The following is a 72089-nucleotide window of genomic DNA, read 5'->3' as shown; positions in this document are numbered from 1 at the left end:
AGCCCACCCCTTGTTCCCCTTCCAGAGAAGAGAGAAGATCTAAAGTTGTTAGTAGTCTGAAGGGCCCATCAACTGGCTCAGAATTTACAAGGATCAAAATGGGTATTATTTTTGGCTGCTGTGATGTGAATGTTTATCCATCACATACAAGGTTAAAATGACCTGCATATATTTTTGAGAATGCCAAGAATGATGGTCTGGGCTGAATAAGAATGAGGGCAATGTTTTATAAAACACACTGAGACCTGAAATTTGTAAAAGCTCTTTTCTTTAGAAGGCATAGTACAAGTGGAGGTTTTCAGATAAATCACCTTACTGAATCTTTTCAAGGTACTAGTTTGCCAAAGTAATCGGCAAATATTTACTGAGTTCCCCTACCAAGCGTAATAGTCATATATTCAGTAGGCTGCATACTGAAGAAGTCAGGGAACTTATTCATGCACTTTACAGACTCTTCTTTCTAAATATTTGAAGAATTACTTTTTCATTGTGTCCTCTTGAGATTACTTTGCCTCCAGTATCCCCTGTTTTGGGTAATACAGACCCATCTCCCAGGCTCTCAAATGAAAAACCTTGTACAAAAACTTCAGAGCTTCCAAGACCCTTTATGCTCAGGCCCCCACTTCACTCAGATGTCTCATTTCCTTCCTACCGCTTCTCCCCTCATGTGGACGCGACAATCTACAGAATGCTTTGCCATTTCTAAAATAGGCCATGCCCTATGCCCATGCCTCTTCCCAATCCCTCTGCTTAGAATAACCACCCTTTTTTATGCCCAAGGGGGAAAAATCATAACTATCCATTAAAATGCAACTTAAGTATTACATCTCTGTAAAACTTTTCTCCAGAATTAGTCATCATTTTTTAAAAATGTCAAACATTTTAGAATATATCTAAGTAAAAAGGAAGGCTTCCATCAGTTTCTCTGATCTCCAGTCCCATTCCCAGGAGATAACTATTTTTGACCTTTTTGTGTTTAGATCTGTTGTTTGTTGCCACATTTCTAAGTAAAGTTGATTTGTCAGCAGTCAGCTTTTCTTTTTCATTTATCCAACTCAGTATTTACTCTGAAGACTTTGATAGTATTACAACTTCTACTTCTGAGATTATTTCTTCCCCTCATTGTCTCTCTTCTCACTTTTGAAATGTTTACTAAACAGATGTTGGATTTACTGAATTCATCTTTCAATTCTCATCATTTTTTAAATTTTGCATGTCTCTATCTTCCTATTTTTTCCAGTCCTTCTCTTAATTTTTAAAAATTTAATCATCATATTTTATTTTTCAAGGATACTTTTGTTTTCTGAGTGCTCCTTTTGGTCACAGCACTATGTTCATATTTTAAGAATGCAGTATTATCCCCCCTCACTCTTAAAGTAAAATGCAAAAAGCAAAACCCTTTTCTATTATCTCTTTTTTCTATTATTTGTACCGTATATCATTTGTACCATTTGTTTTTATAAATATTTATTTTCTTGGTGTTGGTTTTCATTACTGTCTGGTGATGCTTGCTTATTTGATTACATTTTTTAAGACAGATTATTTATTGTCTAACATTAGAAGCCATGAATTTTCTTTGCCGTTGTTTAAATGTCTGTTTGAACCCATTATGAAATTTGTCAGTACTTTGTATCAACTGACTATCATAATAAATTGAGTATATGTTTTTTGTATGACTGTGTGTTTTTGTTTGTTTGTTTGTTTTTTGAGATGGAGTTTTGCTCTCGTTGCCTAGGCTGGTGGCAATGGTGTGCTCTCAGCTCACCACAGCCTCCGCCTTCTGGGTTCAAGTGATTCTCCTGCCTCAGCCTCTAGAGTAGCTGGTACTACAGGCATGTGCCACCACGCCCAGTTAATTTTGTATTTTTAGTAGAGACAGGGTTTCTCCATGTTGGTCAGGCTGGTCTTGAACTCCCAATCACAGGTGATCCTCCTGCCTCAGCCTCCCAAAGTGCTGGGATTACAGGTGTGAGCCATCATGCCCAGCCCGATTGTGTTTTTTTTCTTTCTTTGTTTTGTTTTTTTTTTATACAAGTTCTCACTCTGTTGCCCAGGCTGGAATGCAGTGGTGCAATCATGGCTCACTGCAGCCTTGACCTCATGGGCCCAAGTGATCTTCTGGCCTCAGCCACTCAAGTGGTTGGGACTACAGACACATTCCAGCTAATTTTTCATTTTTTATAGAGATGAGGTCTTGCTATGTTGCTTAGGCTGATCTTGAACTCCTGGGCTCAAGCAATCCCCTCTCCTTGGCCTCTCAAAGTGCTGGGATTACAGGTGTGAGTCACTGTGCCTGGCCCAAATATACTCTTACATAACATTTTTTATGTTGTACTCGTTTTATATTCTTATTTTCCCTCTGGATGATGAGTTTCTTGGAAGCAGAAACAGTCTTGTTTATCTTTTATAGCTACGTTTTACATAACACACTGAGACCTGAAAGTACATGGGCCATAGTTAAGACTTAATAAGTTAAAAACTATTATAAATAATGAAGGAGAGATGAAATGAAATGACTGGATATAATTTCCCCACAAGCTTCCTATATGCACCAAGAAAAATACTTTTGGAAAATGAATTATACTAAATTCCAGATTGACTTGAAGCTTACCTTTGATTATTCCTCTTTTCTCTGAATATTAGAAGACAAATTGTAGTTTAACTTAAATTACAATGATGCATATTCCGTATTGTCTTTCTGGAAGATATTTCTGGTGCTCTAATTAAAGTCTGTATTTTTAAAAAAGTAGGTTTTTAAGTTCTTATATTTCTGTTGCAAAGAGAAAATCACTTGGCCAATGGCTTGCTTAGATTGGCATCTAACAGGCTCAATAGTCAGAAAACAGAACTTTAGAATGTCTGCTATTTTTTATGTTAGAAATATGAAAAATAAACATTTTTAAAGCCTAATTTCACCTTACAGTCTAATTCTCACATTGATTTTAATGTGTAACTCTTTCCAGATACATTCAGAAATATTTGGAGAAATTCCAGGGATACAGTTTTCTCAATTATATAAACAATCTTCCCACCTGCCCCACCCAGCCTATTTTTAGAGGTTGAAGGTCATTTTTAATGGACACAAAGCCTCATGATTCAGAAAATCTACGCAAGTTATTTCCACTTTGGTAAATGAGCCACCTTTCTCAACATTTCAAAAGAATTTATGATAATATATAGTTAGATTAGAATATTTTAAAATTTTGCTAAAAATATTGGAGCTCATTAAGAATACATAAAAAGAGGAAGTTAATATTAAATAGCAGTGCACTTGAAAGAACAGAACTTGGAACAGTCTTGCTTTAGCCATAAAACACCCCACTGTCCTGCCCCAGGTGAGGCCTTCATCTGTACTCTTTCATTAGTCCCCAGGTAGGTATCGCTGATACTAGTCCTGTCCCTTCCCACCCATGATCCTCTTAGTCCACGAGACTAACCTTTTTCTACTTGAAAAACTGAACTCTTTATGTGAAAGGTGAAGAAATCGCAAAATACACCCAGAACAAAAAGGTAAATCTGGCTGGGCGCGGTGGCTCACGCCTGTAATCCCAACACTTTGGGAAGCCGAGACAGACATATCATCTGAGGCCAGGAATTCGAGACCAGCTTGGCAAACATGGCGAAACCCCATATCTATTAAAAATACAAAAAATTTAGCCAGGCATGGTGGGGGGGTGCCTGTAGTCCCAGCTACTTTGGAGGCTGAGGCAGGAGAATCACTGGAACCAGGGAGGCGGAGGCTGCAGTGACCTGAGAGTGTGCCATTGCACTCTAGCCTGGCAACAAGAGAGAAACTCTTGTCACAAAACAAAACAAAACAAAACAAAACAAAACAAAACAAAACAAAACAACTAAGTCTTAGTTCTAGACCAGTAGTTCTGAAACTAGCATGCATCAGAATCACCTGCAGGGCTTTTTAAAACACAGATCGTTGCCCACTCCTTTGCCCTGAGTTTCTGATTCAGCAGGTCTGTGGTAGAGTCCAAGGATTTGCATTTCTAACACACTGTCGGCTAATGCTGGTGCTGCTGGTAGAAATCACATTCAGAAAACCAGTACATCGGAATTTTCAGTGCGACAGATTTGGACAAGAGCTGAGTTTGATTGAAACATTGCATCTGAGTTCTTTAAAAAAGTAATCAATTTCTGTTAGGCCATTGAATACGCAAGTTAAGAGCTAGAGAAAAGGGTCAGCTTTGGAGATTAAAAATTTGCATGCCAGCATATAAGAAATACTATCAATGAAACCATGGAGATGGATAAGATTGTTTAGGAAAAATGTATACACCGAGAAGGAATGAAAGAGAAGAAAGCAAACTAATCTCCTGAAAAATCATTTTCATCATGTCACTTTTTGAACAAAAACTGTAATTGCTTCCCATTTTTGGCTCAGTGGTCCTCAAACCTTTTCATCTAATTCCTAGAGTTTGTAGTGTTCTCTGTAGATACAATAAAATGTTAAATAACTAATTATGGTACAATATTAAGGACATTTGTGACTATAAAGTAATCATAGTTAATACCTAATTGATTGCTTCTTCTGTACCAAGCACTGTTCTAGTAACTACATAAAAACCTAAATATAAATATAATAAATATACATGTGTAGTTCCATGAGGTGGGTATTATTATTATTTTATCATCATTGTACCCATTTTGTATATGAGGAAACTGGAACCCGGGTAAATAAAATAACTTCCTCAAGGTGATATACCTTTGAGAAGTAGACCTGGGATTCAGTCCCAATCTGCCTCTGACTCTAAGGTCTTTGTTCTTAGTCATTGCTCTGAACACTGCCATATCTGACTGTAGTAAGTATGTGACAGATGTAATAAAGTACTAGAGCCTGAAGCTCCAGTCTTCCTTAAAAACAAAGCAAAAAACAAGCTTTCAAATTCCAAATGATTGTTTGTCTCTTTCACTCCTAATGTCTTTTAGAATTAAGCTAGAAGCCGATCAGCAACAGTTATCAAAAGTTCAAGAAAAATTATGGGTTAAAAACAAAAATCCCAACACCACTTAGAAGGAGATGACTTATTCCTAACTTACCTCCTAACTACTTCTATGATGAATTGAGACACCAAACAGACCATCTGATACTCTAGTGCGATACCTTGTCCAGCCTATTGTTCTCCAGGTTTCCTCAGAAGAACTTATGGGAGTTTAGGGGCCACCATATTGTGTCGCTCTTCTGCTTAAATTTCAGAGCCCACATCACCTGACCACCCCTTGGCTACTGACTCACCTATGTCCACTATTCCCCAAGGGCACCACTGCTCCAGTCAGGAAGGATCCTTTTGTTTGTTTGTTTTTAATGTTGTTTCTGTTCCTTTAAGTGATTGTTTTTCACCGGCCTATGAACATAATGGCCTCTGTCCAGTGTTTTTTGATTTCATGGTTGTCTAGAATGAGGTTTATCTCAAAGATCAGTTCAGGTCCTACTTTCTCCTGGGCATTTCCCTGATGGCTCTGATTCCCAATTGTGTATCCCTTACTCCTAATACTGTTAGTCTGACTCACTCAAGTTCGCTCTTACTGATTAATTAGGTCACTTGCAGGGAGCCCTCTTTTCCTAGTAAGAAGGGAAGTTCGTTGAGGGTCTGCACCAAGGCTCACTTCTTTATATACAAAGGAGTCATTAGTGTCAGGCTGAGTACATGTCCTACAAATACATGTAAACGGTTTCATTTTCCCCAGGTGGATGAAGTTGGGTGCTTCCTGTACATTGATTTTGCTTCCTTCTGGCTCACCAAAAAAATCAAGACCAAAAAAATGACTGAAACCCAATTACTTGGGGAACAGATGAAGTAAGTGGGAAGCACGTTTTATTGAATTCTATTTAAAAGTTTAAAATAATTAACAGGTCAAGTGAAACTATCATTCTATCATGAAGCAAGTTCATAACCAACTTTTGATTTCTAAACAATATTTTATATTATTAAAAATATTTGCAAGAAAGACAAATCTCTATATATGAGTGGCCCAGAGAAGCTGTTTTACTTTCAAAGTGAAAAGACTAGAATTTTGTTCCATCTATTTATCTTTAACAGAATCTTAATTATGTTATGTCACTGAATCTGAATTATTTAAGGGTCACAGGAGTTTTATGCTAATGGAAAATATGGCACATATGGTGAACAGAAAATGGAATAACCTTATGTTTACCAAATGTTACAAAATGCAGAAATTCAATCTAATCCCTGAAATTCCTCCTCATTATTCACATTGTATTAGAAGGAAACACACTAGCTATTTTCAACAATTTTAAAATGTTGCAATCATTGTCCCTTTGATGATTCTGACCTCGGATTTCTAAGACATTAATTTGCCTCCTGCTGTTTCTTCTTATTTTGGCCATGATTATGCTGAAAACAAGTGTAAACTGAAGGAATGAAATCAAGATGCTAAATAATTACAAAGACTCTTAAAACTGTGGGTTGTCAATAAATAACAGCCTTTCCCCATTATGTTTACCATTTGAAATTCTAACTATCCTTTTACTTTTTTTATTTTCTGAGAGACATAGAAAGCGATAAAAGAAATTATTAATATATGATTAATATTAATATATGATTAAAAAGAAGCACTAGAAACACATAGGTAAAATAATTCTTCAAAGAGGACAGTTTAAATTCCACTTCTTTAAAGAAAGCTTTTAATATTGTAGTCTGGAATGTTCTCTCCTTAATCAGAACTCACAAATCACCTGCATAGAGTTTTAAGCAACCATTTGGTTTTTAGAAAGTAATTATCTATCGACCTATGACTTGTCTCCTCAATAGCTATTTCAGATTGAAGTGAGGTGCCTTTACCTTCCTGGTATCCAAAATATTTGTATCATGCCTTACACATTGCACACACATAATAAACAGAGTTGGTCAAAGAGTCATAAACAACAGTTTTGTTTCAGCCAACAGGCATTCCTACAGACTCGCATGTATGTTCTTTAATTTAATTATATTTTAAATATATAGGGTTTTTTTTTATTTAAAGGAATTGGAGAAAAATTGGGTCTTAGAACAAGCATTAAAAAAAATCTAGTGTAGTTTCCAACTCACATAAACATATATCCATCTAGAATGTTCCTGAAAATGGGAGTTGAGCCTCTGTTGAAAACCTCCAGCAGAGTAAACATAGCGATTACATCAGAGTCTGAAAAATTTCTGTCCTCTTTTTGTGACTCTTCTATAGAGCAAGGCATCATTTTCAATCTACCTCTTAAAAAACAATCTGGATTTTCTACGTTTACTTAAATATACGTTATGTTTAAATATAAATACATATTTGAAAACACAGACTACATTGAACCCGCTCATGGACTTCTCACAGAGGTTTTCCTGAAACATTGAGACAGTGCAAAAGTCTTTTGAGCAGCCAGAGATTCATGGTTACCGGTTAGTAGTGTGAGAATGAGCCAGCTCTAAGACAATATCAGTAATAATCCGGTAAGTGCCTGCAGCCTCTAGAAACGAAGGAACAATGTCCTCCCTTGGCAAGGAGTCTAGGTTAGCCCCTTGGAGCCACAGGTAGAATGCAAATTTGGAAAATTATGCCGCCAATATGCTTCAGCTGTAGAAAAAATCTGTCGTAAGATGCTTATCAGACATCCTTTTATTGTCTCCCTAACAATGGAGAGCAGCTCCACAAGCAGTGGTTTCTCATGCTATTCTGAGCAGAACAGAGAATGCCAAATACTCCTAAGAAGAATACAGGCAGGCACAATGGGAGGGTACCCAGGAAGAAGGTGACGCAGAGGTATGGGCATCAGGATGAAAGGCAGAGACAGTGATAAAGATGTTATGCAACTTGTGCCCATCTCATTTCCTCTGTTCATTTTAAACCATTTCAAATAAGATCTACTTTAGATACGTAGTGCTAAAGACAACGACCCACCCTGAGAGTTTCTATTGCTGCTGTTAATATGATGGCCAACAATTAGCTTCCAGGAACACTTGTAACAACAATAACTGATTTGTGACAACTTGTAGAAAAATATAAAAGGGGGGCCGGGTGCGATGGCTCACAGCTGTAACCCCAGCACTTTGGGAGGTCAAGGTGGGTGGATTGCCTGAGCTCAGGAGTTCGAGAACAGCCTGGGCAACATGGTGAAACCCCGTCTCTACTAAAATACAAAAAATTAGCTGGGCATGGTGGCTTGCACCTCTAATCCCAGCTACTCGGGAGGCTGAGGCAGGAGAATCTCTTGATCCCGGGAGGCGGAGGTTGCAGTGAGCCAAGATCGCACCACTGCACTCCCAGAAAGAATAAAGAACTCTCAAATCAGGATGAATTTTGCTTTTGATATCAAAGGACCCATCTTCCCCATTTGTTCTGATGCTGAAGGATTGGGTCCCTAGTGGCTCCTTTATAACAAGAAGCTCTTAATGCTGGGTTTGGCCTTGCTGGGGGTTTTCAGGTAGTATTGACTTGTCAGTCAATGCTAAACTTCATCCTAGCAAGGGAGAAACATGCTAAGCCACAATAAGAATGCACTCTGGTGTTGTACCTTATTGCTGCTACAGGTACTGGCGTGAACTTTAACTTTTCTTGCTGTGTCTGTATTAAGAACTGTCACTCTCAGCGGTTATAGGATTAGGAAGAAAGGAAGTTATACATGGCTTCCAATTTAAAAATTTTAAGCAATTGGGCAAATGGAAAATGTCTTTTTACTGTGTTTTGTGGAGGAAATTTTACAGCTCTTTTCAAACAATATTTCTTCAACAAGGGACTGGGCTCCGAAGGTATAAAGATGAGTAAGTTGGTCCTATGCTTGAGAGGACTGATGTGTTTCCATGAGAAAGAGCCAACTTCAATGTAGCGTGGCAAGTACTGTGATAACGGATTTCCACCGGGAGCTGGGGGCGAAGGGAATGCCCAGGCTCAGGGAGGGAGAGCTGCACTGAGGGGTGACTTCCTGTGCTGATGGTGTCTCCCTTTCTCCATCCCTAAGAGGCAGGGTTAAAGGCAAGGAGGACAAAGATTCTAATAGGATACGTGGCAAATGTTTTACTTATTAAAACAGCATTTCTGCTCTTGGTCTTCACCATCCTTAGAATCAGTCACTCACTGTCCTTTGCTCACAACGTCTCTCCTTCCTTTTAGATCTCCCTCCTTGTGGATTACTTGTTGCTTTCTTGTCTCCCCATCTCGAGATAACCCTGAATTTAAAAGGTTGAGAAAAAAATAATACCACAAAAATACAGTGCTGTATCCAGGTGACTCAAACCAGCTCTGGTTAGTGCCTTAAAGATAATCCTTTCTCTTGGGGGTGTACATTTCTGTCCTTTTCTCACTAGTAATAGTGTGTGGTTGCTTGGAGCTTTATTAGGGATAAGAGAGATGATTATGGTTGTAGATGGAGTGGGACAGGCCCTTAGAATTTGAAATATTGGCTGGCTCCTTTGAGATGTGACTTTCCATGTCCCAGGCATTGTTTCCAGGCATTGTCATATCTGTTGAAAGTTTGTCACTGGAGTGAACATAAAAACAACCTTGTCTCAAAGTCTAACTCTGATGATGTTTAATCCCATGGCATAGGCATGTAGAAAAAAAGGTCCCATTGGGATCCCATCAGTAAGTGCTGTTGTTTGTTTGTTCCCATTCACTTCAGGCACCAGATGAAGAGCAGAAAAAATGCTGGGCTACTGATCCTGGGTACAGCAAACACACAGGTCCTTCCCCATCCACATCATGGCCCAGAAGCAGTCCATGCACATCCTACTTGGTCAGAGGAAGCAGAAGTAGAGGGTGCAGAAAGATGTTGGCAGCATTCCAAGTTGACGTTTCATAAAGAGATGGAGGATGTGAGGGTGATCTGGCTGTGACATTTGTCACCACATTGATCCCCAGGGTTGATTGGGCTGATCTGGCTGGCTAGGTGGGTGGCCCCTTCCTTCTACACAGCTCCGTGTGCATCCCTCCTGAAGCTGTGTGCTTGGTCGAAGAAGATGATCTTCCCCAACAGAGGAGGACCTTTCCTTGTTCACAGGTGTACAAGTAGCTCCTGCCAGAACTTCCAAACAAGGTTCATTTGTAGGAGAATATAGAACAGTCAAGACTCCCGGACTTCACATCCAGAATGAGGTGTTGCATTTGGCAGTTTCTGCTTTTTGAGAGAGAGAGAGAGAGAGAGAGAGAGAGAGAGAGAGATTAGAGAAATGAGCTGCATCATGGACAAATCAGAGTGGAGATCCATGCAATCTGGTGTCAACACCATCCTGGGCTCCAGAAGGCACCGACATACCTGGCCTCTTTTCTTGAATGCCATGTGATCCTCTCTCTCATATTAGAATGTATATCCCTAGAATGAACCCTCACCTCAGCCCTTCCAACTACTTTCAGTAACTGAAGGTTAAGTCAGTAACTAGGTAAGATGTTTGCACATACCTGTTATACCTTCTGTGCTGGCTTTAAGGGATTCAAAGAGGATACAGGAGACTTCAGAAAGCGAAATCTAGCAGGATAGGCAGGCACATAAACATGTAATCGCAATATTGAAGTGTTATCTGCACTAGGACACTGCAATGGTTTAGATGTTTGTCCCCTCTAAACCTCATAATGAAATTTAATCTTCTAATGGGAGATGTTTGGGTCATGGGGGCAGATCCCTTATGGATAGATTAAGGCCCTCCCTTGATGTTGAGTGAGTACTCATGCTAATAGATACCAAGAGAGCTGGTTGTTTAAAGAGCCTGACATCTCCCCTGTACCTCTTGATTCCTCTCTCACCACGTGATCTCCACACACACAGGCTCCCCTTCACCTTTTATTGTGAGTGGAAGCAGCCTGATCCCTCACCAGATGCAGATGCCCAATCCTGAACTTCCCAGCCATCAGAATCGTGAGCCAAATAAACCTTTTATAAAGTTAAGTACCCAGCCTGTAGAATTCATTTATAGCAACACTCAATTAACTAAGACAGACATCTTTTAGCAGAAGCAGCAGTGGCTAAAACATGTCTTGGTTCATTAGGATTTTGTGGATTAACATAATAATAGCATATTTACATGTCCTCAAAATGTATTCTTTCTGTCTCTTTCTCTCTTTCATCATTTTCCTTTTTATCTTTCTTTTTTTTCTTTGTAAGTATTGCATGCCAATAGAAAATTTAGTTCTTGTTTTAGAACAGTGGTTGAAATGATACAAACTAAAATTAATATATAAATGTACATGGCAAATCAAGCCAGTAAATGAAATGTGACTGTGTCCACATGTACTCTACTAGAGTAAGGGAACCTCTTCGAGGCCAAAGGGGTTCCTAGAGATAGGTTCCTACCATGTGGGCCCCAAAATGCCCAAAGTGAGAAAAGAGGGCCTGCTGCTTAATTTTCATCCTTTTGATTTTAAAACAATAGAAAACAAAAAGTCTCATCCTGTAGCACTATTCCAAAGTTAGGTCCCAATTCTTTACTCCTCAAGCCTCAGAAGTAAGCAGTAACTAGGCCCAAGAGTAATTTCTGTGTGTCAAGCCCTCTTCAAAGATTTTATACGTATACTATTACATTTGACCCTCCTATAAGATGGTGCTATTATTATTGTTATACCCATTTTGTGAATGAGGAAAACTGAGGCACAGTGAGTTTAGATAACTTGCCTAAGTATTCCCCAGGACAGTGTAGATAAAGGCATGATAGAAGCACTTCTGGATTGGCCCAGCTTCTTCTCTGGGGAAAAAAAATCAGAGTTCTTTGTAGAAAGCCCTTCTACAGACAGCTGGAGGCAGCTGGTGATGGTTTACAGTCTGAATTCACACCTTGCAAAAATTCCCCCTGGAGTCAATCGTATTTAAGGAAGTAGCAATCCTGTGATTTCAGGGAATTTGAGAAATCTTTCTAAATCTCAAAGTATTAACTCCAGCCTTTCTAGGGGACATGATCATCTCTGCATCATTTGAGGAAAACATGAGAATGATCCTTCCATTTCGAAAGACAAAGGTCAACCTAAGTTTATCCTCAAATGTCAGGTGAAGATCCGTACCTTTACTGAGAGCAAGTTTGGGTAGGAGGAGCATCAAAAAATCTGGAGAAGACTGAAAAGGCTGCACAAAACAGACAAGACAGAAGGAGAGAGAGGGCCAGAAAACAAAATTCACAAATGTCCAAGGGTGCCAAGGCCTGACTCACTCTGACCAGGCAGTTTCAGCAGCCGTGGGGCCCCTGCAGAGGGCAAGAGCAACACAGGCGCCCTCAAGTCTGGTAGCCCTAATTAGCCTCAGAGCCTGGCCCTGACACCGCACAGCTGGTGCCTCGGCCCATTGGCCCATTGTCCTCTCAGTGTCCATAAGACCACGAGGCCCCCAGAATACTGCTACTATTGTCATTATCCTCTGCCTCTGGAGGGAGACATGTAAATTGTCAAGGCCAGATGACATCAGACATGCCAAACCATTTTTAAAGGGAGGAGGTTATACAAAGCCCTTTCTGATGCTGGAATTCATATCCTCCGCCCATTACATAAATCCCAGCTAATTCTTAAAGACACCAAAGACTTGGGCATCACCGTGTCTGTCTAGTGGTTAGAATTCCTAGGTTTTCTCCTTGGGCCTAGTTAGGAATTTTCTCACAATCACGAATCCCCTGAAGATGGAGGCTATTAAAGAGGTTCCAACATCATCTCTTTTTTGGCAAAAGCCTAAAGCTTCCCTTTTATTTCTGTGAAATACAGATGTGTAGGGAGCTGAAAAGGAAAGTTACTCCTCAGAGATGAGAGATGGCTTGTTAAAGAACCAAGAAAATGAAAAATCAGCAGCAAAAAAGAAAGCACTGGACTGGGATGTCCTCCACCACCAACCTTCTATTTCTGTCATGACTTAGACTGTGAGCAGGGAGGGGGAGATGAAAAAGGACAAAAGAGCAAAAGGCAAATGGGGGAAAATGTCCTGGAGTTTTGCATATTTCTTCCAAAGCAGCCTTCTTACCCTGCCCTCTGACCCTGCAGTCCGAGTTCAGAAGCGCTGGGTGAGTCAATGAATTAGGCTCTTGCTCATGTCCTGACTTCACATTGATCAAGAATGCCCTGAACTCACAGTGATTTAAAGTGTGAACCTGGGACACTGGTGGTCCTCAGAGAGCACTGATGCTAAAATGAGAGTCCTTTCCTAAATTCTTACAGGCAGATGGTGGTGCAAGGTTATCGATTTTACACAGGGCCACTTAGTACCAACCTGCTAAGTAAAGTATTACAAGTTATGCAGACTTCCTATTCATTAGCCAAGAAAAGCCGCATGCTGGATTTGACTGAGGATTCTAATCCCATGCTCAACAAAAACTTGAGCTTCTTGGTGGCACTGCCCAGCTCCTGTCAAAGAGGCGTAAGTATCAAGATTTGGAATTCTGACATTTTTGAGAAGGTGACTTTCAGATTAGAGCTTCAACACTTTTGTCTTGATTGGGCAGTTTTTGATGGCTGTCATTCTTGCATTTTAATGACAAATTATTCTAGCTTCATTTATTAGTTTAGCTTCATTTATTAGCAATTTAGTTGGCCCCATAGTGTTCAGTGATGCATTTTTCCATGAAGTTTACTTTTGGCCTGCAATTTCCCAGTCACTAAACTAAGCTATGTGTGTGTTATGGTTCAAATATGAATCACCCACACTCTTGTAATAATGCAAGTATAAGCTCCCAACGTGTGCTTATAGCACTTCCAGGTGACATCTGCCATCTATATATGTGTTCTATTTAAGTAATTTTCAGCAAACTAACAAGATAAATATAAAAATATGGCTGGGTGCAGTGGCTCACGCCTGTAATCCCAACACTTTGGGAGGCCAAGGCAGGCAGATCACGAGATCAGGAGATCGAGACCATCCTGGCTAACACGGTGAAACCCCGTCTCTACTAAAAATACAAAAAATTAGCCGGGCGCGGGCGGGCGCTGTAGTCCCAGCTACTCAGAGAGGCTGAGGCAGGAGAATGGCGTGAACCTGGGAGGTGGAGCTTGCAGTGAGCCGAGATTGCGCCACTGCACTCCAGCCTGGGTGACAGAGCGAGACTCTGTCTCAAAAAATTAAAAAATAAAAATAAAAATAAAAATAATACTGGGTTAGTTTCAGGTTTACATGATACAGCATTGTAACGTGAAATCATGTGTATAAGCTCAGATGCTTTTCACATACATTGATTAGTGATTCTTATATATTGCCAATAAGTTTACTGTAATGTGTTCGATCTTGTTTCTTTCCAATTTTATAAGACCAAGGTGTTCATTTTCCTAATGGAAAGTGTGAATAGACAGACTGAGTAGGTCATGGACTTTTTTTCCTGCTTAACTTGGCCTTTGTCTAAAAAACGTTTGAGACTTATAAAGTACTATAGAAGGTATCATTCAGAAAAAAATTTTGTGCTTGATGATACAATAGCCCAAGGGATTGAAAGTACTATATGTGATAAATCCTCAGACTATGTTCCTATCTCTGTCCCCTTCATTGTCACCACCATTAAAGGCCTGAAGTGCTATCCTACATCCTCTGCTTATTAGACAACCCCAGAGGCATACTGAGGGAAGAAATAAGACTTTAGCTTTAAATAATATTTTTAGTCTCATTATAAAAACAATGCATGTTCATATTCAAAACTTTGGAAAATACAACAAAACTCTAAAGGCAAAAATATTAATGACCAATCATTCTATTGCTGACTCTTGATACATTGGGATATTTTATCTGAGTCCTTCTTTTAAACAAATATAGGTATAAATATAGATTTTTGTCACAAAATTAGAATCATTTTGCACATGCTGTTTTATAAGATACTTTCCTGAGCAACATATCAAGAACATTTCCCCAGGTTATTAGATGTTATTTTCTTGCAATATCATTTTTGTGGCTGTAAAATAAAATAAACTATGATATAAATATATCAGAGCTTATTTAAACAATTCTCTTGGGTACAGAATCTTGTCATTATAAAAACAACTTTATGCCATTCTTGAAGCTAAATCCTTCCTCTCATCCAGGTTCTTTTTTTTAATGATTAATTTCTAGGGGTGGAATCATTGGGTTAAAGGTCAAAAATAATTACTGGGCTTTTAAATCATATAATCAAGTACCCTTCAGAAATGAAATCAGTCTCTTTTTGCATTTTCAAGAGAAAAATGGGATGTTGGGTGGCAGAAAGCCCAGTTTCCTGCCTCTCTTGGAAAGTCTGTCCTATGTCCAGGCTGAGTGAGAATTGGCTGGCTTGCTTTGTTGAAGGCGACTCCAAATAGTCCTGCCATGACCTTGAACTATACGAACTGCCTTTACTTCATACCCATTGTTGAGAATCTAGAATACAGGGGAAGAGTACTGGGCTTGGAGACAGAATGTCTGAGTTCAAGTCCTGAGCCACATACTATCCCTGTGACAAAACTGGGCAGCCTAATACCTCTGGATTTATTTCCACGTCTGTAAAATGAAGGATTTGTTCTGGATGATCTCTATAACATCTTACAATTAACAAAATTATGTGGTCTATTTTGTGTTTTAGACAAGCCATTGATCTATTCATCTGCACATGTAAATTTGTAGACTGGATGCTTAATCTCTGCAAAGTTTCAAATCTAGATCCCCTGAGGTTTGTTGACCGTAAGAAAAGGCTCAAAACGAATTTCCATTAAAGAGGTGTTCTATATTTCATGAATGTCACATGAATTTAATCACTTCCAGTTGGCAATATTCACAAATAATAAAAGACTTTTAGATGCCCATTTTATTTTATTTTTATTTATTTTATTTCCATAGGTTATTGGGGAACAGGTGGTGTTTGGTTATATGAGTAAGTTCTTTAGTGGTGATTTGTGAGATTTTGGTGCATCCATCACCTGAGCGGTATACACTGCACCCAATTTGTAGTATTTTATCCCTCACACCCTTCCCACCCTTTTCTCTGAGCCCCCAAAGCCCATTGTGTCATTCTTATGCCTTTGCATCCTCATAGTTTAGCTCCCACTTATCAGTGAGAACATATGATGTTTGGTTTTCCATTCCTGAGTTACTTCACTTAGAATAATAGTTTCCAATCTCATCTAGGTTGCTGTGAATGCCATTAATTCATTCCTTTTTATGGCTGAGTAGTATTCCATCATACATATACCATAGTTTCTTTATTCACTCATTGACTGATGGGCATTTGGGCTGGTTCCAGATTTTTGCAATTGTGAATTATGCTGTTAAAAACATACATGTGCAAGTATCTTTTTCATATAATGACTTCTTTTCCTCTGGGTAGATAACTGGTAGTGGAATTACTGGAATAAATGGCAGTTCTACTTTTAGTTCTTTAAGGAATCTCCATACTGTTTTCCAGAGTGGTTGTACTAGTTTACATTCCCACCAGCAGTGTAGAAGTGTTCCCTGACCACCACATCCATGCCAACATCTATTATTTTTTTGATTTTTTGATTATGGCCATTCTTGCAGGAGTAAGGAGGTATCACATTGTGGTTTTGATTTGCATTTCCCTGATCATTAGTGATGTTGAGCATTTTTTCATATGTTTGTTGGACATTTGTATGTCTTCTTTTGAGAACTGTCTATTCATATTTGTTATAGATTCTGGATATTAATCCTTTGTCAGATGTATAGATTGTGAAGATTTTCTCCCACTCTTTGGGTTGTCTCTTTACTCTGCTGACTGTTCCTTTTGCCATGGAAAAGCTCTTTAGTTTAATTAAGTCCCAGCTATTTATCTTTGTTTTTATTGCATTTGCTTTTGGGTTCTTGGTCATGAAATCCTTGCCTAAGCCAATGTCTAGAAGGTTTTCCAATGTTATCTTCTAGAATTTTTACAGTTTCCAGATCTTAGATTTAAGTCGTTGGACCATCTTGAGTTGATTTTTATATAAAGTGAGAGATGAAGATTCAGTTTCATTCTCCTACATGCGGCTTGCCAATTATCCCAGTACCATTTATTGAATAGGGTGTCCTTTCCCCACTTTGTGTTTTTGTTTGCTTTGTTGAAGATCAGTTGGCTGTAGGTATTTGGGTTTATTTCTGGGTTCTCTACTCTGTTCCATTGGTCTATGTGCCTATTTTTATACAAGTCCCATGCTGTTTTGGTGATTATGGCCTAACAGTATAGTTTGAAATCAAGTAATGTAATACCTCCAGATTTCTTTTTTTTTTTTTTTTTTTTTTTTGCTAGTCTTGCTTTGGCTATGCAGGGTTTTTTTTGGTTCCATGTGAATTTTAGGATTGTTTTTTCTAGTTCTGTGAAGAATGATGGTGGTATTTTGATAGGGATTGCACTGAATTTGTAGATTGCTTTTGGCAGTATGGTCATTTTCTTAGTATTGATTCTACCAATCCATGAGCATGGGATGTGTTTCCATTCGTTTGTGTCATCTATGATTTCTTTCAGCAGTGTTTTGTAGTTTCACTTATAGAGGTCTTTCGCCTCCTTGGTTAGGTAGTCCTAAGTTTTTTTGTTTGTTTTTTTGTGGGGTTTTTGTGTGTGTGTGTGAGTGTGTGTGTGTGTGTGTGTGTGTGTGCAGCTATTGTAAAAGGGGTTGAGTGCTTGATTTGATTCTCAGCTTGGTCGCTGTTGGACATTTATTTTAAAAACAACTGCATAACCTATGTGCTGCTCCTCTGTCGTGGGACACTCTAAACGCTACTGCATGTAAACGTGATGTTTTATGTTAGTCCTCAGGATCATGACCAGAAACAGAGGTGAGAAGCAGGATCCCATTCAGGGCAGTAAATTGTCCCAAGTCAGCAGTTCACTTACTCCCCCTGAACAGAGAGTGCCTGTTCTCTGGTTTTTCAACTGGAAAATAGCCCATAAATGATGTAGTCTCTTAACCAGATTGAAGAGGCAGTTTGAAGGAATGCATATGAGCTGAGATCAACTTTTATTCTTTGCTATCTGTGCTAATTTATTATTCTCACCTGATTCATCATCATTTCTCAGGGGCAGGTGAGCACAGAGACTCAGCCTGCTCAGAGGTGAGCTCTGCATCATTTTGTCAGCTGTCACATGGCTTGTCCTGCGCTTGGGCTTCCTAATTAGGAGAGTAAAAAACTATTTAATTTTCTTTCAACCATGAAAACTATCATTAATTGAGAGCTTACTATGTGCCAGAGACTGGGCTAAACACTTTACATACATTGGCTGATTTAGTTGTTAAAACAACTGTGTGTAGGTACAAGTATCAGTTGTCAATTTTAAATAAAATAAAATGTGTAAAATTGTGTTTTTAATTGACACCTAATAATTGTACATATTTATGGGGTACAGAGTGATGTTTTGGTACATGTGTGCCTTATGTGATAATAAAATTGGAGTAATTAGCATATCCATCACCTCAAAATACTTGCCATTTCTTTGTGGTAAGAACATTCAAAATATTCTCCTCTAGCTATTTTGAAATATACAAGACATTATTGTTACCTACAGTGACTCTCCTGTGATATACAATACCAGAACTTATTCCTCCTTTCTAACTGTAACTTTGGACCCATTGACCAACCTCTCTTCATTTCCCCCTCTTTCTTCCCCCTCCCCAGCCTCTGGTAACCAGTATTCTACTCTCCAGTTTTTTGAGATCAACTTTTTTAAATACTTGTCCTTCTGTGCTTGGCTTATGTCACTTAACATAATGTCCCTCTAGCTTCATCCATGTTGTTGAAAATGATAGGATTTCATTGTTCTTTATGGTGAGTAATATTCCATTGTGTGTATGTACTACATTTTTAAATTCATTCATCTATGGATGGACACTTGGATTGATCCCATATCTTGGCTATTGTGTATGTAGCTGCAATAAACATGGGAGTGCAGATGTCTCTTCAACATACTGATTTTATTTCCTTTGGCTATAAACCCAATAGTGTGATTGTTGGCTCACATGGTAGTTCTTTGTTTAATTTTTTGAGGAACCTCCATACGGTTGTCCGTATTTTCTGTACTAATTTACATTCCTACAACAGTGTTTAAGAGTTCCCTTTTCTCTGCATCTTCACCAGGATATGTTATTTTTTGTCTTTTTGATGACAACCGTTCTAATTGGGGTAAAGTAGTATCTCACTGAGGTTTTGATTTACATTTCCCTGATGATTAGAGGTGATGAAGATTTTTTTCATACATACCCGTAGGTAATTCATATGTCTCCTTTTGAGAAATGTCTCTTCAGATCTTTTGCCAATTTTTAAACCGAATATTTTTTCTACTGAGTTGAGCTCCTTATATATTCTGGAAGTTAACCTTTTGTCAGATGCATAATTTGCAAATATTTTCTCCCATTCTGTAGGTTGTCTCTTCACTCTGTTAATTATTTTCTTTGCTGTGCAGCTTTTTAGTTTGACATAAACCTGTTTGTCTATTTTTGCTTTCGTTGCCTGAGCTTTTCAGTTCTTATCCAAAAAAATCCTTGCTCAGACAATTTTCATGAAGCAGTTCCCCTTAAAAAAAAAAAAAAAAAAAAAAACTCTGTGTGCAAAGTATGATTACCATAATTTTTTTCTTTTTTGAGACGGAGTCTCACTCTACTGCCCAGGCTGGAGTGCAATGGCACGATCTCGGCTCACTGAAATCTTCACCTCCCAGGTTCAAGTGATTCTCCTGCCCCAGCCTCTCAAGTAGCTGGGATTACAGGCACGCACCACCATGCCTGTATTTTTAGTAGAGATGGGGTTTTACCTTGTTGGCCAGGCTGGTCTCGAACTCCTGATCTTGTGATCCGCCCACCTCAGCCACTCAAAGTGCTGATATTACAGGCGTGAGCCACCACGCCCAGTCTGATTACCATAATTTTAAAGATAAAGTAACTGATAGGCGTAGAAGGAGGCAAAGTAATTTTCTCAAAGTCAAACGTCTAGGCAATGGTAAAATTGGGCTCTAAATGCAGGCTTGTCTGTCTTCGAAGCCAATATTCAGTTTAATGAGATTCATTTTTTAAAAAAGGGCTTTTAAGGAAACATGCTAGGAGTTCCCCAGTAGACGCTGGTATCTGCAATGAAACAGAATGTATTTTATTCACTCAAGATTGCTACGTTTTCAATACTTATTGATCCGGTTTATCTATGCATTCTTGCTTTGCTTCAAGAAGAGCAAAAACTCCCATTTACATATTAACGTATAAATATTTTGAACATTTAACCTAAAAGTAACATTTAATCCCTTAGCTCAATATTTTTAAAGTGTGTTACCTCTACAATCATTTAAAAATAAATTTTATAGTGTGACTTAGTAAACACACCCCCACACATATAGTGGATAAGAAAAACAATTTCGTGAAACAGTATCTCTTCTTCTCATGTAAAATGTAGCCTATTTTCTATTCTGTTTAATTTCTTTCTTTTTTTAATGCTGATTTCACGACCTTCCAATGGGACTTGTAGCTCAACACACTATACTGTAAGAATTTGAGTAGTAGAGGACATTTGCTCTAGGGTTAGTGGGTAATTGCTTCATCATCTTCATTCGCTCTTCTATTCCTCCTCTCTCTGGTGCTCACTCGTCAGAAGAGGAATCCAATGCTTCATATCAAATATTTTAATTTCTCAAAACTCTCCTTCATTTCCTACTCCAAGGGAAGTCTGCCCTCTAATGATGCAAAAGCACCATTGATTTCAAAGACTCATCTCTTAATAAATGAATGAAAGGGAAAATTTTGAACATAAAAGGATTGAAGGGACCTTAGAGTTCCTTTAATCTGAACTTCTTATTTAAAATTAAGGGAAACCGAGGCACAGAGAGGCATCTGACACCTCATTTCTATGTAGGCTGGCAGCAGGTGAGACAGGGGCGACATCCACATCCCAACACAAATCAGCAGGTCTCTACCTGGGACTCTGAAAAGTGTCATTAACCCACAGCCCTGAGCAATGAGGATTGAGCAGGGCCTCTGCCAGGGTCTGGATTCAGTGGTAGAAATAAAATCGAATTCATATTTTAAGAAAGACCCATTAATTTAGACTCAAAGGAACAAAACTGGTGGATTAATGTACCCTTGATTCTGAATATTTTGGCCCAAATCATATCAGATACTCTCCTGAGGGACTCGAAAGAATAAGTTGATATGTGGCTATGAAAACAATGACAAGAGAACATTTCTCTGTGTTTTAGAGAGGAAGGGCTGAAAAGGGGGCAGGGTGGAAGACAGAGCCTACCTTTCTTTGTCTCTCTGTTGCTGAAGCACCTGCCCCTCTTTCTTTGTCCTCTGTAGTATTGGTCACTGTATTATGATTGTCTACTTCTCTGTAGCCAAGTGACTATGTCATCTTGTGTGATGAAAACAATCAAGTCTGTCTGCCTAAGAATTCTATCTTCAGTGTGTATTGAGCTTTTCTGCTGAATGGATTAATGAGTGACTGAATAAATGCATGACTAAATAATTGAGCATGCATACACTGTGCTAGGTGTATTTGGAAAAGTACTTCCACTTGCCTATTTCCTAACCACTTTTTAAGACCCAGCTTAAGCATCATCTTTTATAGAAACTAATTTTCAAATTACCCAGAGAGAAGAAAAAATTATTCTACCGGGCTCTCTTTCTGCTCCATATGTCCTGCTTACAGCCAGTGGATTATTCAGGAATTTCTGACTTGTGTTCTACCTTTTAACGAATGTAGTAAAGTACTGATGGGTGTAAGTGGGTGCTAAGTCTAGACGCAGATTTCGGAAGAAGTTGTTCTAGAACCTAGAGAGCTACCATTCAGAATGCAGCTCCAGGCTAATTTATTTACCCTGTGGTTTTTTTGTTTTTTTTTTTTTTTTGAGAGGGGGTCACTGGTTGCTAGGTGTCTGAGGATGGTGACATGGAGAATAATTTTTATGTACATGTGTATACAATAGAAAATACCATTTAGGAGGAACGGCACTTAGTCTACCCCCTCAAAAACATAAAAATTTATCAAAACTCTCCTGGGATCAACCAAGCTGCTCTTACTTGTGATAGGAACAATGAACACTTTTAAAACAGATTGTATCAACTGTCATTCTAATAGTCTTACGGGGACATAAAGGTATTTCTTAATAAGGGACATTTAACAGTACAATTCCTGCAAAACTGATTAAACCAAAAAATATTTCATTGTGTAGCATCTACAGTAAATCTTACCGCCCTCTGCCCCTGCACAGCAAAAACTAATCTATCCCTCCTCCCTGACAGAGCCTTAGAAAGGCAAAAGGAATTTGGTATTATCAATGTACTGGTTTATCAGATATGAATTCATTTGTTTTTCTCAAAAAACGACTTATCAGCGTGAACAGAGCTGGCTGGCCCAAGTGTGAATTGTGCTCCAAATCCCCTTTCTGAGCTCCCCAGGGCTCAAGAATTTTTATCACCCAGTTTGTTTCCCCTGTTTGTGCTTTTTTAACCTCTTACCTATTGAGGTGACTTTCTGGGTCAGGATTCCTGTAAAGACACTAGGAATTAGCACTGCTGAAGGAAATATCCAGGTCCGGCTGTCTGATGGCCAGTCTGCCGGGTCGGATTTCAGCTCTGATGGGAGAACCCTGGACAGTTGGAAGTGAGATGAATTACCTGGAGTTGGCCCCTCTTCAGGCCGGCATTGTTTGTTTTCTCTATCTGGGCACAATGGAAAATGTCCAATATGAAAGGCAGGGCTTGGGCCCAGCAGCCCTGTGCACTAAGTCAGCATACCAGGAGGCAGAGAAAGGCTTCCTTCAGCCAAATCCCACTACCTGCCTCACCTCACCTGGGAGGGCTTCTTCACATCCCACCATGGACTGCCTTGGGGCTCATGAGGAGGGCCCTCCTGGTCTCTGATGTCTGATATTGGCTCATCTTGTCTGTGTTTTCGAGACATGCTCCCCTCTTGAAGCTTTTTGGCCACAGAATCACCTGCGGAATGTTTGATACCTATCTCCCTCACACAGATGTATGTGGGAAGGCTTATTTCAGAATGCCCTTTTTCTTTTCTATCCCTTAAATAAAAAGCAAGCCAAAATAATTTAAATAAAAGAGACTGGAAGTACACAGAAATCTCTCCAAAGGTAAAATGAATGATAAGGGTTGTCAATTGGAATCTCTAACTAGAAATATTGACAGAGAAGAATATAAGTCCTTCATTTTTTGTGTGTCTTTTGCTTCGGTTTCTGTATATTACCCTAAATCGACATTTCTTCTAGTATTTGTGAGGCCTATATCCATACATACATGACACATCTCATGTGAGGGAGACCTAGAATTGAACCTGAGATAGGGTTGTCAGAAATTTTTGCAACTCACAGAAATTGTAGAATGGCATGATATGGTTTGTAGTAAGAGTGTTGGTAAGGATCATAAAATTATAAGGCTGCTGTTGTGTCTGAGGCTAGACTCATACTATCTAAGAAAGTTTGTTCAGCCTTTCTTATGAAAACTTCCCAAGGAAGTGACTCCATAACCTTCTGAATAAGGTCTTACAGCTGTATGGTGTCTGTGGAGAGCAGCTCAGCAAGGAAATCAAAGTCTAGGTCCTGACTAGGAAATCTGACAACTGTATGGGACTGCACTCCTGGCTGAGTCAAGCATGACCCAGCCGTCAGGAGCCAGGTGGTCAAGGTAAAAGATCTGCAGCATATGGATTTAGCAGAGGTCAGAGCAAGGGAGAAACCAGGGATCCAAGGAGGTCAGTCACAGGTTATTGGGAAGACAGGTGTCTGAGGCCCAGGAAGGGGAAATGCTGGAAAGCTAAGAAGGAAGTCAGGTAAAACTACCTGCAAGTAGAAAATGATGCTGGAAACCTGATCCTTAGACAAGGGTCCATCACAAACAGAGGTTGCTTCTGTGGTCCTGGTTGTGGGCCTTCGATTAGGAAAGGTAGGGAGGCATCTCAGAATTGTCAGCCTGAACCAGTTGGAGCAGGGGCAGGAATCTAACTCTGAGCATTCTTACAAAGAGCAAACCTTACTGCAAAGAGGAAAACCACCTTGCACCCGGAGGCCTCGCATGAGGACCTGCTCCTCGGTTTTTATTTCTCTAAGCTACCAAAGTCATTAACACCAAGTTATGCCTGCTTAGATTTTTCCAAGGTGGCTGCTGTCCAAGTGCATGACATCCTGCAGCTCCACAGAGCCTGGGAGACTGAGGAGCTCAATGGGGAAAGATTATCAAGCTGTCTTACAAAAGCAAAGCACCCTCCCCCCCACCACCACCCAAATTAAAATTCTGAATAGATTCGTTTGCTTGAAGTTTGTGTTTAAAGCAAGTTAAATTTCTAGTGAGGGCCAAGGTACCTCCTTGGCAAACATGGTAGAATTTAGTCTCCTCTTACTTGAAAGTTAAAAGACTGTGGTCATACAGTTATGAAGAAGCATGTGTCTTTATGTGTATTTAAAATACCATGATAGTACTCACCTCAACAGCACATACACTAAAATACAGTGATAATTCTTTACATTGCCAAAAATTAAATTGGTTGCTTTTTGGCTCTTGCCATGCCATATATGGGGTAAAAATAATGAAATATCTGTATATGTTTCCATTTTAACAGTTAAACTTTCATTTTCATTTTAAGTCACTAAAATATAAAGAAACCTTAATTATTTTCTATCATAGGTTCTGATTGAAGAAGAAACAATATTCATGTTCCATGTGTCAAGTATTAAGGAGTATGATAACTTTTCCATGTGATTTTTGAGGAACTTGAAAATTATTTAGAAATTTCCTACATGTCTTATAGATTTAGAAGCCTTCGTCAACACTAATAATTAGCATTGCTAAGGTTTTCTGGTAGAAGTTCAGCTCCAATGGGGAAAAAGTGTCTACATGCTGCCATCATTTTCTTTATCTGGGCACAGTGGAGCATATCCAAAGCAAAAGGTAGGGCTTGGTCCCAGCAGCCCTGCGTGCTAAGTCAGCATAGATAGATTCAACTACCACACTCTTATCACACATTCATTGGACCTATCACTTCCATGGCTTGCACTGTGTCTACATATGTCCTTAACTTGCGTCTAGCATCTTGCCTGGAATTCTTAAGTATCTGTTGATGATGGAATGAATTCTGTAATTGTACACAGTTCAACCTTGCCTGTAGGATAAGGTCCAGACTCCTTTGGCATTGCAGACTTCCAAGTGTGACTCCAATCTCTTCTTCTACTCCTATTTCTCATCCATGTCCTTTATTTTTCTTCCTCTGCTAAACCGATCTCTTCGCAATCCCAAGAACACATCTGATGTTCCTTCATCTGTAGGTTTTTTCTTCTATCACTAGTAGTACCTGCGAGTAATATCCTACCATCTTTTCCAGTTACTGAATTCCTACTAATTTGTTAATGTATAGCTCAAGTTCAACTTTTACCCTGAGGTCTTTCCTCTGCTGGACTTCATTAAAAGTTATCATCTGTACCACTTGCTTGACACTTACTATTCCAGGTTTATGTCTTTATTAAACTATGCCTTGTCTCCCCATTTACATTCTAAAGTTCTTAGAGACAGAGTCTGTGTCTTTAATGCTCATCTCTAATTCGATCTTTCATTTATTGATTGATTCTATCATTTAACTAAGAAACATTTATTGAGTATCTATCATGTACAAACACAAAGTTGTAAGGGAAGAAAGAGAAATTAAACATAGCTCTTACCTTCAAGGATATTAAAATTAGCAAGAAAACTCTTTCCACATAATAAATTTCAATATATAACAACTGATTATTGATGCATTACCACAGAAGGCAGTCATACTTCTCCATTAACACAGAATTTAAAGGACTCTTGCATCAGAATTATGAAGGTATGATTACATTTAAGAATGTTTTTAATTTAAAAAAATTCAAATACATGCATGATATAATACCAAGTTGAATTTCTATCAATCCAACAATGCTATCAAAATAAAGATTGTATATCCTATAACTAGTGTCTCTACCTGAGAAAAATCAGAAACAATAAAAAGTGATATCAATTATTTAGTAGCTCATTGATAACTTGATTTTCTATAGGAGCTGCTGAAGAGTAAGATGCTGTGCAAGGGGTCTTCTAATGGCAGAGGGAAAGTAACTGGTTTGTTTTTTGCAGTATCTCAGTTGTGTCCTGGAAATGTGGAACGTCAGGAATGTCCTGCAAGTTGTGTGTGCAACAGATGATAATTGGTGCATGACCCCTTTGCTGAAGGCCCGCCCTGCTGATAAAAGAGTGTTACTAATGGAATGGATAAAATAACTTAGAGGCACCATGACTTTTTATTTCCCCTGTGACCTTTAGGCCAGAATTACTTAGATTCATAAGAAAGAAAAAGACCTGTGCCATCAATTCCCTTCAGCGTGAGAAATTTCTGTGATGTTTGGTAATTACTTTGATTACAATTCTGTAAAAGTTATTTGTCTTCTACCAATTAAACCCTGCTCTTCAGTCACTCCCTCAGTTAGCTCCCCTCCAAAAGATGGACAGACTGTTTTATAAGAAGGAAATTATTCCCAACACTCACTGCTTTCTAAAGTGGATGTTATTCTAATGCTGTTTCTCCTCTCCACTCTTACCCGTAAAATTGTCTTCTTTCCTCTATGAAAAACTCACCTAGTCATGTTGCTCCCTGGATTATTCCATGGACTCTTAATTTTTCCAAAGATCTGGAGCCTCGATGATCCCATGGGTGAATTTCCTTTTTGTGAATTTCCTTTTCCGAGATCAGACAAGATTGGGCACATTCAGGTAGTATGGCCATAGACCCTTTTAGTGACTTTTCTATGCAATAAAGTCAATGAAATCACTTCCTTAAATATGCTATATTTAATTCCACATCCTTGAACTTACCCTTTCTATGCATTTTCTGTATAGAGTTCTTTTAATAATCTAAGAAAGAAATTTATCAAAAGAGAATTCCTCTAAATATATTTCCTAGGAATTTAAAGATGCATAGGTCTTCAAAATTAAATACTTTATGTGTTGAAAGCCCAAAATACTTCTACTGAAGTCTTTTGCCCTCTTCTTTTCTCCTGAAGTCTTTTGCCCTTGATGTAGGTGCATCAAGATGATAATATTGAACACTTCCAAAAAGTCCTAGTCTTTGGGTAAACCAAACCTCCCTTTTCATATGTTGTAAAACTATAATAGTTAAATTGTGTAACAGTATAATATCAGACCATTCATTTGTTCATTTATTTAACAACTATTTATTAAGCCTGAGTAATGTGCCAGACAGTGTTTAGGCACTAGAAATGAAAATAAACAAAATTGCCTGCCCTCATAGAACTCATGTTCTACTGGAAGATGACAGACATGAACCAGACAAAAGAAATAGAGAGCATATTGCATGGGGATGAGTGCCTACAAGATAAATAAAGCAAGGGAAAAGGATAGAAGTAGGCCTCACCAAGGAAGTAATAGTTGTTAAGAAAAGGTTTAAGTAGGTCAGGGCTTCAACCCTGTGGAAATCTGGGAGCCTGAGAGACGAGGGGCCTGACATATTGGAAAAGCAAAGGGCACAGGCAGAGGAAGCAGAGTCCATGAAGCCCTGAGGAGGAGGCTGGGAAGAGGAGGCTGAAGGAGGAGGAGGAGAGGAGGCTGGGAGGGGGTGGGTGAGGAATAGCCTGCAGGGCACTGAAGGCCGTGGTAGGGATGTTGAGATGGGAAGATAGCACAAGGTGTGAAAGGGAGGTGTGACATGGTTGGACTTCACAGAATTACAGTGTTAGGATGAAGTTGGCTTGGCTTGTATTTTTTTTTTTTCTTAATTTTTTTAGATCATGGCTCACTGTAGCCTAAACCTCCCTGGCTCAAGTGATCCTCCCACCTCAGCCTCCTGAGTAGCTGGGACCACACCTAATTTTTGTTTGTTTGTTTGTTTAGAGATAGAGTCTCACTATGTTGCCCTGCCTGGTCTTGAACTCCTGGGCTCAAGTGATCCTCCTGCCTTGGCCTCCCAAAGTGCTGGGATTATAGGCATGAGCTACCATGCCCAGCCTGGCATTTCAATTTTAAAGGAGAACATAAGAATACAGATATTGAAATTAGAAAAGAATGAGAGGAAATACAAAGAAAATCAATTCTTTCTTATTCACGTGTAATGATTTTAAAATGTTCTGAATACACGTTTATCTAAGAATGTGCTGCCTTTCTTTTTCCTTTCAAAGACACTAACTCCAGCATCTTTTTTGGTCATGTGTTCAAAAATATTCAAGAAATACACATATATAAAAACAGTTCATTATTTATAAATAATACACTTACATTTATATCATATATATAAGATATGCACAGAAAAATTGAGGTGTAAAAGGATAAGAGAAAAGTAAAAAATATTTTTAAAGTGAATTTTTATTTATTGGTACCATTTTGTTAATGATTTTATTTTCTATTTATTAATGGTAGCAAAATAGTTTTTAGAACCCACTTAAATATTATTAATGTTTTGGATTCTTAATTTTTAAATGTCTTGCTAATTGTGTGATGGCTGCTATCTGAAAGCACAGATATATGTATATATCTTTAAATGCAATTCATTCTCAACCATAATGACTTTAAATCCATATGTTAAATAGTTTTGTTTGATTATTTGGACTCCTTGTCTCATATGGGATTAAATATTCATTGTTTTTAGCTCCTAACTTGGTTGATGAGAACTTCTACAGGGCACAGGACTGCCATTGTTTCCCTTTCCCTTCGTCATCATTATTAGCGTCACCTTGGTGATCTCTTTGCAGCCATTTTTGTATGCCACTGAAACATTTTATGAGATTTAACTTAGTAATGCCAGATAGTATAATCTGTAATCCATGTAACCAGGCAAACACACATTACAATATGTGCTACTCTGCTGATAACCAGCGGCCAAGTGATTGCCAAGCCCCAGCACACCTTTTCCTCAGAATCCCTCAGGGACCCTCTGTGATACAGCACCTTCTGTCATTCAGACACATGGCAACGCTGTTAAGACACAGAGGAAAGACCTATACAGTGCACTCTTTACCACTGTTCAGATGAAAAATCAATATAAACAGAAGCTCAATAGTTTCTTCCTCTGCCACCAAAAGACTGCCCTGCTTATCCACGAGGGTATGAATATCCCAATTTATAACCCTTTTGATAAGAGCAAAAGAGCTTCCAGAGGCAGAAGACTGGCTTGACTTCATTTCAGGAGCGTAGATGACTTTATTGGACATCATGATATGGGACTGTGACTGAGGAAGGGTAATAGTGTAGAAACACTAGTCATGAAAGAGAGAAAAATAAGGGTACCATATTGGTTGGGAGTTGGGTGAGTGAAGGGAAGGGCTTTCAGAGTGTTAAGAAGATCTAACAGATGATTGTTGAAGGGAAAACACAGCAGGAAAAGTCATGAAAAGTAGGAGGCAAAGTTCCCAGGGCCTAAATCATGTGAGCATCAAGAATTCAGGCATGTCCATGCATGTCTGAAGGACCAAGCAGTCTCAGGAAAGACACAGTGGCTAGAAGCATGAAGGCTGAGGGCTGCAGCCCAGAAACAGAGCACAGCAATGGTACAGAGGACACTCCTTGACATGCCAGGCCTGGCTCCTAAAGGAAAGAGAAAGGCAAGGATGAGTGAGCTTCCTTGTGGCTCTACATTCAGCATGAGTCAGGGCATGGCGTTATCTTTAAGAATGTCCTTAGAAGAATGAGCCTGGTGAATGGGAACTAGGGGATCATGAAGAAATGGGAAATAAAATGCGGAGAAACCAAGAACTCAGCTCAGCTCAATGATCTAGCAACAAAAGTATGAGCATATTATCCATCCCCTTCAGTGAGCAGAACGGAAAGGCAGCTAGGACCACAAAGATGTCATCAACAGTGCAGAAAGTGCATGGAAATGCCAACTCAGGGAGTGGAAGTTGGCAGGGGGTGCTGGGGAAAGCAGAAAAGCCAGACGCCTCCCGGAAGTGGAAGAAGAAGAGTGCCATCTTGAGAGGTAGAGGGAAAGCGCCATCTTGAGAGGTGGGAAGACACAGAAACACCCCCTCACCCTCCGCCCCACACACAAGGAAGGTTCACTAAGGAGCTTGGGATTCCAGTGATTCTTCTGCTGTGTGCCAAACCACAGATGCATGTTTTATTGCTGTTTTTTATCATGATCCCATTGCACCTCAGGCTGTTGTGATTCAGGAAACTTCTAGAGTAAATATATCTGTTCAGGGGGTTGTTGTGGTTATTCTGGAAGATAGGCTAGTGGACAAACTTAATAAACAGGTAAGTGGCTCTCCTTTCCTTTATTAATTTAAATTTTATGAGAACAGATAGCACCTGCAGTCCACACTCGGTTTCAAAACCTTGATTAATGGTTAGAAGAATGTACCCTAGGTCCAACGGATATAAGATCAAACCTATTCACTAACCCTAAGACTGCAGCAAAGGTAACCTCTCTAATCCTTAATTTCTTCAATAGTAAAAAGTAAATCATAACATTATATACCTGTTAGAATAATTGGGAGTAATAAAAGATAATATGCCTCCAGAATACCTACTATATTAACCCTTTGAAGCACACGGGGAGCTGGTAATTAAAACAGAGCAGCCAAGGCCTGGGGCTGCAGCTTGCGCCTATAATTTCAGCACTTTGAGAGGCCAAAGTGGACGGATCACTTGAGCCTAAGAGTTCCCAGCTACTTGGGAGGCTGAGGTGGGAGGATTGCTTGAACCCAGGAGGTGGAGGCTGCAGTGAGCTGGGAGCATGCCACTGCACTCCAGCCTGGGTGACAGAGCGAGACCTTATCTCAAAAAAATAAAAATTAAAAAATAAAAGGGAGCAGCCCAGATAAGGAGCAAATTTCCAAATATTGCCAATCAGATTCTATTCAGAGGTAAGTAAGGGCAACCCCAGAGAGTGAATGAAGCAGACGGAATGAGTTAGGAACTTTGGAAGCTTTGGAAGTCTAAGATTGTGTGTCTGCTGAACACAGCACAATATCTTCTACTGTGCCTACTAAGCAGTCTAACCTAATCATCTTCAAGGGAGATCTCTAAAATACCTCTTTCTTTTCAACCCCTGTAACTGAAACATTCACAGATGGCTCTTTTACAAGGACCAGCTGTGCAAAAGTGTTCCCTTTTCACCACATCCACACCAACATCTATTGTTTTTTGGCTTTTTAATTACAGCCACTCTTGCAGGAGTAAGGACCCTTGTGATTAAACTGAGCGCAGTGGGGTAATCCAGGATAATCTTCCCATCAAGATACTTTGCTTAGTCACATATGCAAAATTCTTTTCACCATATCAGATAACATACTTACAAGTTTCAGGGATTGGGAAGTAGACATCTTTTGGGAAACGATTATTCTACCTACCACAATGCTATACAAATATTAGCTATTATATTACAGGTTACAATATAATATACAACTTGTCCTAATACTATTATACACAGAAATCCAAGATAAATGTCTTAATAATAAGAAGAAAGTATTTTAAGGAATAGGAAATTGCGTAATTTTGCCTCTGTGGCTGCTAAACTAACCATTAAAGTTACCATATCAGAGAAGAAAGAAAAGAACAATCAAAGAAATCAGTATGTGTCATCATTTTGGACGACTGAATTCTGCCCATGAAAAACAACTATATCCAAGAGGAAAATGGACATCTAGAAAGTAGAAAACTTTTCGTTAAATAGAAAATTAACTCACCAAAGAAAACTTCAAGAAGAAATAGTCATTGCGTATTTTTAACCCAACTCCTCTTATCTCGTTTTTCTGATACTCAGTAAAATAATATATCACAGTGCTTTCACATAGGTCTTTCTTTCTAAAGAATTCTTAATTAATATTCATACTAAAAATGTAAAGCCAATGAAAAATATTTCAGAAGTCTTAAGATCAACAATTCTTATTAGTAAATCATATCAGCTGTTTATAGTGGTATTGATTTGTCACTTTTACCAATGGTAGCTACTGAGGTTTTGGCAGAAAAAACAAATGGTTCAGAGTTTTTGAAGTAAAAGGTAAATATGGGCTAGGAAAACAAAGCCCACAGTTGTCAGAAATGAAAACTCCAGTCAGAAAAAAAAAAAGTGGGCAGGAATGTTCACTTAATATAGATGCTGATGTAATCTCTTGATCCGAAAAAAACACACAAGAGAAGACTGACAGATATTTTCTTAAGAAATCGTAACATTTAAAAAAAATACTGATAAAGGTTTTAGTTGGAATTAAGTTGTAGCATAAACATGACTTGTTTTTGTTAAACTTGAGTTTTGCTAAGAATAGAGAGACATCCATAATGCTAAAACACTTTATGCTGGGGTAGAGGGTTGATTAGTGCTCAAGATTCCAGATACAGGCCATTCCCTAAAAGCAATGCTCTTACATCCAGTGATTATACAAATGTGGAACAATCTCCACCAAGACCAAGTGCTTACCTATGAAGACAGAGACTACTTAAATATAAAAGCCCAAGTAAGCTGCAGGTCTTGGTGTCATGACCAAATAATTCTGTGGGAATTGGAGGCAACAAGCCTCCATGCGGTAGACTTGTTTTTCTGTTTTTTTGAGGTTTCCATTAATCTTATGAGAGTAACAAATGCATAAGGTGATCAAACAGATAAGGAAAATAAAGAACACTCAACCCATCCTCAGCCTTCGGGGAATTTGAATGCACTGCAACAGTGTAAATGGCCACACCATGCTTCATGCTACCTAGTTTAAGTGAAGAGTGGTTTGTAGATCGTGTCTGATAACATTCACAGGAGAAATAGCCTAGGCCATCCCAACCAAAACTGCTTGTGTATCTATTGAAGATACCTTATAATGAACACCATTACAAGTCTGACCCCGGCCACCACTCTTCTTCAAGAGAAGGTATAATCGATTGAAGGCCTTTTGTGAAAGTGCAGAGATTTCCTAATTGGGCTGCTTATTTTAGCTCAACACCTGAGAAATGACTCTGATCTGAATAAACTGGTAAAAGGAGCCCGCAAGAGAACTGTCAGACAGGACGGTGACACTGTTGACCAGGAAGATGACATAATTCAGACTTGCATTTCAGCTGCCAAATTTGGACACAGAAACTGGAGACAGAAAGGAAACTGGAGGCTGGGTGGAGAGCCACTGAGCCCTAACTCCCAGGGTGACCCAGCTGCCACCTGCCCAGTTCACAGCCTGGTGAGCAGCCTGAGAAGAAGGGTGCCTCAGTCCTGTACAAATCTCCATCAGCTGAATGGATGGAAGCTGCAGCCACAGGCATGAGTAGCTTAGCACTTCTCCTGGGGAAGTCCCTGCGACGTGCCATGTTGGGGGAGTGCAGAGCCAAGGTACGTCGGATCTCCTCCAGCTGCCTGTGCAAACAGATTGTGGAAGCAGTCCAGATGTGTGGAAGGCTGGGTATGCTTTACACATAGACCTCTTTGTGTCTGCTCACGGGCAGGAGTAAAAACACTCATGAAGACCCCCTCAGAGAGAGAGGAAGGCTTGGACGTTTCAACACTTAATCCTTCGTGTCCTATGCAGACACCATGTTGTCGCAGCTTGTAAACGATCCAAACAGCTCCTTTAAAGTCTGTTTTTATGCACTATAGCAAATTTAAGAGAAACTGAAAATACTCTGTATGTTAGTTCCAGAGAAGACAAGTGTCCCAGAGAAGAATAGAGGCCATGGTGCCACACCCACCTCTTTTACAGAGTTCCATGCTAAATATAAAGGGGAAATACTGATGAAAGAGATGCCAAGTTACTTTGGGTTGGGCAGGGGAGAAGAATAGCGAGACTAGCTGGTATCTCTAGAGTAAAGGTATCCTCTAGCTGTACTCAAGGGGAGAACAATGACATCAGCTTCATATTTTGGAAGTGTAACTCAGCAAGTAGTTTATGTGTCCTATTCAAGAGCCTGCCTGAGAAATGGCAACTGAAAATGTGAGGACAGAAATCACCAATCGTGGCCCTACAATGTTGTCTCATTCGTTTGGCGATCAGCGTGCCCCTGCTGCTGTGCTGAATGCTAGCAATCTGCTTTGCTAAGTAGTGACTTTTCCAGCATTTCAGCAGCAAAGTTGAGTCTTACATTATCTTTTCTGGACAATGATCACCTCCAATTATTTTATTTAAGAACCCTTGATTTGAGACCTATCTCTCACTTGAGCACCCAAATGAGTAATTAAGGGGGATTTGGTGGAGAGACTAACTACAAAGGTGGTGCAGAGTTTAGGGAAACCAGCAAGGGGTAGTGCATTACCCCAAGGCAACAGCACAGGGCCATTACCATTCCTGGACCTGAAGGAGATAGAGAGAGAGTCCTCACTGGAAGCCAGAGGGTCTCCTAATAGGAACTTATCTAAGAACAACACCAGCCTCTGGGGCGGTGTTTAGGGGCATAAATACCCTAACATCACTCTCTCTTCATGCCTTCCTGACTCCCACCTCGGCCTCCTATTAGTCAAACCCAACAAGAAGGCAGAAGGAAATTAACATATTAATAGAGTCCATAAAAATAAGCCATTTTAGGTACAGAATGAGATGGGAAAATGTGGAGAGTGGATTCAATGAGCAAAATAAAAGATCCAGTCCTCCTCTTTTGCCCCTTGGCATCTACACTTGTTGTTTGGGTGAAAATATTGTGATTTCCACACAGGGGACACACAAAACCCTTTCAGTGGTATCCACTCAGGATAAATTCAGTCATATTCCCATTGAAAACTTAAAACATTATGGTCAGTGTTCTTCCTATAAGCTATAAGGTATCAGGGGAAAAAGAAACAATATAAAACATAGCTCCACCTTCATAGCTGGTCATGAGAACAAGTTGATTATCATACCTGCCTTCTTTTACCCATCTCTTGTTTCCTGACATTCAGCTTGGCCTGTGTTCTCTCTGAGGGTGTAACTAAACCTTCATTTTTATGGGATCTGAGTGCTTAGCCATCCTGTGGTTACTGGGTTGCTACAGTTCTTTTACCATAATTGTTGGGCAAAAGAGAAGTACTCAGAGATATTCCAGGGAATCTGCTAAGTCCTAAGCATGGTCCTTCATGACCCATTGTATAGTAACACAGGGTGGTGAAAGAAGGAGACTGACTGAGATCCAGGATAAGGGTGACTTATCCTGATGACTGGATTATTAAGCAGATTCTCTGACATCAGTACTGTCTGAGCATTTATGAGGGATACAAATATCTATATACTCTTTGCCCATTCCAAAAGTTGCCCATCTACTATTTCCCCCAGAACTTCTTGCAACTTTCCAAGTCTTTATTTAGCAGGTCAACTCATCAGCTACCTTCCATGATATTAATGTAGATCCATAATTGTAATCATCACTCTTTCCACATGATGTGGACAACTATATATAGTGCATGAAGTTAGACCCTCTGGGAGCTTTTCCCTTCATTATTGTCATTCAGGGATCACCGCACATGGGACTATAAGGCAAATTCTATGCAGAGAACAGGCAGCTTCATCTATAAACCTAGCCCACGTGGTTTCCTCATCCATTGGCTGGTTTTAAGGAACTCCCATGGGTCGTGGGTATGGGTTCCTACAAAGCAGTAGGAACAGGTATCCTAGGAGTCTGAGATGCCGGCTTATAAATATACTCGTGCCTCCTTATCTTCTCAGGTCCAGTTTTTTATATTCATTTTTATTTGACAATGAAATTCTGTGATTCAATGGATCAGGTAATACCGAGTTCAAAAGAAGTCTGGGTTGCACAGTCATTTAGTATCCCACAATCAGGCATAATCTGGAGCTGCTTTTCAAATAAAGAATTGTTGGCTGGAGAGGACATGCCCTTACTCTAAAATCTAGAACTTGTCTGTAAATATCCTCATGCGGTTTTCCAGAAACTTCTAAGAACCACAGATATTCCCAATACTATTGGATCTGGTGGGACGTAAGACCCAAGTGTCGGGACAGCTTGCAATACATGGCATGAACCTGCTTCATAACCTTCTTGCTCTTGCTACTTCCTGTCAAAGAGGCCTAATTAGCATAATGACACCAAAGATATTAAGAAAGAAGTGTTAGTGTCTTTATTATGATTTTGGATTTGTTTGTTTTACCATTTACTTTTTTCTTTATGTATTTTAAATTACATTTTTGGTACACATAAATATTCAGAGTTACAATTTCTTCGTGCTAGACTTACCACTTTATCATGGTAAAATGTTTTTCTAACTAATTATTTTTCTGATATTGGTATAGACTCCTCAGCTTCCATTTTTTGTTTCTTTGAAATGGAGTCTTGCTCTGTTGCCCAGGATGGGCTCCTGCCTCAGTCTCCCTAGTAGCTGGGATTACAGGCACGTGTCACCACACCTGGCTAATTTTTTTGTGTTTTTATTAGAGACAGGGTTTCACCATGCTGTCCAGGCTGGTCTTGAACTCCTGACTTCAAGTGGTCCACCTGCCTCCACCTCCCAAAGTGCTGGAATTATAGATGGGAGCCATTGCACCTGGTCCCCAGCTTCCTTTTGATTGATGTTTGCACAATATATCTTTTCATATCTTTTTATGTTGAAACTTTATGCTCTTGTAAGTATTATATACTTTATTTTGATTTTCTTATGGAGTCTGACAACAGTATTGTTTTATTGAGAGTATGGTATGGTTTGAATGTTCCTACCAAAACTGATGTTGAAATTTAACTACCAGTGTAATGGTAATGGGAGCTGGATCTTTAAGAGATGATTAGGTCATGAGAACTCTGTATTCATGAGTGGATTAATGCCATTAACATGGGAGTGGGTTTCTGATTACACAAACAAAATAAGAGTTTGGCCTGATTTCCTCTCTATATATGGCATGTGTTGGCTTGCCCTCCTGCCATGTCAGGATGGAGCATGAAAGCCCCTGCCAGGTGCCAGAGCTATGCTCTTGGACTTCGCAGACTCTAGAACTGTGAGAAGTAATTTTTTTTCTTCACAGATTACCCAGTTGGTGGTATTCTTTTATAGAATCAGAAAACAAACTAAGACAGGGTATTTAGTTCATTTATATTTTATGTAATTGTGGATACGTTTGAATTAATATTAACTACCTTTTTGTTTGTTTTCCATTTGACTTACTATGGTTCTCCTTTTTTCTTATCATTTTTGGAAGTAATCAATTTTTTATTTAATTTTTTCTTCTATTGTTAGTTTTAAATTATTTTATTGTTCCCTTAGTGATTATAACAGGCATTCTTGACTTCTCATAGTACTAATATAAATGATTGCTTTTACCAGTTTACTTACATTGCCAGAAAGCTTTACGTTCCATTTACTCACAGTCACTGCTGCATTATTATTGTCATACATTTTCAGTTCTGCATATAATTTAAACTCCACCAGACATTAAAATTATTGTTTTGTACAGTTGGCATTTGTTGAAATTTCCATATATTTTCTTATTATACTATTCTTTCTTTCATCCAACATTTCCATGTTTCCATCTGGAATCATTTTCCTTAGGTCTGAAGGATTGGGCTCAATGTTCTTTAGCTTTTTCTTTAGTGTAGTTTGTTTTTGATTAATTCTTTCACTCTGCCTTTGTTTGAAAACATGTATGTTTCTCCATTTTTGAAGGTATTTTTACTGGATATAGAATTCCAGATTGGCAGTTGTTTTCTTTCAACCACTGAAAAATATTCAGTTGCCTTCTAGCTTTTGTCACTTCAGATGAGATATACCTCTCAGTGTTACTTAACATTGTTTCTTTAAAAGTAATAGATGCCCCTCCCCTCAGCTGCTTTAACGATTTTAAGCTTTGACTTTAAGCAATTTGACTATAATTCAATTCTTTGTGTTTATCCTGTTTGGGATTTGCTACATTTTTCCATTTCAAAATACCCACCTAATTTCTTTTTATGAATTTGAATTATATGTTAAAATTATCCATGCTTTCATCTACTTTGTTCTTCTTGTTCTATTTACTTGAGTAGAATAATCATAGTTTTACTAAAGCCCTGGTATGGTAACCTATTGATCATCTGTGGGTCTGCCTCTATTTTATTATTTTTCTGTTGCTTATTAGTCATATTGCTTCCTTACGTGAACAACAATTTAAAAAATGTTTTCCAGATAGTGTGTACTAAAGAACTGTAGTCACTCTAGAAGATGTTACCTTCCAACAGAAAGTATTCCTCCTGTCCTGTTAGGAAGACAAACCAAGGTTTTGATCAATTCGATTTAGTCAGAAATTGAGCTGGATTGCTGCTGAGTTGCAGTGTAGTGAGAACCAGTTCCTCTCTGGTTTGCCTGTGCCCCTAGAGCATTGACCTCTGCCTTTTTGACTGAAAGCCTGAAGAATCTCCATGTCCTTGGCACCAAAAGATTTGAGACCTAGCTCTGCCCCATCAGGTTCCATCCTAGATCTGTAGCTTTCCGTCCCATGTGTCTTCAAAATCTCACAGAGATCTTGAGAAGAGTGGCTTTGCAGTGAGGTCAGTTGCTCAGTTTTTTTCCCAAGCACCAGCCTGTGAGAGATTTTACTCTGCCTTTTGGAATCTTTCATCTTAGTTCATCAGTCTTCTACATAGCAGCAGAACCCAGCAAAAGCCCCATGGGGGAAATCCAGTGGTATTTATGTCCCTGTGACTTCCCCCCCTGTCACACCAGCTCTGCATGGTTGCTACAGTTTTGCTGGTTTTCTTTCTCTCAGTAGAGTCTCTCTGCCTATCTAAGCCCAATCTTTAATCTATGCCCAGAATTAACAAAACACCCCTAGGGTAAAACAGAAAAATGGCTGGACAACATAAGTGGCCCTCAGAAACAGTTCCTGTCCCCTCACTGGAAAGTAGTACTTTCAGTTCTCCTTGTTTACACAATCCTTGGTACTTTTAAAAACATAGTTTTTATAATTTACTCAGGTTTTTATTTTGGTGAAAGTATTAGCCTATAACAACCTACCATACGCAGCCTGGAAGCAGCAATCTTACTTAATTATATAGATGTCTTCATGGTTTAGTTTGGAGTCACAAATATGAAACTTTGCTACTGCTATTATTTCTACTTTATCATTTGTCATTTATTTTCAATAGGCATTAAACCAGAACTTCTGAACACTGCATCAAAATTCATCATTATAAGCATTAAATCATTAAGGAACTGCTGCATCAAGGAGCAAATCAGTGGAACATAATAGAATTCCAGAAATAAACCCAAAGAGATATTCACATTTAGTACATAATAAAATTAGCATTTTTAATTTGTAGAAAAAAATATGCATGTTAAGTAGTACCGGGAGAACTGAGGGGCTCTTTAGGGAAACAAAAAAAGTATCATCTGGCCAAGCGTGGTGGCTCATGCCTATAATCCCAGCACTTTGGGAGGCTGAGGCGGGTGGATCACCTGAGGTCAGGAGTTCGAGACCAGCCTGAACAACATGGCAAAACCCCGTCTCTACTAAAAAATTCAAAAATTAGCTGGGCGTAGTGGTGGGCGCCTGTAATCCCAGCTACTTGGCAGGCTGAGGCAGGAGAATCCCTTGAATCCAGGAGGCACAGGTTGCAGTGAGTCGAGATTGCACCATTGCACTCCAGTCTGGGTGACAAGAGCGAAACTCCATCTCAAAAAAAAAAAGTGTCATCCATGCCTTTTTCCTTGTTATCAAAATACATTCTTGATTGATACAGATCTAAACATAAAAAAGAAAATAAAACTATGAAATACTCAAAACAAAGCAGGAGATTTTATATATATACAATCACTAGAGTGAGAAATGCCTAAGAATAAATCAAAGCCCATATTGAATTAGAAATCATAAAAGAAAATATTGACAAATCTGAAAAATTTTGCCTGGTAAAGCATGATAATCTAAGTCTCAAATGAACAACAAATTAAGAGAAAATATTTATAGCTCATACTCGGCAAAGAGTTCATTTTCTTGATATACAAGTTCCTATAAATCAATATGACCAAGATCAACAACCAAATGGAAAAAATGGACAAATGATATAATTAGTCATTGCAGATTCTTAAACATATGAAAAGACCTCACTCACAATAAGCGGGATCCAAATAAAAATTTCCCTGAGATACCAATTGCAACTATCAGATTCACAAGAATTAGGCAGTTTACTTATAAACAATGGTGAAGATGTTGAGAAATAAGCACTTTTCTCGCTTCAGCAAGTGTAAACTGGTACACTTTCTATAAAGGGCAATTACCAAGATCAGTTTCCCATTCAACAAACATTTATTAGCATGTCACTATGTGGTAGAGGCCATGATGTTCTGTGGAACCTTACAGGTGAGCTGAGAACACAACAATTCAATGAGCATCTGTGACAAAAGGTGTTAAGTTTAAAGTGAGGGCTGTTACTGGATACTATGGCAACATCAGGAAAAGCTTTCCAGAAGTATCGTTTAAGCTGAATCCTGAAAAGAGGGAATTAGTTGGCTATGCAGATCACTTTCCTACCTTGCGCTGTCCTGCCATGTATCAGAGGGGACCGCATTTCATGGACCTCTTTTCCTCCAGTTTCAGTGCAATCCAGCCAAAGGAAAGCACGGTGGGAGAATGGCTGGTAAGGGGAGGAGAATAGCTGGGTATTTCACTCCCTCATTCCTTTTTGTTTCAGGAGAATCCCAAGCAATGGTTGAATCTCCTCCATGGCTCCAGAACTCACAGGATAGCCCCTTTCTCGCTGGTCCATGGCTCCTGCTCTGATTTTAGTATCTGGTTCCTGGGATCAAATAACGTCATCTCCTCCCTACATCCCTCCAGGACTAAGGGTAGCAATGATTTATTCTTCTTGGCAGTCTCTGAGACACATCAGTTCCCTTGCTTGCTTTCTCAGCATTTCTATTATCTATGTGACCAGTTCCCTGTATTAAACTTCTTCCTGTCTGAAACTACAGTTGTTTCCATTTTTTGGAGTAAACTTGAGCAGACTAATATACCAGATAAAAAGGATTAGTGCTCCAAGAAGGGAAAATAGAATGTCCTAAAAGTAAGTCTACCTGGCGGAAATATGGTGGAAGGAGATGAGAGGAAGGGGAAGCAAAATGACTCAAAATCAAGTGTTTTCAGGTGAGGACATCCATTGATGAGAACTTTTTCAGGAGGAAGACCCTAGTAGCAGTGTGTTGAATGGAATAGAAAGGGAAAGACTGGAGGAAGAGGGTCCAGTTAGGTGGCTGCAGTAGCAATGTAGACAAATGATAATGACATCTGAATGGAGGCAATGCAATGGAGATGAAGAGTGAATGGATTGTAGGGACGTGTAGGAATAAGGATGAGTAGAGTTTAGTCATTATTCGGATGGATGGGTGGATGGATGGAGAAAGAGAGAGAAATGAAGCAACCCTGGTTTTTTCCTCCATTATTTCCTCATCTGGTTGCACAGAGGGTGTTACACTATAGATATTTTTTCAGTACTCTCATTTGGAGGTTCTCTAAGTTATTAAAACCCTGTAATAAAACAGGTGAAACATTAGGATATTTCCATGTGCCTTTTTGATGACTGAGCTCATGAGAAAGAGGCAAGTTACTTAATGTCTAACAATTGGTGTCAAAATTCTGAAGCAGGTTAGTGCCACTGTGCCAAAGACAAATGAAACCTCTGTTCCATCCATCAGTTTATTGAGGTTGGTTATACAAAGGGATCCTTGTACAGTCCAGACATATCCATAATAAGGAAAATGCCTAAGTCGCTACTACAAAGCATCGTTTAAAAAAAATTTATGGCTGTGTCTCCAAACCAGCTTCCAATTATTTATGAAATTATTCTAGGAAATTGGAGTAAAATGTGAAAAAAAATAAAAGAACAAAAGTAGATAAGAGCCATTCATAGTCCAGTTAAGAAAGGAAGGAAAAGGGGCACTCTAAAGAGAATAGGCTATAAATCTTCGTCAAGGTTCTAGCATTTGAAAGCTGAAGGTCTGTCGTTTAGAATTTGTCTAAACGACAAAGAAGGAAGAACAGGGAGGAGCAGGCAAAAACCACAGTAATCCTGATTTTCCACTGTAAATCATCTAGAATTCTTCATCATCCTGAAGGCCCATGAGAATCTAGTCCACTTCCTATAGTGATGTTGCGGTGGAGCACTCGAGCACAACTGTGGGGTCATGTGCCTGAGTCCAAATCCTGGCTTTACAGTTTGGTGGCAACATCACTGTCACTACTGATGAGCCTAGTTACTTAATGTCTCTGTGCCTCAGTATGCTCATCTATAAAATAGAAGATTAATAGCAATATTAGAAAAAAATTCTAATTGCAATAGCATCAAAAATAATAAAATAGGAATAAACTTAACCAAGGAGATAAAAGACTAGTACACTGAATTCTACAAAATATTGGTGAGGGCCGGGCACAATAGCTCACGCCTGTGATCCTAGCACTTTGGGAGGCCAAAGTGGTAAGATTGCTTGAGGCCAGAAGTTTAAGACCAGCCTAGGCAACATAGTGAGATCCCATCTCCATAAAAAATAAAAATAATTTTTTTAAAAAATGCCGAAAGAAATTAAAGACATAAACGGATTGGAAAGATATCCATATTCATGGATTGGAAGGTTTAACATTGTTAAAGTCTCCCTACCACCCAAAGTAATCTATAGATTTAGTGCAAACCTTAACAAAAATCCCAATAGCATTTTTTGCAAAATTAGAAAAATTCATCCTAAAATTCATATGGAATCTTGAGGGACTTTGAGTAGCCAAAACAATGTTGAAAAAGAACAATATTGGCAATCTCATACTTCCTGATTTCAAATTTTACCACAAAGCTACAGTAATGAAAACACTGTGGCACTGGCATAAAAATAGATGTATAGTCCAATGGAATGGAATAGAGGGCCCAGAAATAAACCTTTGTCTGTTGGGTTGAATGAATTTTGACAAGGATGCCAGGGCCATTCAGTAAAGGACAGTCTCTTTAGCAACTAACATCAGAAAAACTCGATATCCACTTGCAAAAGAATGAAGTGGGACCCTTACCGTACACCACATGCAAAAATTAACTCAGATGCACCAAAGCCCTAAATACAACAGATGGGCTGCATACAGTGGCTCATACCTATAATCCCACCACTTTGGGAGGCCATGGTGAGAGGATCCCTTGAGCCCAGGAGTTGGAGACCAGCCTAGGCAACATAGTGGGACCCCATCTCCACAAAACATACAAAAATTAGCCAGGTGTAGTGCACCTATAGTCCCAGCTACTCAAGAGGCTGAGGTGGGAGGATTTCTTGAGCTCAGGAGGTTGATGCTGTAGTGAGCCATCATCATGCCTCTGCACTCCAGTCTGGGTGAGAGAGTAAGATCTTGTCTCTAAACAAATAAATAAACGTAAGACATAAAGCTCTAAAACTATTAGAAGAACAGCAAGACTAAAGACATGTGAAGCTCTTAGAACCTGGAACTGAGTAAAATCCCTGCCTCAGTCATACGTGGATGGCTCCATTGGACAAAGAATGGGCTGCTTACTTTACCTAGAGGTGTAGCAGATAGAAGGGCTTATTCCCTACACCTAGTGAAAACAAGACCAAATTATCGGGGGGAAAATGTACAAGTCTAAAGACAGAAGGACCACTAAAATCACAAACTCTTAAGAACTGAATCAAATCTTGTAGTTCATGCTGCCAGCAGGGAAAGACCCTGAAGATCTGAAAAATTCCAGTGAAGGGAAACCTGCTACCCCACAGCACAATCCACTGCCTGTTTCAAACTCTACCTCCTTGCCTGTTTCCTCAGAGTTAATCTGCTTCTTTCCAGCAGCTACTATTGGATCTACTGCCACTCTCTTTCAAGACAGTCTTAAACTGTATTTGAAGATAACTATAAAAGTGTATTTTGGCAGATATCTTCCTGCTGACAGCCAGCAAAAGGTGGGCTCAGCTAGAAGCAGATCAGGACTGTGCGACAAAGCTGTTAATAAAGAAGCTAACTCACAATGAGCCTGCTTTGTTGATGGCACAAGGGAGGTAACAGTCCTCCCATGTTCTGTATATTTCAGAAAATCCACTAAGCTTTGTGTGAATCAATGAATTCATGATGAATAAGTGAATGAATGAAGGACAGCTAGCATGAGGGGTCTAGAACCATATCATACAAGAAACAAGCAGTTGTGTTCCTATTCCAAGTATTGAAGAGAATACTAAATAAATCCATTCTTAATATCTATGTCTAAGCTTCCAGAGGACTGTTGTTGTGAAGAAAAAGCCTTTTCTTTTTAAACTTATTAATTCAACTCTACTACTGTAAGGGACATGCAATGGCCAGAAGGAGGATTGCTCTTACATATATATATATATAGCTTTAGAGGTGAGAACTAAGATAAATGTGTGGAGGTTACAGTGATACTGACATAGGCTCAAATTAAGGAAGACCTACTTTAAAATTAGAACCAACAAAGGACAACTCTTCCCGGAGATCTGAGCTCTCTCTCAATCACAGTGCTATAGGAATGCTCTCCAAGGGCCCCTGTGTTAGGTGAGAAGAACCCCCGTGTGGTATCCAAAGCTGAGATCCTATGACTTCCGTGATTTCTCAAGGCAGCTTCTTCAGTTCTGCCAGCTTTGCGAGATATTATACCCTGATCAAACTCCTCTTCCTCATAGATTCTTCTGGAGTCCACAGCAGAATGGATTTTATCCCTGTTTCTTAGGGTTAGAATTGATTGGCCAAAGTGAAACTTTCTCCAGCACTCATCTACTCTTACTGATTTATATTTTTGCTTGTCTATACCCTAGACATTATAGAGACTTCCAGACCCTGGAATGTGACCAAGAGATGGATAATCTCATCAAAAGTTTCCTTAGACATGAGTGGATCAGATTAAATAATGTTGTGGCACTGATACACATGGCATCACCAAACACATAGATGGCATGTGTCCTGTCCCTAAATACCACCCCAATACCTTCTGGCCATTTTTCTGTTTACTGTACTACAAGGTGCAAAGGGAGGCGTCACTAACATGCACACACCAGTATCCACAGCCCGTGGGCATCCCAGCACCAAGGAGAAGGTCAATGGTCACAGCTGATTTTTCTAAATGAAAACTAAATAAATACACAAGGCAAAGGCAAACATTCATTATCTTCAGGATGTATATGCTTGAAACAGACCTGTTATTCTATCACACCCCATTTAGAAAAATTAAAAACAATATAATACATAAATTGCTTGCTGAATTTAGGAAGAGAGAAAATGTATGGCTGAGTGGCTTGAAGCCTCTGATGGGGACAGAGATGCTCTGGTGCTATTCTTCTTCCCAGCATCCCAGCCTGAACTCACTGGGTGACTTTAGGCAATGGGTCTGTCCTTCTGTGCCTTCGTTTTCTCAAAAATAAGGCACACATGAATAGCACCTTGTCTCCCATTCTGGGCTTTTGTGAGACTTGACAAAAGTTGTATCTCTTCTCTTAATCCCACTAGATTACTTCAGTTGGCTTCGTCGTGGTCCCTTGCCAGTAATGCACAAAGCCTTAGACTATCATATCTGACCTCTGCACCGACCATGGAAAATCAATATGACTTTTTGTGCATGTGTATTTTCACCAGTTAAATTTAAAATAAAGTGTTAAACAAGATTCTTGGTGTGCTTGACATCTAAGTCCCAGATTTGGCAAAGGATAAGATCCTGCCCTTGGGAGCTAAGGCCTCAGATATGGTATCAGGTTAGTAGAGAAGCAGCTCCAAGGTTAACACAATTGCTGAGACATTTATGGTACTTCTCTGTTGATTATTGACCTTGGGTGCTATTTTAGTGAGCTGCAATGGCCTGAAAAGATAACACTGGGAAACCGATGATTCATCCTTTCGTAAGAACAGGGCACCTTCCCTAGGCAATGCAGTAGATTTTACTAGTGTTCTTCTTGAAGCTCTGTTTCTAGAAAGGGGTCTGAGCTTCTTGAGCTATACCATACTTCTGTCAACATTCATGTCAGGAAAATGGCCAGGTAAAACATGCTCAAAGGTTCTCTCTTCTGTTACTTTTGTTATTTTTCTTACCAAGTTACAGTCCGTACTGAATAAGCCTCTGGGTATGGGACCTAGGCATCAGGATTTTTTGAAGCTCTTCAGGTGATTTCTTGTCTTACCTTAAATGGAAAAATTAATCCAACTGTCCAAAATCCTCTATTGTCATTCATTCAACAGGCATCTGTCAAATTCCTGCTCTGTATTAGTCACTGAATTAGGTACTGAGTAGAACTTGCAGAGAAGAAAATAGACATGGCTCCTGGCTTCTTGGCACTTGCACTAGTGGGAGAGATCACTGAGAAAACAAGGAAACAAAAAAAATGAATAAATAATTATGAGTTGTGATAATTCTAGCAAGTAAGCACACAGTGATACAGAATTATAGAGAAAGAAGGTGGAGATTATATTGAGTGGCAAGGTAAAACTGGAGGACAAAAGGATGGAGAGGCATCTTGACTGGGAGTTCCAGGGAGGTAGTTCCAGGGAAAAAAGAATAGCATGTGTGGAGGCTCCGAGCAGGGAAAGTTGGACACATCTGGGAATAAAGGAACTTTATTGCTTGTTACTCAAAATGTGGTCCGTAGAGCAGCAGCATCAGGATTCCCTGGGAGCTTTAGAGAAATGCTGAATCCCAGGCCCCACCCAAGACCACATGAATAAAAATTTGCATTTTAACAAGATCCCCCGGTAACTTGTTTTCATATTAAAATTGAGGAGCACTGTCAAAAAGCATAGGTTCCAAATGTGGGTATACATTGAAATCACCCAGAGAGCTTCAAAAAGTCCAGATGCCTGGGTCCCATCCCCAGAGGCTTACTTGGTATGGACTGTAACTTGGACATCAGGATTTTTGTTAAGCTCCCAAGGGATTCTAAAATGCAGCAAAATTTGAGAATCACTTATCTGAAGAACAGTGCCTGGCAAAGGGTAGACACTTGATAAATATTTGTGAATCAAATGCTTGACCCTATAGCTTTCCCAGAGATTCTTGCAAACAGGCTGCAGGCAGGCACGAATGTTACCCTCCTCCAAATGAGTGCACTAGAAGGGCTACGTTTCCCAGAAAAAATGAAGCAAAATCATGAACCATTTGGAGAAATGAATTCAAGGATCACTGTTCCAGGGACCAATTTAACTCTTCTGTCTGTCAGGGAGCCACTAATTTGGGCATTTTTGTGAATTTCCTGGAGTTGGAAGGGGATCTTTCTAGTGGCTGGACACAGGGGAGGGAATGCAACCCTGAGTTGGACTCATGGAAAGACAGCATGATTTTCAGATTTTCTTTCCCAAAGACAGACAGCTCACACCAGAGAAAACCCTCCTCAGGACAGTCTGGTGACATTCTTGACTAATGAGCTCAGAACAAAATGTCCCTGCCCTGGCATTATCAGGGAAGACTTGAGGGGGGGGTGGGGTGTGAAAGAGTACAGGGTGTCATCGAATGGAATATGTGCATAGCACAGATCTGTGGGGAAGCCCCCTGGGTATTTCCTGCACCTGTGCATTGCAAGTAATAACAGCCAACAACACATGCGTACATTGGAGAGTTCAACACAAACACCGTGTCAAGGACCATTAGTGACCATGGGCACAGTCAGCTTCCCATTGCCCAAGAGTGGCCCGAGGAGAACTGAGAAGCACAGAGCAACCCCTGCACTCACCACAGGAGGTTGCAAAAGATGTTTAGGAGAATAAGGCTCACTCATTTCCTCCTCACCAGGGCCCTCAGCTTTTAAGGCCTCTTCCAAATACTGCTATACCAGGTAAGAAACAGTCATGCATGTTGGGTAATAATGTAAATTGACATTGGAGAAAGGGGCAAGAAGGGAAATTTGGATGACACAAATCAATCTTTAAGGGCTTCCTCAACCTTGTGGGAAAAACAAAAGATTTTCATTTTTAATAATAAAATAAGTAATATCCTGACATGGGGGAGATACTATGAACCCCAGAAATAGCTGCATTAACCCTTTCTGGCTTTTCAACACACTACCGACTCAGCAGAATGAACAGCTTTCTAGTTGAAAGCTGCCCATTCAGAAGTGTAGGCACTAAATAAAATTACCATGTTTTAAGGGTCATGAAGATGGCCTGGCTAAATGTGCCTAAGCAAAATTGAAGAATTACATGGGCTGAAGAATGCATAAATATATGTCACTTTCTCATATATAAATGTCTTTGAAAATAAGAATGTCAAAATTCAATGTGAACTGAATAACTGAATATCAAGGAAACAGCATATTCTTTGGGAGTAAATTATTTTCCTCAATAACTTGTATTCAGTGTGCTTCTTCCGTGGGCTTCCTAAAGAGCTGGAAATGCAGTCCCTGCGATGGCTGTGTGCACATGGTGCCCACCCATGAGTACAGCCGTGTAAGGTACAATTCTTGATGAGTTTCACACCCGCACTTGGACTGCGGCAAGAGACCAAAGAAAAGCATACTAAGATGCTGCCTGGTTCCACATTAAACTCATGACCACGAGCCTCACGTGGACCTGAATATTGCCCATCAGAGATTCCGTGTGTCCAAACCCCACTCTCTCCCACCACCTTTGATGTTTATTTCCCACCTTCTTTCTTCTAAAACGCCTCATCTCACTTCCTTATCTCCCTATTTCCATTTTTTAAGTACAAATTAAAGAGAAATCCCCCATTCTGCCACCATCACCTTTACTCAACAACTGATACCTGTGCCAGTCCATACATTCTGCTTTTTCTCTGTTTTGCCACAGATATGCTTTCATTACTGCTAACCAACAGCAATGATGACACTTAGGCGTTAGATCCCACCCCCTTCTATCATCTAGAGGAGTGAGCCCTCTCTCCTGCATCATTCTCTCTCCTCCCTGTTAGAGAATTCTCATAAATATGTCAACACATTATAAGGCCTCCCATCTTTTTAATCCTCCTTTGCCCTCTCCATGTCTCTCTGTGACCAGCTAATTTCTCTGCTTCTCTTTAGAGCAAAACTTTTCAAAGGACTTGCAAAAGATTCGTTTATTCTCCTTATCTCTACTTTTCTTCCTTATTCCTTTCTGACCCAAATCTAATCTGGTTTTTGTCCCCACCACTCCATGTTAACTATGTGTATCAAGGTTACAAGAGACTTCTTCATTATTAAATCTAATGATCAATTCTCGATTTTTGTCTTGTGTAAACTAGCAAAAGCATCAAAACACTATTTGGCTTATTGGGCTCTTAGGTCTTCTCCTAGCTTCTGGAGAACTTCCCAATCTCTTTTGCTGCTTCCTCTTCATCAGCTCTAACTTTCCATTTGGAAATACCCCAAAGCTCTTCTCTCTCTGCCTACCCTCACCCCCTAGGTGATCTCATACAATTTCATGGCTCTAACCATCTCCTCTAAACTTTAACCTGTACATCCTCCTCCTTACTTGACATCTCCACTTGGATGTCAACTGAGCAAATTGAACTTACTGTGTCCAAATCCAGATGCTCAGTTTTCCTCTCAAACTTGCTCTTTTCCCCAATCCCACTAAACAACTCAATTTTTGCAGTGGCTTGGGCCAAAGACCTTAGAATCATCTTTGGCTCCTCTCTTTCCCTTATTCCCCAACTTCACAACATTTAATTATGCAGTAAACTTCATAGGCTCTATCTTTAAAATATATCTTGAATGTGTCTGATGATTTATTGGCACTTTTACCTCTGCTGTTCTATGTCAAGCCATCAGCATCTCTCCCCTTGATTATTTTAGTCACATCCAATGTGATCTATCTGCTTCAGTATTTGCCCCCTTATTTCTCCATAGGACGGCTGGAGTAATCATTTTAAAATATGTGTTCCTCCTCTGCTTAAGATCTTCTAGTAGCCAAAGCCTTTTAATGACCAACAAGTTCCCACACAACCTTGGCAGCCATGCCCCGCCCTTCACCTGTGTAGCTCCACCCACCCGCCTGACTGCCATGCTTCTATTTTCTCACTCTGCTTCAGCCACAGTGGCCTCCTAACGACTCCTAGACATGCCAAGCAAGCTCCCACCTCAGGGCATTTGCACTTGCTTGTTTGCCTGCTGGTCTAAAAACTCTCCATCTTACCCTGCTGTTAGCTAAATAGTTTGCCACTTTTTGCCTAGTGGTGTCTTCTCAAATGCTCCCTGATCAGCAAAACCTTCCCAATCACCCTTTGCAAAATACCAATTTCCACCCAGCAAGCATCTCTTCTCCCCTTTATCATGCTTGATTTTATACCTGTAGCACATGTGATCACGTTATATATCATACGTATTTCCTTACTATTTGCCTCCCTTCATTAGAAATTATCTCTTTAAGAGCAGAGATTTTGATTTGTTCTTGCCATATTTATAGCACCTAGAACAGAATTTGTCATGTAGTATGCACCTCAAAATTTGTCAAATGAGTGAATGAAGAAGTATAGCCAATTTAGTCGTTGCAGCAGTGGAAAAAATATCAAACAAGCAAAATCAGTCTTTGCTATCAAAGCAGTTGTGTGCGTGAACAAAGATAATTCCACAGTACTGACTAAGAATCCACTATATGCTAAGCATTGTGTTATGCAATGTAATGAGAAAACAGTGGTTGTCTTTTACTCTTTCTTCAAGAAAACTAAACAGCCACTAACATGCAAATGGGTGGTGAGAAACGAGATAATACATTCAAGGAAAACATAGCAATTCTCAGCTGATAGGAGTATTATAGCATAAACATTTATGAAGGTCCTGCTGTGTGCTTTTAGCTGACATTTATTGAGCTCTTGTAATATGCCAGGCAGGACACCAAGCGCTTCACAGGTATTAACTCATTCACAGCTTACAGGAATATTATGAGACACATATTATTTTAAATTCCACTTTACAGAAGACAAAATTGAAGCACAGAAACTTGAGTTAGTGACCCATGATAGCACAGCATAAAAATAATGTTATTAGATAAATACTAAAACCGCAAATGTGCAGACTAAAAAGCAGGAAGAAAGCAGACCTATCAACGATCAAAACTCATTTGTTTGCTTATCATGTACTCAACATTGGGTACTATATGGAAACAATCCCATATAGTAAGAGTATTGCACTTTTGGAGGTGGTCTCCCCTTTTCAGAAGAGTTGCTATTGGGGTATTAGGACCTTATACCACTGATTCTCAATGTTTAATAAAAATAGGGGTCAACTGGGGATCTTGGTAAAATGCAGATTAGGTCTGGGTGGGACCTGAGATTCTGCATTTGCCACAAACTCCCAGGCGGTGCTTCTGCTAGAGGCCCATCCTTGCTACCCTGAGTAGCAAGAACTCAGAAAAATTAGTACCCACATCTGGTTAAAAAAATAGGATGGTGCGGTGGCTCATGCCTATAATTCCAGCACTTGGGGAGGCCAAGGCGGGTAGATCACTTGAGCTCAGGAGTTTGAGACCAGCCTGGGCAACATGGCGAAACCCTGTCTTTACCAAAAATACAAAAATTAGCAGAGTGTGGAGCCGCGTGGCTGTGGTCCCAGCTGCTCAGGAGGCTGAGGCAGGAGGATCTCTCAAGCCTGGGAGACAGAGGTTGCAGTGAGTCAAGATCATGCCACTGCACTCTAGCCTGGGCGACAGAATGAGACTCTTTCTCAAAACACACACACACACACACACACACACACACGTTGACCAATTTGTAAATGACAAGTAGAGAAGTCACCTCAAATGAATGAAGTGTGGACTGTTGGGAAAGATAAGCTCTCTCTGTCCATTTTGACCATAAACCAAGGGAAAAGTTAAGATTGTCTGGAAAAACTTTTCAAGTGGACCACTGTTGCCAATTTTTATGTCATTTATAGTTGTCTAACAACAGTAGTCAGAGATGAAATTGGCTTCATCCCCAGGCCTTTAACTTATCTATTGTTCCCACTGGACCAGCAGCTCGCTTTTAAAATACCTTCTTGGTTTATCTTTAACCCAGAAGCATGGTGTTTTCCTGGTCTTTGGCTGGATTGCTGCTTCCTCAGCCTAAACAGAAGTCTACCCTGTGAGAGTCCCCTGCTGCGGGCACTTTTCCTGCTTGCTGCTAAAGGAATTCCAGAGAAACAAAAGCAGGGAGGCCGCTCACCCCTTCCAGCCCCCACCCAGGAGGCATTTTTGCTTTGAGATTCCACCTACAGGCTCCACTGGTGAAGATTCCCCGGAGCAGAGTTCCTCCATTCCGTTCCTACTTAACAGGCATGGTGAGGTTAGAAGGTTAAGGGAGCCTGCCCTGCAGAGAATTTTGCCAAGATTAACTAATGCAGACAACAAGCCTCTGGAAGAGCAGAGAAATGTGAGGTCTGCTTTATGGGAAAAGCTACCCAAGGCAGACAGGAGGAAGTTTCAAGCACAACTGGACAGTATCTCAGAATTATGTGGATGTGTGTGTATTAAGACGTATACATAAAAATCTACATAATATATATTATATATAGCATGTATTTTTACATACTATATATAATTGTATATATATATACACACACATAACAGTGTGTGTGTGTCTGCATACGTGTGTGACTGTATATATGTTATGTGTATATATATGTGTGTGTGTATATACTGTTACACACACACACACACACACACACACTGTTGTGGGCTAAACTGTGTCCCTCTAAAATTCATATATTGAAGTTCTAATGCTCAGTACCTCAGAATGTAACTGTATTTGGAGACAGAATCTGTAAAGAGGTAATTAAGGTAAAATGAGGCTATATGTGTGAGTTCAAATCCACAACAATTGATCTCCTTATAAGAACAGGAGGTGTAAGACACAGACACACACAGAGGGAAGACCCTGTGAGGACACAGAAGAAGACGGCATCTACAAGCCAAGGAGAGAGGCCCCAGGAAAAACCAAACCTGCCAACACCTTGATCTTGAACTTCCAGCCTCCAGAACTATAAGATAAATTTCTGTTATGTAGGACACCCAGTCTGGTATTTTGTTATGGCAGGCCTAGCAGACTCTCTCTCTCTCTCTTTCTCTCTCTCTCTCTCTCTCTCACATACACACACACACAGACACACACACACAGGTTGGCCACTAAGTCTGAAAACACAGACAAACACATTTTAAAATATTTATTGTTTTCCCACTACAAAGAATGATAAAATGATATTATCTAAGAGTCAAGATTTTATGGCCACCTCTGTAGGCATAAACGTCTCGGCCTTCTCCCTGCACAGGCAGAAGGGAGGGTAAAGTAAATATCAAGTCAACGATAAGGCTGAGAAAGAGCCTATGAAAGCTACTGCACAGTGCTTGGCCAGATTTGGGGGTGAATGTTCCGTTTCCCCGAGAATAGCTTCCTTAGACTTCTTTTTCCTCAGATGGCATTAGGCTCTCTTCAACCTCGTCCCATGGCATGGCCACACTCGGCCCCACTTGGCCTTTCACCAGGCACCCTCCATGTGGCTTTGGATGTCTCCGTGCTCTGTGAATGCCCTTCCCAGACATTCTCCAGCAAGGCCTCAGCTGAGGGGGAGGCAGGGCAGGCCTATGCCTGTCTTGGGTTGGTTAATGATTACCAAGAATCTGGAAATCCTTCTACCATGGTTATGCACAGAAACTGAAATGCCAAATTAAAAACAAAGCCCCTGAGATAAGAAGAAAGTGGGACTTAGAGGCAAGAGTCCAGCTTGACCAGTGAGGCTCTGGAAAAGCTGTGGTTTTGGGGGACAAGAAAAAGTTCCTGTTTTTTGCGGCAGTAGTGATAGTAAAAATAACAGTGTCATCATTTCGTTCAATGAGGAAGTCCACAAATAAATATTTGGGGCGAGCTAATAAAGGACTTTCCATGACATCTCAGGTCACAGAAAGGAAAGAAAGGGGAACTTCTATATTTAAAGGTCCTATTATGCTGGGAGCTACGTTTCTTTTCTTTTTTTTTTTTTTTTTTTTTTTTTTTTTTGATATGGAGTTTCACTCTTGTTGCCCAGGCTGGAGTGCAATGGTGTGATCTGCATTCACTGCAACCTCCACCTCCTGGGTTCAAGCAATTCTCCTGCCTCAGCCTCCAGAGTAGCTGGGATTACAGGCATGTGCCCCCACGCACCTCTAATTTTGTATTTTTAGTAGAGACGGGGTTTCACCATGTTGGTCAGGCTGGTCTCGAACTCTTAACCTCAGGTGATCCGCCTGCCTCGGCCTCCCAAAGTGCTGGGATTACAGGCGTGAACCATGGCTCCTGGCCTATTTCTATAGCTTATCTCATGTAATTTTGACCATAATCATATAAAGTAGACTTTATTATTCTTATTTTGTACAGGAAGAGCTGAGAAGTTAGGTAATACAGACATTGTTGGTTGAATGACCCAGCAGACCTTCCCATCCTTTTCTTTCTGCTGCCTTTCTCTATGGAAGTTGGAGATGGTACATATTCACCTTCTCTGCCTTCTTTGCAGCTATAGATGGCCTGACTACATGACAAAGTTCTAGCTAATGACATATATATGTATGCAGAAGACTCCCAAATTTACATCTACGGCCTGGACTTCTAGTCTATATGAGAACTTAAGTATCCAACTGCCTACTCAACATCCCTATTTGGGTAGCTACTAAGAATCTCAGCCTAACATATCCACTTCTGTTCTCCTGTACTTCCTGGCTATAGCTGCCTCTGTTTGTTCTTGTCATGCAAGTAAAGGGCAACTTATCGTTCCAGGCGCACAGGACTGCAAACTCAGCCACACTTGCCCCTCTTTCTCTCACACTCTATATCAAGAGTATCCAATCTTTTGGCTTCCCTGGGCCACATTGGAAGAAGCATTGTCCCCGGTCACTCATAAATACACTAACAATGGCTGATGAGTTTTTAAAAATCACAAAAACATCCCATAATATTTTAAGAAAGCTTATCAATTTGTGTTGGGCTGCATTCAAAGCCATCCTGGGCCACCTGCAGCCTGTGGGCCACTGTTTGAGACCAGACTGGGCAACAGCTTGTTCTATATCATCAATCAATCCTTTGTCTCTGCTAGCTCTACTGCTGCCATACTGGTCCAAGTCACCAGCATTTCTAGCTTAGAAGCCTCCTAATGGGTCTCCACGTTTCCATCCTGCCACTCCCTTCCACGTGGTCTCAACATGGTACCCAGAGTGAGTCTGTTAAATGTAAATCAGATGGTGTCCCTTCTCTGCTCACAACAGTCTCATGGCTTCTCATCTCACTCAAAGTAGAAGCCAAAATCATTCAGAAGCTCAGAAGGCTCTACAGAACCTGGACCCTCACTTTCTCCTCCCCCATGCCCCCAGCTCCCTCTGCTTCAGCTACACTAGTCTCCTTGCATCAGACCTTTGCATTTGATACACCGTCCTCCTCCCAGGAAAATATTTGCCCAATTTATTTGCATGGTTTACTCTTAACACCTTCTTGTCTTTATTCCAATGTCACCTTCTCAGTAACAGCTTTTCATTCCATTAAAAATGCAACCTCTCCCCACTACCACCACCTGGAACAGCCTCCCTTCTTCCTGGATTTATTTTGTCTATAGCATCTATCATCATCTACTACTACATTTTTCACAATTTATCTTGTTTACTGTCTTTCTTCCCCTTCCCACTAGAGTGTCACTTTCATTTCAACGAAGATTTTTTTCTGTTCTGTTAACTGCCAGAGCACTTAGAAAAATACCTGGCCTGTAATAGCTTCTCAATAAATATTTCACTAATTAATTAATTAGCTCTTTAATGCTAGGGGATTTGAGGGAAATAATTTGGCTTCTTAAATAAGGGACAGGCATCAGAGGAGTCATTCCTGTCTTTAAAAAGGCTGAGAATACATGAGCAAAAGTATAGAAGGAAGTCTAATGTCATACTGAGCCACCAAAGTTTCACCTACACTCTCCTACCTCCAGACATCCCACTGTGTAAGGAAAATAGCACCTTATTCACTTAAACTAAGTGTCAGCAAACTATGCCCCACAGGCAAATTCTGGCCTGCTGTCTGGTTTTTTAAATAAAGTTTTATTGGAATACTATCAGGCCTATTCATTCGTGTCAATGGCAGCTCTTGGGCTGCAAGAGTTATATGGCCCACAAAGCCTAAAAGATTTACTATCTGCTCCTTTACGGAGAAAGTTTGTTAACTCTTTATTGTGGCAAGTGTCAGCTGAATTTTCTGTTGGTATCAGTCAAATGCATGGTGTGCTGCTCAGGTGTCCTGCTGCAGGGAACTCACCTGGATGCTGGCCCAGCCGCTGACTTCTGGATCCCCAACCTCATTGTCAGAACCACACTTCCTCCAAACTGCTCTTACCCAGTGGCTGAGCACAGATGCCATTTCTGTGAGATGTAGGTCTTCTTGCCACTTTGGCTGGAGGACTCCCATCAACCTGGCCGAAACTTTCCTGCAACTGCTCTGGAATCTGAGAGTGCCCTTAGCCAACACTTCTTCCTTCTTTCTTCCCTTCATAGGGGTCAGACCAACATCATGGCCTAAGGGGCTCCCTACCTACTCCTTCTTCCTTTAACTTTCATGGCTGCTTCCTCCAATAAATCTGTTATCTTGGCTTCTGCTTCTTAAAGAACCCCAACTAATAAACATTCTTGCTTGATAGACTGCAGTCATGGAACTGGTACAATACGGTCCTTAGATTCAAACTAACACCTCATGGTGTTGGGAAAGCATGCAAAACTCATGCTTTCCCAACACTGCTCAAATAGTACCATATCCCTGGACACTTGTTTTGCCTTCCTCCTTATGTTCATTTATTCATCAAGGAAAACACAAGAACATTTATGCTCATGGACCACATTTGATTCACATGTATACTCCAGCACCTAACAGAGTTTGTCAAACAGTTGGCAACTTTACAGATATTGCTTGGATGAATGAATAAGTGGATGAACAAACATTTGTTGAATATCTAAAATATGTGCATTTGGTTTAAAGCTTTACTGTGTTCACAGTTCAACTGAAGGGACAGTATACAAATGACAATGTTCAAGAACAGCTCAGCTGTGTTGTCTAAAATGTATGAATAAGTGAGAGCTGTAGACAATTTAGGATCAGCAAGGAGGTCACTACAATCGTACTGACCAGATATGATAAGGGCCAGAATTTGGTCACACAGTGAAAGTTGAAATAAAAGGAAAATGAAAACAAGGTTTTAGAAAAATGAATAATTGACAGGCAATTAATTGGTCAGAGAAGTCAAGCAAGACTGGAGAGCAAGATGCCTCAAGGGTTCTGAGCCTAGCTGCCTGGAAGAAAGGTAGCACCATTTGCCAAAACGAAGATTTTAAGGAGCTACTATATGGGGGCAGGAGTTTGTGGATTCTGGTAGGAAGCAGAGGATCATTTGAATAAAGTATTTAAAAGATGATTGAAGAAGAGAGATTAGCTCTTGGGAAGGGCTGTCAGGACTAGAGACAGTCTTGAAAGTCATGCCACTAAGAGAGGACAGTAGAAATTATGAGAATGAATGAGTTCTTGGGTGAAGAGTATGTAAAAAGACAAAAGTAAAATCTAGGGTGATCCCTGGGCCAGAGGTGGTGGCTCACAGCTGTTATCTCAGCATTTTGGGAAGCCAAGGAGGAGGATCACTTAAGGCCAAGAGTTTGAGACCAGACTGGGCAACAGAGTGAGATCTCATCTCTACAAATTAAAAGAAAACTTAGCTAGCATGTGGCATGTGCCCATAGTCCCAGTTACTCCACAGACTGAGGCAAGAGGATCACTTGAGCCCAGGAGTCCAAGGCTGCAATGAGCTCTGATTGTGCCACTGCATTACAGCCTGGGTGACAGAGTGAGATCTCATCTCTGTTAAAAGAGACAAAAGAGTGATCTTTGCATTTAGGAGGTGGGAAGAGAAGAAAGTGCCAATAAAGAAAATGTAAAAGTAGTCAAGGGAAGGATGAGAACCAGAATTGTGACATGATCCAGAGACTAAGAGAAAAGAGAATTTTAAGAAAAGAGCAGTCACTGATAGGAAATGACGTGGAGAACTCAGAGAGCTTGGACAAGTTGGTTTAGATATTTGGGACCAAATGAAAGGGATTGAATAAATGAAAGCTTGAAGGGTCACCATGATCAGCCATCAGCTTATCGGTTTGGTATGTGTTTGTGTTTGTTTTCTTTTTCTTCAAAGAAAAGTAGATTGTTTAGGTCTTCAGCAGATATTAAAGCCTCAATGGAGGTAAAAAATTGAAGAGGATAAAGAAAGGAGATGAATGAGATAGCAAGTTCCTGGAGGAGGTAGGATGGCAGAGGATAGAGACTAAAAATAAGAAGTCTAGCTTTGGAAAGGAAAGTGAAACAACTGTTCCTCTAAGTCAGAAAGGAAGAATGAGGGCATATAGAGAAATATTCTCCATGGTATCCCTTCTCTACAACAGACCAGAGCTGTATTTGGAGTATTATTCAGCACCAGGGCTCTACTGTAACTTAATTCCCATGTTGGCCAACCCTGAAATAAGGTTAGGTCTAGTCTAAACGAATCTCTTATCTATGTACTATTATCCAACCATATTGACACAGAACCTTATAGATGTACTTTCCTTTTTTTATGTGAATATACTGTGTCCTCTTTTTAAAAACAGAATGATCATCCAGCTAAAACTTATATGACTCTCCAGACCGAAAGTGATATTTTTTAAAAAGTCATCAGACATGAATGCAGGAATGTCCCTGATTATCTCAGGAAAAAAAAAAGAAAATGATAAAAAGCAGTAAGCAAATGAGCTATGTTCAGTGCATCTGGTTGAGAGATTTCTGAGAAGGTTGTTCACATTTGCTTCTAAATGGTGATCTCACTAATAAATTTCCTGTGGACAGAAAAGAGGCCATTAAAACAGACATTTATTCAATGTCTTACAAGTTGCACATAGGTTTCAAGTTACCATTACAGAGAGGCCTAAGGGCAAGTCAATTGGGCAGTGCATATATTGCCTAGCAGCCTTAAAGTCTTAAGCCAGCTTGCAAAGATCTGATGAATGCCTTTTCTCAAATGGATGTTTTAATATACATCAGTTTCTTCACTAGTCTTTTTCTGACTAATTTTTTTCTCATTTTCCTGGAGTCTTGAATTATTAGAAATTGTAACGTGGAAGTGTGCCAGAGCGATGCCATGAAGTCTGTTGAGTCAGAAGTATTAACCCAAGTGACAGATTTTCTCAGTGGGGAGATACGGACAGGCTGGGGAAGAAGGGAATGAGGAATAGGGCCCGGGAGGGTCATCAACATTGTTTATTCATATCAAGAAAAAACTGGCCAGGTGCAGTGGCTCATGTCCATAATCCCAACAATTTGGGAGGCCAAGGTGGGAGGATCACTTGAGCCCAGGAGTTTGAGACCAGCCTGGGCAATATAGTGAGATCCCGTCTCTACAAATTTTTTTTAAAGCCAGGTGCAGTGGCTCACACTTGTAATCCCAGCACTTTGGGGGGCCAAGGCAGGCAGATCACTTGAGGGCAGGAGTTTGAGACCAGCCTGGCCAACAGAGTGAAACCCCATCTCTACTAAAAATAGAAAAAATTAGTTGGGCGTGGTGGTACATGCCTGTAATCCCAGCTACTCAGGAGGCTGAGGCACGAGGACAACTTGAAACGGGAGTTGGAGGTTGCAGTGAGCTGAGATTGTACCACTGCACTTCAGCCTGGGTGACAGAGTGAGACTCTGTCTTAAAAATCAAACAAACAAACAAAACAAAAAAAGCCAGATATGGTGGTGCATTACATGCCTGTGGTCCCAGCCTGGGCAATAGAGGGAAATTTTGTCTCAAGCAAAACAAAACAAAACAAAACAGAAAGAGTAATTTTCACCCTCCTGGTTTCTTTCTAATGTTTCCAGTCAGTGGGCTTGCTTTAACAAGTTCAAAGTTAGCTTAAAGCAATAGCTGCAATTTTTATTTCAAAATCTCTTACCAATAATAATGCCTCCGTTTGAGGGAGATGAAGTGAAACAAACTCGAGGTTAAGAATCAGAACATCTGGATTTGATTCTAGGCTCGGATCACTTCCTCTTTTGTAACGTCAGGCCAGTGGTTCTTCCAGGCATGGGTAGACTGGACATCCTCCCTAGATGGTGAGATGAGCACCCAGCGGCATCGCTGTAGGCAAATCACTTAACCATTGTGACATTCCATTTCCTTAACTCTATATAGAGGGAATGGAACTCACCAGGGGTTTGGATTTCTCACTGCATATTAAAAATACCTGTGGCGTCTTTTCTAAATACTGATACAGGGCCCCATCCAAGACCAGCTGAATCTGATCTCTGAAGATGGGGGATCATGCATTGGTATTTCTTTTGAGATGCTCCATCCAAGTGGTTCTAAGGTATAGCCAGAGTTTATTGTTCTTCAGGTTGAAGGTTGCTTTATACCAACCCTTCAGCATTCTAAGACTCGCTGACTCACCCCAAGGCTCACATGCCCAGGAGGAGATAAGAATTCATTCAGATGGCTTCATGCTCACTTCATGCCCACAAAAGAAAAATAAAAATAAATAAGAAGACATGGCCAAAGCAAAGTGTGTGCTTTTTTCCTTCTTACCATTTTTTTCAACTAAAAAAAGTTTTTGTTGAGGTATAACATTGGTACAGTTTGATGAATTTGTTTGATTGCTTGTTTTTGAGATGAGATCTTACTATGTTGCCCAGGCTGGTCTTGAACTCTTGGGCTCAAGTGATCCTCAAGGGATCCTTGAGCCCAAGGATTCAAGACCAGCCTGGGCAACATAGCTGGAACTACATGTTTATGCCATGGCACCTGGCTTGACTTTTTGCATATATACACATCCACATAGCCATAACCCAGATCAAAATGTAGAGTATTTTCAGCCCCCACACCCCTCAGACACTGGTCCTACTATTTTGAGAGGCTATAGGAGGTCGACAGAATCTGGCAGATGCCTGTGTCCAGTGCCTGACATGTGATGTTCTAATTGTATTGTTGCGTCCCACAGCTGTTCAAAATAAATAATTGGATGCAATTTTCTCATTTCCTTTGCCATTAGGTATGATGCAGAATTTGTTTTCGCTCCTGCTTGTGAAGTTATCACACATGCTCTTCTTGTTCCTTTGGAAATCACATGCCTAATATTCCCTTTGTGTCTCGGAGATATTAATTGGATGAGCCCACTCCACACTAGCTCTTGAGGGCAAGAACTAGTCCTATCTTTCTCACTCCTGCTGTATCTGCAGTCTCTATATGCTCATGAGTATTTGTTGAATGAAGATTGAATAAAAGCATGGTATATGAGTAGTATAAAAAACAGTAGATGACATATTCTCTGATTTTAAGAAGTTTTTAATCATGTATATGGTGGAGATATAGTCCAAAGTTTGGCTGAGGTACATTCCAAATGCATGTTGGAATATGCATGCTGGAAGCATGTTGTGAATAATTGTAAAACAAAACATCGTTGGGTTCAAAATTACTTAATTTTGACTCAAATTTCAATAGACTAAAAACTTACAGGGGACAGGGAAAACAAAATGAAGAAGTAATCACAATGGTAGCCTAATTAAAGGAGAGTGGTTTCGTGGATGATGAGTTCAGGTCTTGAGAGATGCGGAGAGAAAAGGGAAGAGAACACTCCAGATTGGTGCAAAGATTCATGCAAAAATGTAAGGGCACACATCTTGCAACACTTACGAAGTGAGGTGAAAGCACACTGAGTTGGATACAGAAAGGAGAAAGTAACAGGGGAAAGAGAGATGTTAAAAAGAAAACCAGTTGTTGGAGACCTTAAGTAATAGGCTTTAGTTTTTGGTAATGAATCGCTGGATGTGCTACAAACAGCATATGCAGGAGCTTGTTCTGGCAGCTGTGCAGAAAGCAGAGAGGAAGGCTGGATGCATGGAAATGATTAGGAGGCTGCTATCCCAATCCAGACATGTACCAAATTGTGGGTGGTAGTAAGCAGGTACAATTAGTAATGGTAGTAATGAACATGAGAAAGAGAAGATGAAGGAGGTCAAGGTGTTCAACGTCATATTAAAGATGCTGGTATTAGTCATAGAAATGGGAAATTTGGGGCTGAGTGACCACCTAAGGGAGAAACTGACAGTCATACTCAGCTATTCTGTTAGCTGAGGGCATGTGAAATGCCGGGTGTTTGAGCAACACCAAAGGTAACATTCAGAATGACTGGACTGCCGTGAAACAAAAAGGCAGATAATCCCGCTCACTCCATTGCCAGGTCTGGGATATTTTGAGGCAGAAAGGCTAAAGTTGAGACTACTTAAACCCCACTTATTATCTTCCAGACATGTTTAATGTATTCATACACATGCCCTCCAGGAGACTTATGAAAGAGACAATTAGGATGCATATACAGAAACGGGTGGGGCCACCACTTTCTGGCCAGGTAGATTGAGCCTTTGCAGCTTTAAGGTTTGGCCAACATCTAGTCTGCAAACATTTGACTATCCCTGATTTGGTGCCATTAAAGGAAGACAACAGAGCTTCTTACAACTGCACATCAAACTTTAATAGCACTACGAGTTAGACAGCGGATGATTGTGTCCATTTAAAAGGTGCCAAATGATTGATAACTGTGTTTATGTCTTATTTCTAGATATGCAAGCAAAGATAAACACAATTGAAATGCATTCTTTGGGTTGGGAGCTGATCACAGGCTAGAATTTATAAAACCTTTGCATGTCCTAAACAGCATTTACTTCATAATTGTCCAAGTGCATAGATGGTGGTCCTTTTCCCCTAAATTATCAAATACCAAACATTACTGGAGGCAGAAAAGCAGAATGCAAGGGGCAATCACAAGAATGGTAAACCCATTCTCAGACAGAGAGTGAGAGAGTAAGCTCTGCCTCTTGGGTATTCAAGCAGTGAACCATGTATGTGAAAAGAATTTAGCCCAGCCAGGCCTCACCAGGCTCTCCAGGGAACATAGCGTTCTCACAGCAGCAAAGAAGGAAACACAAGAGTGACGTGGCCTTTTCTGCCAGGAGCATCCGCAGAAAATTGTTCAGGTAATTTATGTCACTAAAGCATACAGTTTGTCATCTTCCAGACAGTAAAACAACACATACACACACACACATATTCTTTTAAAAAGAAAGGAAAGTATAAAGGAGTCAAAATCGAGCAAGTAATAATGCTCTTTGCAGTATGACTCTAAATGCATAATGTTGCCTCTATGATTTTTTAAAAATGAAATTAAATATTCCCAGTATAATATATTTGTGCCCATTCTGCAGATAGTAAAAAAGAAAAATATTTTGTTGTCACTAAAATATTTTAGTGCATTTTTAATTTGGGTATGTAATTTCATTTTGGAGAGCAACACCATAATAAATGGAGCACATAAATATAATATAATAAAATTCAGAGTTGTTGCTTTTTCATGATTACATTATAGCCAAGCACCTGCTTTTGCGTGGAAAGCTGCTTTGCTCAATTGCACTGATTAAATGGTAGTTACACAAGTTCACAATAGGTTACAAATCTTGATACACATAGAGACTTAGAGAAATATTAATCGTTTCAGACATACTTTGCTTCTGTAAGTCAGTCTTAGATCCCAGTTGGTGAAAAAAGAAAGAAAGAAGGAAAAACTGTTACAGTTCAAACAATATTGTGGGAATTGGCAAAAATGCAGCAAATGCCAAAGGAAATCCTGTGAAGGCTCTCGAGTCAAAGTTTGCATAACTGAAGTTGGAACTGGCCCCAAGAAATGTTGCACAACCACATTAAAAAGTGGACAAAGGGCCAGGCATGACGGCTCACACCTGTAATCCCAGCACTTTGAGAGGCCGAGGCAGGTAGATCACATGAGGCCAGGAGTTTGAGACCAGCCTGGGCAACATGGTAAAACCCTGTCTCTGCTAAAAATACAAAAAATTAGCCAGGCATGTGGCACACCTGTAATCCCAGCTACTCAGGAGGATAAGGCAGGAGAATCGCTTCAACCTGGGAAGCAGAGGTTACAGTAAGCCGAGATCACATCACTGCACTCCAACCTGGGTGTCAGAGCAAGACCAAAAAAAAAAAAAACCAAACAAACGTAAAAGTGGACAAAGAATGCGAACAGACACTTTTCAAAAGAAGACATACATGCAGCCAACAAGCATATGGAAAAATGTTCAATATCACTAATAGTTAGAAAAATCCAAATCAAAAACCACAATGAAATACCATCTAACACCAATCAGAATGGCTATTACTAAAAAGTCAAAAAATAACAGATGCCGGCAAGGTTGCAGAGAAAAGGGAACCCTTATACACTGCTGGTGGTAGTTTAAATTAGTCTAATGTTATGGGAAACAGTGTGGCAATTTCTCAAAAAACAAAAAACGAAACTACCATTCAACCCAGCAATCCCACTACTGGGTATATACCCAAAGGAGTATAAGTCATTCTACCATAAAGACATATGCATGCATATGTTCGTCGCAGTACCATTTACAATAGCAAAGACATGGAATCAACCTAAATGCCCATCAATGGCAGGCTGGATAACAAAAATGTGGTATATATACACCATGGAATACTATGCAGCCACAAAAAGAATGAAATCATGTCCTTTGCAGGAACATGGATGAAGCTGGAGGCCATTATCCTTAGCAATCTAACACAGGAACTGAAAGCCCAATACCGAATATTCTCACTTACAAGTGGGAGCTAAATAATGAGAACATATGGTGCTGTGGTTTGGATTTGTGTCCCTACCCAAATCTAATGTTGAATTTTAATCTCTAGTATTGGAGGGGCCTGATGAGAGGTGATTGAATTGTGGGGGTGATTTCCCCCTTGCTGTTCTCATGATAGTGAGTGAGTTCTCACAAGATCTGGTCATTTAAAAGTGTGTAGCACTTCCTCCTTCACTCTCTTCCTCCTGCTCCAGCCATGTAGCACATGGTGGCTTCCTTTTCACCCTTCACCGTCCACCATGATTGTAAGTTTCCTGAGGCCTCTGTAGCCATGCTTCCTGTACAGTCTGCAGAAACATGAGCCAATTAAACCTTTTTTCTTTATAAATTACCCAGTCTCATGTAGTTCTTTATAGCAATGACAGAATGGACTAATACAGAAAAATGGTACTGGGAGTGTGATATTGCCATAAAGATATCTGAAAATGTAGAAGGAGCTTTGAAACTGGGTAGTGAGCAGAGGTTGCAACAGTTTGAGGGGCTCGGAAAAAGATAAGATGAGGGGAAGTTTGGAACTCCTAGAGGCTTGTTAAATTATTGTGACCAAAATGCTGATAGTGATATGAACAGTGAAGTCTAGGCTGAGGTGGTCTCAGATGGAGATGATGATCTTGTTGAGAACTGGAGTAAAGGTCACTCTTGCTATGCTTTAGCAGAAACTAGAGGCATTGTGCCCCTGCCCTAGAGATCTGTGGAACTTTGAACTTGAGAATGATTATTTAGGGTATCTGGTAGAAGAAATTTCTAAGTAGCAAAGCATTCAAGATGTGGCCTTCAAGATGTGGCCTGGCTGCTTCTAACAGCATATGCTTATATTTGTGAGCAAAAAAGAGATGATCTGAAACTGGAAATTACATTTAAAAGGGAAGCAGAGCATAAAAGTTTGGTAAATTTGCAGCCCAGCCATGTGATAGAAAAGAAAAACCCATTTTCTGGGGAGGAATTCAAGCCAGCTGCAGAAATTTGCATAGCTAAAGAGAAGCCAAATGTTAATAGCCAAGACAATGGGTGAAATGCCTTGAAGGCATTTCAGAAACCTTCACAGCAGACCCTCCCATCACAGGTCTGGAGGCCTAGGAGGGAAGAATGGTTTTGCAGGCTGGGCCGAGGGCCCTAATGCCCTGCATTACCTCAGAACACTGCTCCCTGTGTCCCAGCCACTCCAGCTCCAGCCATGGCTAAAAAGGCCCCAGATATGTCTCAGGCTGCTGCTCCAGAAGATGTAAGCCATAAGCCTTGGCAGCTTCCACATGGTGTTAAGCCTGCATGTGTGCAGAGGACAAGTGTTGAGGCTTGGTAGCCTCTGCCTAGATTTCAAAGGATGTATGGAAATGCCTGGATGTCCAGGCAGACGTCTGCTGCAGGGGCAGAGCCCTCATGGAGAACCTCTACTAGTGCAGTGTGGAGGGGAAATGTGGGGTTGGAGCTCCCACACAGAGTGCTCACTGGGGCCCTGCCTAGTGGAGCTGTGAGAAGAGAGTCACCAACCTCCAGACCCTGGAATGGTAGATCCATCAACAGCTTGCACCATGTACCTGGAAAAGCCACAGGCACACAACAGCAGCCCATGAAAGCAGGCAAGGGGGCTGTACCCTGCAGAGCCACAGGGGCAGAGATGCCTAAGGCCTTGAGAGCCCACTCCTTGCATCAGAGTTGCCTAGATGTGAGACATGGAGTAAAAGGAGATTATTTTGGAGCTTTAAGATTTAATGACTGTCCTGCTGAATTTCAGACCTGCGTAAGGCCTGTAGCCCCTTTGTTTTGCCTGATTTCTCCCTCTTGGAATTGGTATATTTACCCAATGCCTGTTCTGTCATAGTATCTTGGAAGTAATTAATTTTCTTTTGATTTTACAGGCTCATAGTCAGAAGGAACTTGCCTTGTTTCAGGTGAGACTTTGGACTATGGACTTTTGAGTTAACGCTAGAATGAGTTAAGACTTGGGGGACTGTTGAGAAGGAATAATTGTATTTTGCAATGTGAGAACAGGAGATTTGGGAGGGGCAGAGGCAGAATGATATGGTTTGGATTTTTGTCTCCGCCCAAATCTCATGTCAAAGTGTACTCCCCAGTGTTGGGGGAGGGGCCTGGTGGGAGGTAACTGAATCATGGGGGTGGATTTCCTTCTTGTGGTTTTCATGATAGTGAGTGAGTTCTCATGAGATCTGGTTGTTTAAAAGTGTATAGGACCTCCCTCTTCATTCTCTTCCTCCTGCTCCAACCATGTAAGATGTGCCTGCTTCCCCTTCACCTTCCACTATGATTGTAAGTTTCCTGAGACCTCTGCAGCCATGCTTCCTGTTCAGCCTGCAGAACCGTGAGCCAATTAAACCTCTTTTCTTTATAAATTACCCAGTCTCAGGTAGTTTTTTTTATAGCAATGTAAGAATGAACTGATACACATGGACAGAACGAGGTGAACAACAGACACTGGGGCCTGCTTGTGGGAGGAGGGTGAGGAGAAGGAGAGGTTCAGGAAAAAAATAAACTGCTAGGTACTATGCTTAGTACCCAGGTGATCAAATAATCTGTATACCAGATCTCCAAGTTATAAGTTTATCCATACAACAAACCTGTACATGTACCCCTGAACCTAAAATAAAAGTTAAAATATTAATTTTTAAAATAGAAATGTTGTGAATGAGGCAAAGCGTGTCTAGATGCCTCCCTTCTTTCAGCAAGCATCATTTCCAGGATCTCCATGCATCTTCAGATTGTCTCTGTCTTAGCCATGTGCATCCTATCAAATTCTGGTGATTATAGCATGAAATTGGGGTACCCTCCCCAATGTTGTAAGAGGGGCCAGCTATAGTCCTTCTGCTGGGGAGCAAGAAACGTGATCTTGATCCATATGGGTGACTTACTTATGATTTCCGGAAACATTGGTTTCCATGGCATGAAAATAAATTTGAGGTTCATTTTCAGAGTGGCTACTTTCAGTGTTCTTATATGGGATATATATGTGGTAATGATCAGAAAAAATAAAAGTATAATTACACATGACTTCATAACAATCAGATACAAGTATAGCTTTCTCAGAACAAAATATAGAAATGGCGTTTTAGGAGGTGATGTGGGAAAGCAGAGAGCTGACATAAGGAAGAGCAATGGTCATGGGTGGATTGGGAGTACGGAGAGTGAGAACTAAATTTCAAAGGTCTTTTTAAAAAGAATGAAGGGCAAGGAAATGTGATCAGTAGACTGTTGAGAGGATCAGTAGTGGAGGAGAATGAAAAGACAAATCACTAGGCTCTCTTGCCCATCAGGATCATATATAGTCTCTGTTTGCAACAACAAAGGATTGCTGAGAAAGAACAAAACATGCCCCTGTGTCCATTCATGTGAACACTTTCTCTATTACTCTTGGTTTACAGGGATCTGTCTTTGTTTCTTGCTTCTGTAGAAAGAGTGTTTAAGTTAAGGTAGGGAGGAATGTACCCTCTAAGCTTCAAGCTACAATAGCAGTATTTTCTCACTTTGATATTTTTTACTTCCCTTGCATTGTCTTGGCATTTATTAGAGGGTAGGTAGACTGTACAGGGGTGCATCCTTTCTTAAGGCTGAGAATCCCTCAGCAAACAGAGGTTGGGGAGTGGGCGTAGGCTAAGGGCAAATCTATTGTTCATTGGGATCTTAGTGTACACTAAGTAAAAGCTTACTAAGACTACCATCACAACTGCAAATAAAACACTCATAAAAGTAAAAATAAGTGACCAAACCCACTTTACAGTCACTGCTGTATGAGCCTTTCAGTGAGAATAACACTGGGCAGGTTTCGATGCTTGCCCATAAAGTTAAGGTGGGGAGGAATTTTCTAGCTTACACTTCATCGGAAGGGCCCCGTAGTGTATTATAAGTAATTCAGAGATACGCAAAGACCCACGCAGAATGCAGAGTAGCTCCTGACCTCATTGTATGTCTAGATGTTCATGAGTTCTAATTCTACCTCTTACTGCTACAGACACTACTGTTCCAACTCCCCCATCCCAGCCTACACTCAAAGCCAGCCTCGTCCACAACCACACAGTCTTTCATTGACTCATTTAACAAATATTTATTATGCCTCTGGTATGAGCAAGGCACTCTGATATCCTTTGAGGGTATAAAGATGAAAAGACTCTGAATCAAGCGTAGGAGGGACATGTAAACCAACATTTAGAGTGCAGCGTGATAACAGACTATGAGGGGGGAATGCCCAAGGAGACCACACAGGTGGGGGTACCCAACTCAGCCTGAGGTGGCAGGGGAGCTGGGGAATTGCATTCCAGGCAGAGAGAGAGCACTAGAAGCAAAAACAAGCAGGGCTGGGTGTGGTGGCTCATGCCCACCTCATCCCCAGCTCGTTGGGGAGCTGGGGCAGGCTGATTGCCTGAGCCCAGGAGTTCTAGACCAGCCTGGGCAACATAGTGAGACCTCATCTCTACCAAAAAAAAAAAAAAAAATTAGCTGAGCTTGGTGTCTCATGTCTGTAGTCCGAACTACTCAGGACGCTAAGGCAGGAGGATGGCTTGAGCCCATGGAGGCAAAGTTTGCAGTGAGCTTAGATTGCACCACTGCACTCCAGGCTGGGTAACAAAGTAAAACCCTATCTCAAAAAAAAAAAAAAAGAAAAGAAAGAGAGAAAGAGAGGAAAGAAAGAAAAAGAAAGAAAAGAAATGAAGGAAGGAAGAAAGGAAGGAGGAAGGAAGAAAGAAGAAAGAAAGAAAGAAAGAAAGGAAGGAAAAAGAAAGAAAGAAAGGAAAGAAAGAAAGAAAGAAGAAAAAGAAGAAAGAAGGGAAGGAAGAGAAAGAAGGGAAGAAAGAAAGAAAGAAAACACAAGCAGATAGGAGTGAACATCGTTTCTTGAGATCAAACACGGTTATATGCAGGAGAGCAACAGAAGAAAATGTCCTCTAGTTGAGAGGGTCTTAAAGACCCTGTGCCTCTGAATGTTTCGTAATTGACTGGATGCTTAAAACAGTCCCATCTCTGACGTCCTTGAAGGAACAGTCTTTCTCTCTTTTTTTTCTTTTCTTTTTTTCTTTTTTTTGAGTTGGAGTCTCACTCTGTTGCCTGGGCTGGAATGCAGTGGTGCAATCTGGGCTCACTGCAACCTCTGCCTCCTGGGTTCAAGCAATTCTCCTGCCTCAGCCTCCAGAGTAGCTGGGATTATAGGCACTCACCATCACACCTGGCTAATTTTTGTATTTTTAGTAAAGACAGGGTTTTACCATGTTGGCCAGGCTGGTCTTGAACTCCTGACCTCAAATGATCCACCTGCTTTGGCCTCCAAAAGTGCTAGGATTACAGGCATGGGCCACTGCACCTGGCCCAGGAACAGTCTCTTTTAATACTAAAATCTTTATTTGAAGAGATAAAATATATGAGCCTTGTTAGCCACCAGTATTTTAGCTTAAATCAGCAAACCCAGAAAGAATAAAACATTAGACAAGAAAGTGTTGGGGGAGAGAAAAAGAAAATCAAGGATAGCCCAGGCAGGCTGGGCATGGTGGCTCACACCTGTAATCCCAGCACTTTGGGAGGCTGAGTTGGTCAGATCACAAGGTCAGGAGTTCGAGACCATCCTGGCTAACACGGTGAAACCCCATCTCTACTAAAAAATACAAAAAAAATTAGCCAGGGGTGGTGGCAGGCGCCTGTAGTCCCAGCTACTTGGGATGCTGAGGCAGGAGAATGGCAGGAACCCGGGAGGCAGAGTTTACAGTGAGCCGAGATGGCACCACTGCACTCCAGCCTGGGTGAGAGAGTGAGACTCTGTCTCAAAAAAAAAAAAAAAAAAAGAATAGCCCAGGCATAAAAGGTTTACAGTGGGCCAGTTCGTTAGGATAGCCAAAAGTGGGGAAGGTGCTCCTAGATCCTTGAAGGAATCCACACCAACAGAGAAAAAGAGAGTACAGTAAGTCCTTCCTTAATGATAGGTTATCGGAAACTGTGACTAAGTGAAATGACATAGAAGGTACAATGAAACCAATTTGAACTTAGGCTAGTTGATATAAAACAGAGTTATGTTTAGAACAAAACACTTTTTACATTAAACATGGAAATAAGTGTGGGCTACACATACATTTAAGATTGATGAAATTAAGTAAGATATTTATTTACCTGCTTCTTCCAGTTTAGGGTTGCAGGTGGCTGGGGCCTGTCCTAGCAGCTCATGGCAAAAGGCAGGGACCAGTCCTGGATAAGGTGCCATCCCATCACAGGGCACACTCACACCTCACACACACGCCCACACTCACACTGGGGCAGTGTGGACATGCCAATTCACCTAACGGGCACAGATTTGGGAAGTGGGAGGAAACCGGATCACCTGGAGAAAACCCACACAGATGCGAGGAGAGGTTGCAAACTCCACAAAGATAGTGGCCTTGGCCAGGAATCAATTTTTTTTTTCCTCATCAACATTGTAACATTATTTGGCCGGGCGCGGTGGCTCATGCTTGTAATCCTAGCACTTTGGGAGGCCGAGGCGGGCGGATCACGAGGTCAGGAGATCGAGACCACGGTGAAACCCCATCCCTACTAAAAATACAAAAAATTAGCCGGGCATGGTGGCGGGCGCCTGTAGTCCCAGCTACTCGGAGAGGCTGAGGCAAGAGAATGGCGTGAACCCGGGAGGCGGAGCTTGCAGTGAGCTGAGATTGCGCCACTGCACTCCAGCCTGGGCGACAGAGCGAGACTCCGTCTCAAAAAAAAAAAAAAAAAAATATCGTAACATTATTTGAAGACCTGCTGTATAATAAGAGAAAGCAAATGGCACTTTAACAACAAACTATGCTGTGATTATCATCTGTTTAGGGAGAGGTCATGGCCCCAGAATGCACTTGCCATACCCACTGAGCCGTTGAAGGGAAAGCACTCTTCTCAAAGAAAGGTCTCATCCATGTTGTTCTAGAAGGTCTCACCCATTTTATAATGCTTGAACACAGGCTCAGAGTCATCGTCCATGCCTTCCTCCATCCCTCTCCCAGGCAAGTGGTCTGAAAGCAGTGCTTCTGAAGCTTACGGAGCATATGGATCCCTTGGGGATCTTGTCCAAGCACAGATTTTTATTCAGTAGATCTGGGTTGGGGCCTGAGAATTCGCATTTCTCACAGTCTCCCGAGAGATGCTGAGGCTGTTGGCCCAGAGACCACGCTTAGAGTCACTAGGGTCTAGAAGGCCATCTTCCCTGGCGTGTCTCACAGCAGTCTTCTTGTCTCCATCCCTCTGCTACTGCCTAGTTCAGGTCCTCTATGACTTTCCTCTGGAGAATTGTTTCCAGGCTCAATCTATTTTCTTTGCAGTCTCTGGGCAATATTTCAAAAAGTGAATATGACGTATTACACCCTGCTTAAATCCCTTCCAAAGATCCCGTTTGCCAAGGAAGTTATTTTGAAACAAAATGTTTTTCTTCAGCTGAACTTGAAAATAATAATAATAATAATGATAACAATAATAATAATAGAAAGGGGGGTTTCCCTATGTTGTCCAGGCTGGTCTCAAACTCCTGGCCTAAAGCGATCCCACCACCTCAGCCTCCCAAAGTGCTGGGATTATAGGCATGAGACACCACATCTGGCCAAGTTGAACTCTTAATACAGAAGCTTTCCTGGAATCCAATGTTGAAAATGTATACAAGCAGCCATGTTCTGGCCGAAGCTGAGGGGAAATGCCTGGGTTCTTGATCAAGTCTTGCTTGCTCAGCATGCCCTGTTTCCTGGTACTAGCTTTGAGATACCTGCATATAATCCTGGATTCTGGTGACCCACAGGGCCTACCATCCACTCCAGAAGCCATTTCAG

The sequence above is a fragment of the Nomascus leucogenys genome, chromosome 8 (assembly GCF_006542625.1).
Source record: "Nomascus leucogenys isolate Asia chromosome 8, Asia_NLE_v1, whole genome shotgun sequence".
In the NCBI taxonomy this organism is placed as follows: Eukaryota; Metazoa; Chordata; class Mammalia; order Primates; family Hylobatidae; genus Nomascus; species Nomascus leucogenys.
Note: the sequence above shows the minus strand (reverse complement) of the source record.